Source organism: Mustela putorius, unplaced genomic scaffold, assembly GCF_011764305.1.
Source record: "Mustela putorius furo isolate JIRA1106 unplaced genomic scaffold, ASM1176430v1.1 tig00000127_pilon_pilon_pilon, whole genome shotgun sequence".
In the NCBI taxonomy this organism is placed as follows: Eukaryota; Metazoa; Chordata; class Mammalia; order Carnivora; family Mustelidae; genus Mustela; species Mustela putorius.
In genome coordinates, this window is record NW_025421288.1 from 8,182,736 (window position 1) to 8,249,942 (window position 67,207).

Sequence of the window (67,207 nt, forward strand, 5' to 3'; positions counted from 1 at the left end):
CATCTACAGTTGACATACAATGACCAGCACAGGGCTTGGGAGGGCTGACTGCCCCCCACACAGTCAAAACTCTGCCTGTAACTTTTGACTTTTAACTACTCACAGCCTGCTGTTGACCAGAAGCCCTACCGATAATATGAACCACCAGGGAACACACATTTTGTACATCGTGTGTATTATATACTGTGTTCTGACAATCATACCCAACTTTTTCTGAATTCTTTCATTTTCTCTAGGCTACTCAGTTCATCCGTGAGTCTTTTCAAATCGTCACAAATCTCAAAAAAAAAAAAAAAACCAATACATTTATTGAAAACAATGTAAGGAGCCCCACGCAGTTCAGTCCGTGTTGTTCAAAGGTCAACTGTATGTTAATTACACCTCAGCGCCGTCAACAGACAGGGCGGCTCAGCAAGACAGAGCTGAAAGATGGGAAGGGGTGCACCTGGGATGCCTTTGTATATTTGTGCGTGCGCACATGGCATAATAAGAATAGTAATGTCCCCCATTTATTTGGCACTATGTGCCGGTCGCTGTTCTGAACCCCTTTACACCCTTATAATAACCCTATCCAATAGGGATCTTATTCCCATTTTACAGATCAGAAATGGAACTACACAAAGAGAAAGTAACTTGCCAGATGACATAGTAGAACAGGGCCCTACGTTCCGCAGAGGGGTTGACTTGGGGTGGCCACTTTGGGAGTCGCTAGAGTCCAGACAGGGAAGCGGAACTTGCACACAAGGCAAAGAATTCAAGGATGGGGACCAAGACGCAGGGTGTGGAAACCAGTGGCTCTCCCCCATGTTCCTGGGGCAGGGGCCTGAAAGGGGAGCACAGTCTGGGGAGTACCGCGGGTGAAGGGAACATAGTGGGGCCGGGCATGGACACAAGGGGCATGTGGGCAGCTGAGTCCACCACAAGGGTCCAGAGCTCGTGGTGCACACCTCTTCCCGGGGCTTGCACTTGGCCCGGACAAGTCCTTCTTCCCAACAGAGCCTGAATCTGCCACATACCCGTCTCCCGCCCCGTGGCAAGTGGCCTAGACCACCACTAACCATTGGAAGAGGTATGTTTCTGGTGGGACAACAACCAGAAACCCTCGGTAGCCTCTTCCCAAACCCCCACTGTTGCATAAAAGATCAGATCAGCAACAACTTTTATCACTCCCCTGCTTGAAACTCTAACAGAAAGAACAAATAGCAAATGGCCCTGCCCCAACCCAGGAAGCGCAAGGAGGGCTCAGGCAGGCCAGGAAAAGTTGGCTGCAACCCCGGGAAGTCTCCCCACAGTTGGCCAAAGAACCAACTGCTTGGAGCACCACCAGATCTCACGTTCAACGCCATCCTATCCACCAAAAGGCAGCTATCTCTTGCTGACAGGCCCGCCCGCTTGCCTCTGGGACAGGCCCAGCCCGGGGAGGGGTGGGGGGCCAGCCAGCTTGGAAAAGGGCCTGGACACGTGTCCTCTCTCTTTCCTGTGCTTCAGCTTCAGCAGAGATCTGCCCAGCCTTTCTGAATGTCATGAAAACCCTCTTCGTGGGCACGCTCTCCAGTTACGAGGCTGCACTTGAGTTTTTCGCCCCAGACGCAGACATGAGAGATGGGATGATCCAGCTGAGGAATCTGGTGGACACCCTCCCCTCAAACACCACACAGAACATCCTAAAGTTCACGGTAAAAAGCTCCTTTCCCCCTGTGCCTCTTAGCAGCGGATCCCCCCAGTCCCTGGCCTACAACCTCGCCCCCTTTTTTTGGAGCCGTTTCTAATCCAGGAAGGAAAATCCCAGTGCGAATAGTCCTTCCGGAAGCAGACTCGGTCCTCTTACCCTTTTTAAGAGGTTTCTGAGACATAATCAAAACCCTTACAAGCTTAGTTCTTTCTCGAGCTACTGACCCTCTTAATGGACATTGAGGTCTCTACATGCAGACATCTTGGTCTAACTTGGAGTCTCACTCACTATTGTCTTGGTTTTTTCTTTTGTTTGTCTTGTTTTGTTTTGTTTTGTTTTGTCTGTTTTAGGGCAAAGTCTTAAAAACTCCAGCGTGTGCTTAGGAATTAGAAGCGGAAGATCGCCAACTGCTGGAGCTCCTGCGGCTCCCGGGACATTTCCTTCACTCTGTCCCCAGCCTGGCTCCTTTTAATAAATTTTAAGCATCTCACTTTTGTGCCCTGCACCCCTGCCTCTTTTTTGTTCACCTGCTAGAGTGAGGAGGTCGGCCACTGCGAGGGTAAGGTCAGCAGGTGCAGAGAAAGGCCGTGGCCGTGCAAACACGTCTCCAAGGGACCCAGGGGTCTCACTTCCAGACCCCCAACACACACCAGTCTAGCCACACATGGCAAGACATACACTCCTTCTCCTCCGCAGAAAGTCACCCAGGGACCTGCTCAAACTTAACCTATAGGATAACAAAATGGGGTCCGTATAGGGTGGCGGCTGACCTCAGACAGACTCCTCAACCTCCGGCCATTTAGTGATGAAATTAACTAGTCTATAAATATTTAAGCTGATTATGCTACCCAGACACACCTGCAAGCAAAGACGGAGCCTTCCAGAGAGTCCCATCTCCCAATGATCTACGGAAAAGTCCGCTTCTAGCATGTGGACAGAGCAGTTGGGATCCCTTAAGGGCCGGTAGCTCGGCCTCAGCACACCTCACGTCACACACAGCGCACAATCACTCCCAGAAGGAATCAGATTCCTGTAAGACACTTCAGCAACAAAGGCTTCAGGGGGAATAGGTTCAGTCCCTTGATTAGGGATCCAGGGGGTATGGGATGCCGTTGAGAGTGACAGACCCTGACTCCTCAGGGCCATCAGGGCAATTTACACGGGGTCGGTCCCCAGAGATGGTAGGTTAAGTATTTTGTTCACTTCATATATGCTACATGAAATTATTTATCAAACTGTTTTTTTAAGGGGGTGGAGAATAGGGGAAAAAAAAAAACCCTCCTTATGCATTTTCTAGATCATTTATCTGTCCCCATTGTTAGGACATTATATTTCCAGGTTGGTTGGTTTGGCTTAAGTAGCCTCCCTAACCTGTGTGGAGCCCAACGCGGGGCTTGAACTCATGACCCTGAGATCAAGACCTGCACTGAGATCAAGAGTAGGACGCTTCAACGACCTTGCCACCCAGGCGCCCCTCTATTTCCAGGTTTAAATCACAAAAGCCTACAAGTCAAACCATCCATTCATATCAGTCTTCCTTTAAGGACGTCTCTGCCCAGAAGAGGATCCGGGGGCGGGGTGGGGGGCAGTGTCACAGACGCAGGGCAGGTCGGCACTGGGTTACTGCTGTCCACCGTCCATGCGGTAATGCTCTCGCGTTCTGACTCGCACCCATAACCCATTCCCTGAGTCCCTGTTCAGCCAACTTTCCTGCAGAAAGAGACTGTCTTCTATGATAAAGGAGTCTTCAGGCATGAAATCAATCCCTAGATGTTTACTGGCACTTTCGATGTGCGCATAGTGGCACTGGGCATTATGAGGACCCGGGAGCAGATTTCATAACCCAACAAGTATGGGTAAAGCACTTGCTCTGGGCCAGGAGCGGGCGGAGGCCCGAGTATGGCGGTGTGAATGGACTGGGGCTCCAGTTCTCCGCGGGCTGTAATCCCACGGGAAAGCTCACTCGCTCTGGCAAATAAATAAATAAATAAGTCGGCAAACAGGTACATGAAACAACGATAAACACCGTAAAAGAAATCCATGGAGTGATGCGACCCGGAGTAGCTTGGAAAGGCCAACTGTAGCTCGGGAGGCCCCCTTCTTAGGATTTGAGAGGAGACTTAAAGGGGGGACAAGAGCCAGCCACCAGGGGAGGAGGACAGAGTGTTCCAGGCAGAGGGTAAAGCAAGGGGTGAGGGGGATGCCTGGGACACCCCACTCCCTTCTCGAAGCCCCCCTGAACCCAGCCCTGGACCCCCAGGAGAAAATTCAGAACCTGTCTAAAGAAACTCTCCTCTAGGTTCTGTTACCTGTCCCCAAAAGAGCCCAGACCTCCTCCCCAGACCATCTACCCCCGCCTCTCAAAGGGCACTTGTCCCACCAAACTCACACTCCACCCCTCACCCCAGGCTGTGTCTAATCTCAGTCAATTCTGCATCCGGCCTCCCAGCTGCTCCAGCCAGAAGGACGGGTGTCCCTGACCCTGCCCTGGGCTGTGCCCATTGCATCCAGCCAAGCAGGTCAGCCTCCAAAGCCGTCTGGGAACTCCCTCCATGTCCATAGGCCCACCCCTGTCCGGGCCACACCAGCCACCTGTCACTTCACAACCCGGGGGCCTCCTAGCTCACACTCGGTGCCCCTGAAGTCCATTCTCTTCCCAACTAACAAAGTTATTTTAATCACATGAAAACCCCCTTCCACCCCCTCTTCTCCGCGGAGTAAAACCTTCGAAGGTTTTCCAGGGCTCTTAAGAAACTTAAATGCAGAACCTGCCTATCACGGGTTCTCACCTCCTCCGGCTTATTCCTCTGCTGAAGCCACCACCCACCCGCCCTCCCTCCCTGCTTTCAGGTCCCTGCTTTTCTAAGAGCAAAGCCCCTTCCCACCTCAGGGCCTTTGCACGAGCCCCAAGCACCAACAGCTCCGAAGTACTGTTGATTGGTTTACAAAATGGCCCTAGAACAAAATGTGCAAAGTATAGAACTTGTCATAAAGGTTGTGTCCCTTGTGGATATAAAAACCCAAAAAAAAACATCCCCTCCCCGTTCCGTGGCAAGCGGTCCCGGCCTGGCCACACCATCCGCGGACACTGAATGAAAGTGGAGGACGTGCAGAGGGGAGGCGGGCCGGAAAGGGCACCGGTGGAGCACGGGGAGGGAGGGGGCGGCGGAGAGAGAGAGCCCTTCAGTCGGAATTTCCCAGCCAGCACCGCGGGCGGGCGGGGACGCGCCTTCCCCGCCCTTAGCGCCCCGGGGCTGCCGCGGCCTCTAGGGGGCGGTGTCGGCCAAGGTGTCGGGGAGCGGAGCGGGGGGGGGGCGGGGGGAGGAGGTGGCGGGGGGGGGGCGGTACTCGGACCTTGGGGCTCCCACACCCTGCACACCGCAGCGCTGGACAGATGATGAAACACAGCGCCTTCCTCGGACCCTTTTATCGTCTATATGACAGCTTTAATTTGATTTCTGAATTTTTTTTTAAATCAGAATTCTGAGAAATCACAGGGACAGTTCCACAAACAAAGCTGCCGCCGGCCCAAGGGTGCCAGCGATGTGTCATCCCTTTGGGAATTAGTATTAATTCCATTCCCAGACGATTCCGAGGGCGAGTCCAACAGAATCTACAACCTGAGAGGGCCAAGGTGGGGAGGGGGGTGCTGGAGCTGACCTTCGACCGCATTCTGCCCCATTTTTCAAGTCTGGCTGCAGAAAGCACAACCTAGTCATTATCTTTCTAGATGGCTTACTTGCTAGGGGGCATTCTTGCCATTTCTGACTTAGTCTTCACACAACCCAGATTCCAGAGCCCAGGCCCCCACCCCTGCATTGCAGAGAAGGAGATTTCAGATGCAGGAATCTGCCAAACCAATGAAGATTGATGAGCATCGTCCTCCCGCCCCCAAACATGTCCATACACACGTCCACACACAGGTCCTAAGGCCACCAGGCCCCACCCTTCATTGTGGGACAATGCTGAGGGACTGTGGGACAATGCTGAGGGACTGTGAGACAAAGGAGGGGCTCCGGTGGTAAAAATTCCAGAGCAGGTCATCAAGATTGGCCGTTCCCAATGAGATTCCTGACAGAAAGTGGGAGCCTGGTGGGGGGGCCTCCTGACTCTCCCAGCTCCTACACTCACTCCCTCACGGCTCAGGCCCTGGGTTCTTCGGCATCCAGGCCATCATCAGCTCACATACCTTCACCGCCTCCCGTGAGCCATCCACCTGGGTGAGTATCATCCAAACGGATAAGAATCCAGGGCCATAAAAGGTTCAGAATTTTAATTACCTATTCGTCAGGGAAGTGTTTACCTAGGGCAGATACGACACAGGTACCTCGAGATGAAAGGAAACGCAATTACACTGCAGCAAGTGTCCGCCTCGAGGGGCCTCAAGACGTAGGTGGTCCACGAGGATAGGAGAAGTCAACACGGAAATGTGTGTTCGATTTTAAGAGAGTAGAATGCAAGATGAACTGGCCCCAGCCACAGAAAGAGCACGAGTCTGTGGGGTGCACGTTGCCAGAAGCAGAAGGAAGTGGGAGAATTGCAGGAATGTTCGTTGGGTTCTTTTCTGTCTGCATGTGCTTATGCATAAGTTAGAGCTCAGGTCTGCACACTCTGGCCAGCCGCCCACATTCAAGCCATGGCCTGTTTTGGAAGATCTTATTTATGTATGTATTTATTTGACAGAAAGAGAGAGAGTAAGAGCACAGAGGGTGAGGGAGAAGCAGGATTCCTGCTGAGCAGGGAGCCCGATGTGGGGCTTGATCCCGGGACCCTGGGATCATGACCTGAGTCGAAGGCAGATGCTTCACCGACTGAGCTACCCAGGTGCCCCATCCATGGCCTGTTTTTTGAATGGACCTCAAGCTAAGAACGGTTTCTACATTTGAAGAAGGAAGAGGAGAGGTAGAGGGAAAGTTTGTCCACCCTTGTATCATATAAAAAAAAAAATTATAGAATCAGCCATTTTCACTATAAATATGCCAAACACTAAAACACAGGGAGGCCCGTGAATGACTGTAAGCCTCCTGCATTTGAGAAGCATTACACACAAAGTTTCTAAAGAAAAAACTTATGATGCATCCCAACAAAGCAAAAACACAAAAAATAAATTAAAACCCAAGAAACTGTATTTTTAGCATTGTGTTCCTTTTGGTCTTCATACCTCTAAGGAGCCCAGAGGAAAGACCACATTCCTCGACCACACTATCCACTACAGTGTGAATGTGGGTGAACGTGGTCTCTGAAAATAGTCTGTCGCCCCCACCATCTGCCAACAAAGGAACATTTACTCTAGAAGGAAAGAAGGCTGAGAGTCTCAGACACCGCCGGCCGTCACATTGCAAAATCCCCACTTGCCATTGCTCTAAGTCAACGTGTCCCCTGAAGTGACTGATCACCAGGCGAGCTAGCTTTCCACCCTCAACACATGAGACAGTTGAGGTTAGGCTGGCAGAAAAAAAAATCTCTAAATGACTCACAAGGCAGGAAGAGGAAGCAAAACCAGCCCTCATCAACTTTATCAAGATGGTGTGGATAAAATTATGCCTAGTTTATGGCTGAGGCAAGGCCTGCTGTTTGGGAAAGTCAGGGGACGGGTGGGTAGTAATCCTCCGTAGGGTGACCGCCCCTCACAGTGGCTTCAGATGCACGATAAAGCACACCTGGATGGATGCCGGCGGGGCCCCACAAACAATGCACCCCGAAACATGTAATTAGGGAACGCTCCTCCCAAGCACTTACAGAACACACCAATGGGCACATGGGACATCGTGAGAATGAATCATCTGTAGGAAGCCACCCTACATCTTTCCATGAGCAAACTAAAATTATAAAACTATAGTGCACGCAAAGAAAAAAAAATCTAAAAATAGATTCATGCACAGTAGCCAGTGTCGGGGTTTGGAACTTAGATCTGTTCCCCACCAAATGAAGAGATTCATGGCCCTTCACAAAAGTCTAGTTACTAACTCAACGTGTCTGTGGTTGTGGGTCTGCGGTGCCCGACCATCCTGTGTTAACTGAGATGCTCGTAACTACGGCGTGTCCTTTAGGATTCCCTCCCGTGGTTTTAGTGGCCCGAGAGGTATTTCCTCAACCCTGGGACAGGGGGGAGGCTCAGTCAGGGGCTGCCGGGCGGGACAGATGAGATGAGAAGCGAGCCTCCGAGTACTGGGCGGGAGAAGGGTCTTCGGGCTCCCACCCCAACCCCATGTGTCCAATCAGTCTCTAAGTCCGTGTCTTCAGTGTCACTTGACCTTGTCCCCTTCCTGGGGCTCCTTTGCCATGGAACCTAACATAGGCACAGGTTCTGGGGATTCCGACGTGGGCCTCTTTGGGAGTCATTATTCAGCCCCGAAATCGTCTCTGAAATGCCAGTCGTGCTCCCCTTCCACAATACTCTACCCATGACTGCCAGAAATCAAACAGAAATGCCAGGCTTTTGTTTAAAATCCTTCTGGGCTACCGATCTCCTGTAGGATAAAGACTCCTCACCCGGCACCGCAGGCCCTCCTCGGAGACGGGCCCTGCCTGCGGCTCTGGCCTCCAAGGCTTCTGCTTCCCCCACCTACCCTGGGGGTACAAGCAGTGGACGAGGCTTGGGAATAAGGCTGCCCTCCAAATGAGGCTGGAGAATTCCCAGACCGGGGATGTAGTGAGCCGTCTGCGGGGATGAACCAAGAGAGCACCCCTAATGAAGAGAGAAGATTGCTGCTACATCCCGCGCTCCGCCAGGGAGCTGCGGGAGTCACGTGAAGAACCTGGGTGGCATCGAGTAAGCGGAAACCGAACCTGTACCCCCGCTGATCCAACAGAAAGGGCTGGCATGCCGGAGAGGAGGGCTGGACAGTGCCCGAGAGATGAGGTGGTCTTGAGCAGGAAGGAGAAGCACCACAGCATCCATTGGCCGGGAGCCTTGACTGGGTGTCCCCTCAGCCAGGCCCTACAGACCGAGTCGGTGCTCACCCACCAACCTCCAGGATTTCTCCCTCCAGGGGAGAATATGCTCGTCTAGTCTACTAGACTTTCCTCACAGCAGATTAATAAATGGGCTCCTGGGACCTCGCGGGTGGCGCAGGCGGTTGGGTGTCCAACTCTTGGTTTCTGCTCATGTCATGATCTCAGGTGGTGGCACTGAGCCTCGCTTCTCGGGCTCTGCACTCAGCACAGGATCTGTCTGAGATTCTTTCCCTCCCCTCTCCCTTCTCTCTGCCCCTCCCCAACTCTCTCTCTTAAATAAATAAAACCTTTAAAAATAAAGGTGATCCGGCGGCAGCTACAGGTCTGGAGGCTTAGTGTGCAAACTCCTCTGCAAGATGTCCCCTCACACAGGTTCTCTGGTGACGAAGACTGAGGTCCCACTGCTCATCTGTTCCCCCAGAGAGCCCCAAGTGTGTGGTCTATGGAAGACAGACAGATGGAAGGAAGGGCGAGCAGACAGGAAATCAGATGCCACCAGCGCAGGACAGAGGATCCTCCCGGTGGGCAGACCGCCTTCCTCAGGGGGCACTTACCTGTGTTACTGTGAGACACACAGGTTTACACCCGAAAGAGGCAACACGTCCCTGCTGTCCACATCTCCACACCTTTGCAGGAAGTTCCCACGGACGGAAGGACCCCCTCTTGTCAAAGTCACCTGAAGACCCACACTCCACCCTTCATGATCCGTGCACTATGTGGGATACAGCTACACTTAAAAAAAAAAAATCCATCTCTGATCTCAAATTCAAATGTAACTAACTGGGCATCCTGTCTATTTATCTGCTACATCTAGCAAAATTTGTAGTTCCTTCAAGACTCAGCTGTTGGGCTCTTCCCACCCTGCCCCGGCAGCCCCAAGAGCCCCGGGGGCTCTCCCTACCACCAACACGCCTCATCTAGGCTCTGTGGCAAACTTATCTCCCTGGAGCATGTTCCCTTTTATCTGCTTTCCTCTCGAACATGAGCCCCACAAGGATGTGTTCTAAATTTGTGTTATCTTGCCAGTCATTGAAGAAAAGTTAGAAAATCCAGGTAAGCAGGGCACCTGGGTGGCTCAGTGGGTTAAACCTCTGTCTTCAGCTCAGGTCATGGTCTTGGGGTCCTGGGATCGAGCCCTGCATCAGGCTCTCTGCTCAGTGGGGAGCTGTTTCCCCCTCTCTCTCTGCCTACCTCTCTGGCTACTTATGATCTCTGTGTGTGTGTGTGTCTCTGTCAAATAAGTAAATAAATAAATAAAATCTTAAAAAAGAAAATCTGAGTAAGCAAAAGGGGCCGAGGCTGGGGGTGGGGGCTGGTGAGGAAGCCCTCAAAGACGAATCCAGCACAGCGTCCTACTTTTGAGCCTCTGGTGAACAAGTTGAGACCAAAGTGGAAACCAAGACAGTAAACGAAACGTTACACACCCTTTTTATCCCCATCTCTCTTCTTCCAGGCAGGACCACATCAGTCACCAAGTGGTCCCCAGAGAGATAACCCTGACTCCCAAGAAAGATCTGCCCTCACTCTCTGGCCAACCCCTTGAAGGAAGGCACATGTTCCTGGGCAGGAAGTTCTAACCAAAGTCAACGCATTCCAAAAAGTTGGACATTCGCTGTTTCCCCCTTGCTCCTGTCTTTCTTGCTCCCAACAAAGATGAGATCAGCTTATACAGCTGGATTCTCCCTAAACCACAAATCGACCTGAAATGTATTCATTTCACCCTTGATGAGTTTCAAGACCTGATTATTTTGCAATGATAGCAAGGTTGATAAGTGTTAACAATTAACCAGATAACCAAAAAATTACCTTTTGATGTCTCACAGCACAGAACGAGAACTTCTGTATGTAGCCCCATAACGGGAAACCGTGAAAAATCATACACTTAAAGAAACATATTGAGTGACGTGTTAAAAAATAACATTTTTATTTTTGTAGTTGAATAAAGAGGAAAGAGAGAGGAGGAAGAGAAGGTGCTGGGGCTCCGTCTGGTTCCCCAATATAGGGAGGCAGAAGTCATGCATTGACTTCTGAAAATGACAAGTGGTGACTGGAAGCCAACTTTACCTGTGATTTTTTTTAACATTTTTTAAAGGTTTTATTTATTTATTTGACAGAGAGAGAGAGATCACAAGTAGGCAGAGCAACAGGCAGAAAAAAGGGGGAAGCAGGATCCCCATTGAACAGAGAGCCCAATGCGGGGCTCCATCCCAGGACCCCGAGATCACAACCCAACCCAAAGGCAGAGGCTTAACCCACTGAGCCACCCAGGTACACCCTTTTTTTAAACATTTCTATTTGTTTGTTTGCTTGCTTGTTTTAGAGAGGGAGAGAGAGAGAATGGGGGAGGGGTAGAAGGAGAGGGAGAGAATCTTGAGCAGGCTCCTCGACCAGCTCGGAGCCCAACACGGGGTTCGACCTCACCACCCTGACTTCATGACCAGAGTTGAAATCAAGAGCTGGAACCCACTGAGCCACCCACGTGGCCCACTCTCCTGAACTTTGGTGCCAGGGAAGGGAGTAGTGAAAACCAACACAGACCCAGCAGAGATGCTCGATAGATGTTTATTGGATGAAGGAGTAAAAGACAATCACCAGAGCCCGGTAGTTGCCCAAGCCCACCCTGGTTACAAATATAAGCCCACGCCCGATCCCCGTAGAAAAGAAGAGATGCACCAAGTGGAACTCCTGCGGCAGCCCTACACCCAGAACGGGCTGGGCTCTAAAAGCCACCTCGAGGAAGGTATGCCTTTAACTGCAGGTGTTTGTTTCCTTTGGCCCGGCAGTATGTAATTTCCCATTTTTAGAACAATGCTCCAAAGAACAGTCACCAAAACAACTTTCAGAGGGGGCGGTTTTCTTCCTGGCCGCTGCTACAGCCCTGTAAAACAACAATAACAAAGGGAATTTTATTCAAAACACCGTTTGCATCTCTCCATAAAACGGGGAGACCTCTCGTTAGCTTTGCGCCGGCTGAGAGAAGATCCCTGAGAACCCCTTGGTACAGCATCTAAACAAAGTCTTGTCTTGCGGAGGATAGGTCTGGACACTGCTCTGCTGTTGGATCTGTTTTGGTCTTGAAACACCACCCTCTGTGCGGTTCCTAGGCTGTGAGGATGGAAAGGATGTTTGTAGAGAGCCTGTGTCTGTTCTTAGGGTGCCCCGCGCAAGCCCAAAACCGGAAGAGGAGACGGTGCTCTTGAGGACATGCCAATAGCAGACTGAAGGGGAGGACCCAGGAAGGGATGAGGCGCCCCCTCCAGTCTTAGCCTTGACGAAATCCCTTTCATGACCATCTCCACACAGACTTTCTCTCTGCTTTGTAAACTCAAGAAATTGACTCCAAGACTTCAGGAGTCCTCCCCCACGCTCCCCAGATCACACCGAAATCCTTCCCACCGGACCCTGCATTTTTTCTCTCCTCGCTGGCTTCCTGGCCCAGTTTCTTTGACCCCCCCCATGTGGGTCTGCCCACCCTGGATTCATCTTACCCCCTCCCTGCTCAACCATGGTCAGTGACTCCTCCTCCTGCAGACGGAGTCCAGCATCCTTAGTGGGACCTCATCCGGAGCCAGTCTTCCCTTCTAAGCTTATCTTCCAGTAGTTCCTACATAAATCTTTGGCGCCCTCCAAACCGGTCGGCTTAACCACTCCAGACGCACCCCCTGCGCTCGAGGTACCCCTCCCTCCCTCACCTTCCTGGTCCCTTCTCTGTGACAAGATCTTATCCATTTCTGAAAGTCCTACCCAGCTAATACCTCTGTCATACCAGTCTAGCTGAAAGGGACCTCCCCCCCCAACCTCTAACTAAAGCACTGAGACTCTGCCCCACCCGAAGTGTCTCCACTCTAGAGAAATCATTCCCGTAACTTTTTTTTAATATGTGTGCTGAACTGTTTGAAGGAGAAAGGTGCTAAGCTTTAAGAGCCCTGGGTGGAACCAACTCAGTATCAGCTCCAACATTTTTTTTAAGATTTTATTTACGTATCTGACAGAGAGAGAGAGACAGAGAGAGAGGGAACACAAGCAGGGGGATGGGAGAGGGAGAAAGAGGCTTCCTGCCGAGCAGGGAGTTCAGTGCGGGACTCGAACCCAGGACCCTGGGATCATGACCTGAGCCGAAGGCAGACGCTTAATGACTGAGCCACCCAGGTGCCCCAGCTCCGACATCTCTATACTACCCTTTACTGAGCACTTGCTATGACCCTGCTGCTGGGCTGAGGGCTTCTTAGGTATGACCTCATTCAACCCTTGCGGTGAAACTATAAGGTAGGTACCAAGTCCCCTCTTCACAGACAAGGAAACAAAGGCTTTGAGAAGCTAAATAACTTCCTGAGAGCCTCCCGGTTTAAGAGGAGTGAACTGGAGCTCAAGCTTGGCTTCCAGTATTGACTTCTGTAGCCAATGCTTTCTCCTCAGAAAATTTACAACACGGAACAGTTAGGATGAGCAGGGCGGGTAGGAAACCACAGGTTCTTCTCCCAATTAGAACAAATTCATGGAAAGTTTCCCCATTCAATGCCGGGGGTTTTTTTCTTTCTTTTTTAAGACAGTAGAGGGATTTAATTCTGGAATGTCAGGAGACATGACGATGTTTTCTTTAAAAATGCTATCAGGGTGGGCGCCTATGTGGCTCAGTGGGTTAAAGCCTCTGCCTTTGGCTCAGGTCATGATCCCAGGGTCCTGGGATCGAGCCCCGAATCGGGCTCTCTGCTCAGCAGGGAACCTGCTTCCTCCTCTATCTCTGCCTGCCTCTCTGTCTACTTGTGATCTCTGTCTGTCAAATAAATAAATAAATAATCTTTAAAAAAAAAAAAAATTTTTTTTTAAATGGTATCAGGGTGCCTGGGTGGCTCAGACAGTTGAGCATCCGTCTCTTGGTTTCAGCTCAGGTCGTGATCCTGGGGTCGTGAGATCGAGCCCTGCATCAGGCTCCACGTTCAGCATGGCATCTGCTTGAGATTCTCTTTCTCCCTCTCCCTCTGCCCCTCCCCCCATACCCTCTCTCTTGCTGTCGCTCGCTCTCTCTCTTTCGAATACAAATAAATAAAGCTTTTCATTTTTTTTAATGGTATCAAAGGCTTTGATGCTTGGAGGGGAAGCTTTGATGCAGCACCTACATCACCCTAAGATCCCAAGCCAAGTAGCAAGAACAGAGATTGCGGTGCCCAGGTTCCAGTTCTTCTGTTTCGCAGCGGTGAGGCTCTGCAAGCTATTTACCTTCTGAAGTTCCAGTTTCATCTTCTTTAAAATGAGAATAATACCTAGCTGACAGGGTGGTTTGGATGAAGTCAATGAAATAATCTATATAAAACACCTAGCATACATTGAGTGTTCAGTAAATTACTGTTGTCACTACTTCCCTTGGACATAGGAATCTGCATTTCTTTTCATGTTCTTCAATCAAAGTCTACCACATACACGGTCAAGCACACAGGAGTGCACCTGGTGTGAGGAGCACAGAGGGATGTATGGAAGGATTGCATTACACTATTGTACCCCTGAAACTAATATGACACTATACATTAACTAAGTGCTATTAAAATAACATAAAATAATAAAATAAAATTAAATTAACTAAAATAAAATAAAATAATTGGGGAGTCTGTGTGGCTCAGTCTGCTGAGCTCTTGATTTCAGCTCAGGTCATGGTCTCAGGACCTTGCGATCAAGCCCGGGGGCCCTCAGCAGGGGGTCTGCTTGAGGATTTCTCTCCCTCTCCCTCTGTGCCTTCCCACCCTCCCAGCACCCCCCACCCCCTCACCCTCTCAAATACATAAATAAATCCTTGAGATAGAATAAAATGCATAAATGGACAGCCTGATCATCATTTACATATATGCACTTATATAAACACCACCCCAGTCCAGACACAGAACATTTCTAGCACCCCAAAAAGTTCTCTCATGTGCCCTCTCAGTCCATTGCCTCACCAGACAGAACTAAGATTTGACCTCTCCTATGTCAGCTTTGCCTCTTCTCGACCTTCATAGTAATGAAATCCTATAACATGTCATCTTTCACTCCCATGTCATACTCTACTGTAGGAATATGCCACCGTTTGTTTACTGCTTCAACCTGCCGTTGATGGGAACTTCAAGTTTGGAGACAATGCTTTTGAACATTCTTGTACATATCTCTGTGTGGTCGTATCTCTTAGATACATATACCCGGAGAGGAATGACTGAGTGAAGGAGTAGGCGTATCTTTAACTTGAACAGAAACTACCAAACAAGTTTCCTACGGGATTGTACATTTCTACGGTCCACACAGCGATGTATGCTAGTTCCAGTGGCTCTGTATCACCAGTGACCCCTGGTCTTGTCACTTTTTCATTCTAGCCGCTCTGGTGGGTGTGTAGTGCTATGTCCTCATGGTTAATTTTAACGTGCATCTTCCTCATGAGTAAAGTTGTCGAGCACCTTTGGCCATCTGGATATGATCTCTTGTGAGTATTTTTTTTTTAAGATTTTATTTATTTATTTGATAGACAGAGATCACAAGTAGGCAGAGGGGCAGGTAGAGAGAGAGAGGACGAAGCAGCGGAGAGACCGATGGGGGACTCGATCCCAGGACCCTGGGATCATGACCTGAGCCGAGGCAGAGGCTTTAACCCCCTGAGCCACCCAGGTGCCCCGATCTCTTGTGAATATTAAGTCTTTTGCCCAATTTCTATTGTGTCATCATCTTTTGCTTACTGATTTATTTTAAGGACTTTTTACAGATTTTATTTATTTACTTATTTATTTATTTGAGAGAGAGTGAGAGACAGAGAAAACCAAGCAGGGGGAAGGGAAGAAGCAGAGGGAGAGGGACAAGCAGATTCACTGCTGAACAGGGAGCCTGATGCAGGGCTCGATCCCAGGACCCTGAGATCACTACCTGAGCCCAAGGCAGACGCTTAACCCACTGAGCCACCCAGGTCCCCTTCTTATTGATTTATGATGGTTCTTCATAGATCCTGAAAGTGAACACTTGGTCGAATGTATGTATTGCAGATTTCTTCTGAGACAGAGGCTTGCCTTTTCATGTTTTGAATGGTGCTTTTTGTTGAGTTATACTTCCGATAAAGCTCAATTTACCAGTTTCTCTTCTATAGTCAGTGCTTTCGGTGTTGTTTTAGAAAATCTTGTCCACCCCCAAGGTCATGAAGACATCCACTCTATGTTAATTTCCTTTAATCTCGTTTTCCCTGTATCTTCCTCTGGAGTTGGAGATTAGCAGCTTTTTCAATAAGGAGCGAAGTTCGAACAGAAAACCTCACCATGGGGCACCTGGGTGGCTCAGGGGGTTAAAGCCTCTGCCTTCGGCTCAGGTCATGATCCCAGGCCCACATCGTCTCTCTGCTCAGCGGAAAGCCTGCTTCCTCCTTTCTCTCTGCCTGCCTCTCTGCCTACTTGTGATCTCTGTCTGTCAAATAAATAAATAAATAAATTTAATTTTACAAAAAGAAAGAAAGAAAACCTCACCATGACTGGTTTGCCTGGTGTTGCTCACAGGACAATGACTGCCTGTCTTGGGACCCACCAGTCTGTCATCCTAAAGCCAACCTAGAGCATCAAAGAGGACCCCTGCAGACTGGCTATACTTCTGGAATTCCAGAGACCCTAATTTGGGGGTGCTGGGGAACACGTCTTCCAAAATGAGCCAGAAAGGAGCAGGGACATTTGGGGAGGATATCAGTCCCCCTCAGGACTGTTTACACTCTCAGCCCAGCGGCTTACTCCGACACCCTAACTGGGATCACTGGGCAGACACATTCTTCCCATCCTAGCACGCTCGCTGCTCCCCTTTATAAAACTTTTGCCCACACATGTTTCCCCCCCACACCCTGGATTTGCCCTTTTATCATCATTCTTCTACCCACTTGTCATTTCTAGGGCACTTACAATGTCTTTGCTCTTTCCTCCCTTCAACCCCTCTCCTTTAATGCAAGGTTTCCCAGCCTCCCTTGTCATAGATATTTGGGGCTAGAAACTCCTGTGCTACGGGGCCCGCCCCTTACGCTGTAGGACGCACAGCTCTTCTGGGTCCGCCCATTTCCTTCCCACCTTCCTCTGTCAATCAAGAGGCCTGAGGGAACAGCAAGAGGGTGGGAGGCAAATCATAGCTTTTTCAAGCTGAAGAGAGCCTTAGATACGATCTAGTGCAACCCCCTCATTTTACAGATGAGGAAACGGATCCCGAGAGGGGGAGGGAGAGGATACACCACAGCCAAATATGTGGGGGAACAAAGCCAGGCCAAACAGGAAGTCAAAATTCCAGGGCTGGAGGCAGAATTTCCAGTCCCACCAGGGAACCTGGGACTGCTTCCCACAGCAACTTTCTCCCTCCAAGCCACAGGTCCTGTTCCAGAAACAACCAGGGCTGCTCAGATCGAACAGCAGACTGGGATCGGACAAGCCCCCCGCGTGTGCATGGGAGCGTTGATCCCTGAGAGTCCGTTCCAGAGCCTCCAGTGGGCACCGATGACCACCCATGCCAACGGGAGTGTTTTGAGGTGACTAACGCCATGACCACATCTTAGTTTTAATTCTGTCATTGTGAGGGAAATGACGGACATACCACCTGGGTGCACCTGTCGGAGCGGAGGAGTTGGAGAGGAACAGAGGTGGGTGGAGAGCCGGAGGGAGCCTGGAGATCAGGTCTGTTCTGGCCCTGTCACCAAACAGGCAGGTGATGGGATCCCCAGGGCAGCCCCCAAGTTAAGGCTGGAGCCTCCCAAGTTATGGTGGCTATTAACCCCTACTGAGCACTTACTAGACCCTAGACCCTGTTCTGAACACCTTATACATACATGAATTGGGTCTGTCCTCACCCAGCCTCTGAAGGAGACACTGTCATTCTCCCACATTGAAGATGCTGACATGGAGCCGGTAGCCTCAGGTCAAGCAGCAGGATGCCTTCCTGAACCATCTTCGATGACTTCTCGCCAGCACCAAGCTCACCCCCACAAACAAGAGGACAAGTATGAAGACAGAAAGGGGTATGGAAATCATGCCCTTTCCTTGGTCCCAGTCCTGGGCCTTCTGCTCCCATCAGACTTACAAGACATGGGCTGGGGAAATGCCCAGCCCAAGGCCCTCTGAGGATCCCTCCCGTACTGGTCCGGGCGCTGGCCCTGGCCAGAGCCATGCTGTCAAGGACCCAGCACCACTTCCTCCTGCCGGGGTTATGGTGGCGGGAGAACATGGCGCAACCTAGTGGCTCTAGAATCTAGGTGCCATGGGAGGTCCAGCCTCAGATGAACTTTCCTGTATCAGTACCTGTAGCTGGCAGTACAGGAAAGACTGTCCTTCCTCGGCAAACAGGGACAGTTTATAAATAACACTCATAAATGAGATGGAGGGAGTTGCTCAAAGCCCCAGGGATATAACAGCAAACAATAGGCTGGGATTCGAACCAGCCACCAATCCCGCCCGTCCCCAGCGCTCTCAGAGGACAGGAGTCAAACGCCATCTGCCCTTGGAGTGCCGGCCATTGCATTCTCTCCGGCACCCCCACCCCCACAGCTGGGCGGGTGCCTGGACAAGGAAGCCCGAACCTTGTTCAGGGCATTGTTCTCCCTCAGAAGAGGATCTCGAAAGCAGAAGGAAATTAGAAACAACCACACAATGAATACCAGATTCTCCTTTCTCCCGGCTTTGGCGGCCAGGAGATGAAGCAGGGCCGGCTGACGGCGCGCCCCACCCAGCAGCTGCTGGCCCTCCAGGAAGTCCTCCGTGCCACCGGGAAGGGCTGGTCTTGGAGGCTGCTCTGGTTCTCTATCCATTTCTACAAGGTCCATGTTCTTTCTTCAGCTAGATGCTGACTCCGTGAGGGCAGAGATGCACCTGGGGTTTCCTTCCCACAAGGTGTAACGGACAAGTTGCCGGCCCTCTGTGATGGTGGGTTGAGTAACTGATTCCATCCGGGCACTTTCCTAGACACTGCCCAAGTGTAAACTCATCGAATCCCCATAGCCACCCCATGAGGGCAAAACTATCATTAGTCACGTTTTGGTCATGAGGAAGTGGAGTCCAAGCGATGCAGAGATGAGCAGGACTGATCTGACTGCAGTAGCTTTGATGGGACTCCAGGATCCCAGCCCCCCCACTCCTTACCAACATCGGAATCCCCCAGCGAAGCCATGAGACATGCACAGAACCCTCCTGAGGTCAACGTCCAACCCCACATGCCAGCTAAACAGGGTGACCTAAGAGAAGACATGTCCCCTTTAGAACTCTCACCCCGAGAGATAGCACAGGGTGTGGATGGACATTAACAAGCCCTTGAGAAGAAGACAATCTGACCAACTTAGCATCTGAACATGCCTCCTAAGTATTTTTTCTTAAAAAATAACCTCTTTTTTTCTGTTGGGGCCATTATTCATTTTAACATAATGTTGTGTTTTATGCCTCCTACGTAAGTAGGCACCGGCTTTGAATGTTGTGGAATATTGAGCCCATATATCTAGTCAAACTTCTGTTTGCTTTTTGCTGCATCCATAGCTACGATCTGAATAAATAGAGGAGAAAGGTTTGGCTCCCTATCCCACTAGCTGGGCCTTATGCCATCATTCCCCAAAACAAAGGGGAGAAGATGCCAGAAGTGAGGGACCAGGGTTAATGGTGAAAGAAAACACTGTCCTGTTCCAAGGGGTACTGAGCAGAGTCAAAACTCCCCAGACAGGGATGTGGAGGGGGCAGGAAGGCCCTCCCCTAGCTCCCAGTAAGGAGCATCCACATTTTTAAAGCTGTGGGCAGAGGAGAGAGGAGTGGAGCTGTCAACAGCCCAGCCCCCTGCAGATGAGGTCACAGGCCTGGAGGATAACAGCAAAACCCAGCTTGTAAGTGGTGCATCTGGACCTAGGACCCAAGTCCTCTCTGACCAATTCAGGGCATGCACCCCTCCACCTTGTTGCCCATCGGCGGCAGGATCTGGAAGCTCTTGCTGTCTGTTAAGTGTCCTGCATGCTCTAGACAGTATAACAGCCACGCCCCTGACCATGTGCTGAGAGGCTCTGTTCCGCTGAAACAAGAAAACCCAAGGATCAGTCTTTGTCCTTGGACTTTGGGAGTGCAGCCACGCAGATGGACCTGGGGTGGTTTTGTTGTTGTTGTTGTTAGTCTGTTATATCAGAATGTTAAAACAAATGTTCTAACCTTTGGAAAGGTCAAGGTCACCCATTCACTCTCTGCATGAGCCCATTGTCACACAAAGGAAAGGGAGGGGAATCTTCATCCCTGGGCACCTTCACCATCCTGCGACCCTTCTCCCATCTCAGAAGGCATCTGAGTCTCCAGAAAAGCCTCCCCACCCTGTCCAGTAATAGCCACCCGTCTGGTGCACTTCAGCCCATCCCCATGCCTCTTTCAAGGCGAGGGACTCAACTACCCCATCCTGCTTCCCCCTCTCTCCTGCTGGCTTCTTTGGCTCATCCAGTAAACATCTTCAAGTCTGCCCCAAACTGGAAAGATCTCTTTGCATCTGCCTCTTGCGGCCAGAGATTGCCCCATCTCTCCTCTTACCTTCAACATCAAATTTCCTGGTCATCTACCTTCCTCTCCTAAATCTCTCCCACTAATTCGTAAGCTTGTAGTGGACAGCCCGGCCCAACCACTTTATGGGAACTACTCTCTCAAGAGCCACACACAGTCTACGGGCAGCAACTCCAGCAGCCTCCGCTCTATACCCATCCTATGTGACCAACAGAAAAAATGCTTCCTTGTGCAATGTGCCTAGAGCAAGGACGGTGCATCGCTTACTCAAAAGCCATTCCCCTTCTCCTTAGCTGGCACAATCCCAACTTTGTTCAAAGACAGGAAAGTGATTCTTGTATTTCAGCAAGGTGGGCCCAGTCCCTGGTCCAAGGGCAGGCATGTGTCCTTTCTAACCAGTGGAATATGGAGGAACACCTGTTGGAGTCTTCTGGGGGCAGCACTCTCACCATCTCACCCCCCACCAAGAAGAGAGAAACATGTGAGGAGGATGTCTGCCCCACCCTGCTCCTGGTTTCCTGTCTTTGAACTCAGTTGTGTGACGATGTGATGCTTGAGGCTGAGGGAAGGCTAAGAGCACCTGAGCAACACTGGCCCAGAGCATTGCCACCAAACATTTTGACTACGAGAAGAATCATCTCTTGTCTTCATCACCATGGGACAGGTTTGCCATGACCTGGAGCCAGTAGCATCCCCAACCAATGTCCTTCCCCTCTTGGTTACTGACACTTCTCTCCTGTCCCTCATTCTCAAGTCTCCATGACCCTTTGACAGCCCCTCTGCTCACCCCTTGAATATCGGGGTTCTCCTGGCCCTCCGTGCTGCCTCGGTGTGTTCCCTCTTCATCCACTGGCTACTAACTCAACAAATGTCTTCTATATGCCTGGCTAGCCTCATAGAGTTGACACTCTAGGTGGGGGAGACAAACAATACACAAGATGAACAGGTAACAGATCTCAGCTGGTGATCAGTCCATGCTCTGAATGAAGATAAACTAAAGAGGATGTTGAGAAAGATGTGTTACTTCCTCAGGCTGTAGGCAGTGACCCAAGGGGGAGCATTTAGGCTGGAGTTTGAAGGGTGAGAAGGAAAAGCGATGGCAGTGATGGGGCACTGCATCCCAGACAGTGGGAACAGCATGAACCATGGCTGAGTGCCCCAGGAAGGAAAGACACGGCATGTTATGGGGACTGCCAGGAAACCAGTGAGGATGGAGAAGAGTGAAGGGAAGGGGGGAGTCTGATGAAGCTGAGATCTGTGTAGGACTTTGGAAGTCCCTGGAAGGTGGTGGTTGCTATGCTAAGTGCAGCTGGAATTCATGAGGGAAGATGAAACAGTCCAGTGGAATCTGTGCTCCTACAAGATCACCGTGGCTGGAATTTGGAGCCAAAGTAGAAGAGGGGAGGCAGTGTGGACTCACAGTCACCTCAGTGAGAGATGGGGGTGGCTTGGCCCTGGACAGCGGCAGTGCAGATGGTGACGTGTTTCCCTTGTGATGTATTTCCGAGGAAGCAATTAGGGAACTAGCCGATGAGGGGGAGCCCAGCGGTAAGGAAGCGGGAGGCATCAAGGGTGATCCCCATATTTTCTAGCTTCAACACAAGGAAGAGTTGTACCATTGATTGAAATGGAGAAGCAGGTTTAGGGGTAAGGCAGACAAATCATTTTTGGAGTTCTGTTTTGGAGATGGACTTCATCCAAGTGAAGAGAGCAAGAGACAGCTAGGTACTCAAGGCTGAAGCTCAGGGAATTGGGAATTTGTCTAGATTGTCATCCTAGAAATGTATTAAAAGCCATAGGAATGGATAAGATCCACTGAAGGAAGCACAGAAAGGGAAACACTAGGGTCCTCAGGCCACTGAAGTGAGAGATATTATTTATTTTTCACATCTCCCTTTGTCTTCTCCTTGTGATGTCAGAATGCCACATCTTATCAGTTTAAATCCAAAATATCCCAAAAGCTGTCTTCTCTCTCCATTCCCATGATTGTGCCCTTCCAGCCTTGACCTTGTCTCCCCTGGACACTTTCAACAGCCTCCTGGACTTTGGTCCCTCCAGTGCATCCACCATTCTGCCACCGGTGGGGTGAGCCTCCGCTCAGCTGTAGCAAAACTGAAACCAGAGGGTGCAGCAGGAAGCATCAGAGAAGGAGCTGTGAGAATGGGGTCACCCAGACCAGAGCTGGAGAGGCACCCAGGACAGAGAGAACGAGGTGCCCAAGTCGGAAACCACAGCAACTGGGGTGGGTGCAGGCAGACTCCTGCCGTGCACCCTAGTCAGCACCCTGCTCTGGCAGGATTGGTTTATTAGCACAGTTTACTCCCACCAGCTCATGTGGTTTCAAACTTCAAGGTACCCAACACCTGGCACACCAGCAACCACTCTCTACAACAGATGACAACAACAATGCTAAAAATAACAGTGACTAACGTTTGTTGGGTGCCAGGCACTGTACCAAGTGCCCAAGTATCCCCCCCCCAAGTTCATAAAACAACCCCATGAGGGAGACGTTCTAGACGGGGTTCTGAGGTGCAGGGAGATGGAGGAGCCGTGGATAGCAAGGACTTTGGTTGTTGGAGAGACGGAGGTTCATCTGCCGCTACACGATTGGGCTCCATGGGCTCTCCCAGCCTCCTCTGTAAGAAGCTTAAATAGGATAACCTGGGGGATGTCTAGGGGGCTCAGTTGGTTAAGCAGCAGGCCCTTGATTTTGGCTCAGGTCATGATCTCAGGAGTCCTGGGATCAAGCCCCACGTTGGGCTCCACACTCAGCAGGGAGACTGCCTCAGGATTCTCTCCCTCTCCCTCTGCCCCTCCCCACCACTCACTTGCCTGCCCACTCGCTCTCTAAAATAAATAAATCTTGAAAAAGAAAAAGAGAACTTGGTAAAGCCTTTAGTTAATGCCTATCACAAGAAATGTTCAATACCCATCACTGTGATAACTAAGAAAAACAAAAGCCAGCTGGTGTCATTTCCCCATATTAAAAGCCTCCAGTGGCTCCCACTCCCCAAAGATAAGGACTCCCAGGTGGCACTCTGACCCGCCCACGCGACCTGCTCCTCCATCTGAGGCCACTCACTTCCTGAATGAACCGCATTGTTACACCTCCTCGGAGCCTCTGCTTTTGCTGCCTGCAGGAGGAGAACGCCCTCCTGGCCCTTCTCCAGCAGGGAGGGGACAAGAAGTTGTCAGCAGGGAGCTCCAAGAGCCCCCAGCCCTCGCCTCGCTGGACTTACAGACTGGGATCTCTCTCACCTATTTGCATTCTGGGGGCCTCGCACAGCAGCAGCCATTCAGCAGATGCTGACTGAAGTAAGTATCAAAAACTCATGACATTTTCAAAAAACAGTCATGGGAAGGTTGGTGGAGAGATCAGTTCAGGATTCCAGGAAGGGCCGGCATCTCAGCCAGCCCTTCTATCTGTGGGCCAGCGGTATCACCTCCACATGCCAAGGACGGGTCTCAACTCATCTCTTCTCCACCAAGACTTCAGAACAATCCTGGGGGCGAGACTTCAGTTCAAATACCACGGGTGGTTTGGGGAATGCAGCCCAGGGCAAAAGGTCGGGTCAGAGAACGGTTGTCATCTGGTCCAGTGTTCTTCCGGGTCCCTCTGCAACCCCGGACGCTCACCCTGTGCCCATCCCAGGTCCTTGCCCAGCAAGCCACCTGGAAGGCCAATTGCTGGAATGCTTCGAATGACTGCTTACTAAGAAGACTCTCAAGGGGCACCTGGCTGGCCATCGGTGGGGCATGCGACTCTTGATCTTGGGGTTGGGAGTTCAAGACACATTGAGTGTAGAGATTACTTAAAATTAAAATCCTTAAACAAAAAAAGAAGAAGAAGAAGAGGCCTCTAGAAGACCAAAAGCCTTTAGTCTCAAAATAATAATGGTCTCAAAGGACAGATAGTACTTCATGACAATTAGCAAAATATTCCCAAGAAGCCTACCGGCAAATCACATATCCCATCCCAAAGAGAGTAATCACAGTAAGAGATAACACTGCTTCCTACATGCCCAGGATTTCACATCTATAGTCTCATTGTATCTGTACAACACAACTATGATGTGCATGGTTACTATCACCCCCTTTTCAGCAAGGGGGAGGCAGAGGCTATTTAAGAACAGCTTGTGAGGCTATTTAAGAACAGTCTCTTAAGCATCAGACTCTCGATTTCAGCTCAGGTCATGATCTCAGGGTCATGAGAACGAGCCCCACATCAGGGTCCACGCTCAGGAGGGAGTCTGCTTGAGATTCTCTCCCTCTCCCTCTGTCCTGCCTGCCTATCTCTCTTTCTCAACTAAATAAATTAATTTCAAAAGAAAAGAAGAACAGCTTGTAAGTGGGGACCCAGACCTGGAGGCACCCCCCACTCTGGAGCCTGGGATTCTACCCACCATGCCCCAGAGCCTGTGCCATTGCACTGTCTGCAAGAAGGAGCTCTGATCCCACGTGACAGTGGATTAGGAGGATCGGTTGAATTCCTGTAGTTTCTTACCAGCTGCTTTCACTTGGAGGGTGGAGAAGGCAGACAAGCACTTCCATGGTTTTATTTGACTTCTGTCTAAAACTTCCCAACTGAGGGGGTGATGGAGATCGAAGCCAGGAAGTGTCTTCCTCAACCCTTGTCCCCTGAGTCTGAGCTCTTCCTGGGCTCACACAAGGGAACCCGTGAAGTTGCAAGAGGGGTTTCTGCAAGTTTTGCAAGGATAATAGGAGGATCCTATGGCCCTCTGCTCCCCGAAACAAAGTCAGATGTCCCAGGAGCATCCCATCTCTGAACCAAATCCATAGCTAGGTGCTGCATTTCCAGAAGGGTAAACAGCATTATCTTGACATGTCAGAAGGCGTACTTCAGATATTTTAAACCTGTCTTGGCTTTCTCCCACAATTGAGGTTGTTCTTCCCCCGAGCAGAATCTTCCAGCTGGCTGTTATCACTCTTGTCCAACTTGTCACTCATCAGCTTCCCTGAGGACCAGCGTGGCTCCAGGGTTATTTCTTCCACCTTATCCTCACTCCAGGGGAAACCACTATACCCAACACCATTTGGGCTGAGGAAGTTGAATTCATGATAACAATAAGAATAAAATCAGGGGACGCCTGGGTGGCTCAGTCAGTTAAGCGTCTGCCTTTGGCTCAGGTTGTGATCTCAGGGTCCTGGGATCATGCCCCAGGTCAGCTTCCTTGCTCAGTGGGGAGTCGGCTTCTCCCTTCCCTCTTCCCCTCCCCCTACTCATTCGCTCTCTCTCAAAGAATTTTTTTTAAAGAAAGAATAAAATCAGCTATGATTTTTTGAGTACTTCATATGTATCACGCATGACTCAGAAATGAGGAAACTAAGACTCAGAAACACCCCAGAAGACCCAACTCGTCAACAGCAGAGCCAGGATTTGAACCCAGAACTTGCATTTGGCACTTCACGACTATCTTCCAAGAAGGTTACAACCTGGTGTCCATAGGAGCTGAGCAAGTTCTCCAGAGTGTTTTGGCTCCCCTAGAAGGAGGGCTGGCTTGAGGAGACCCTCTAAGTAGGAGATATAGTTTGAATTCTAGTCTGGATTTGGGGGTTCTGTCCCAGGAACACATCTCCCCATAAAAGGACTGTGTCTAAATACATTCTGCCATGGGCTCAGTCAGAAACTCTAAGTTAATTCTGACACAGCTCAAGGGTTTGAAAAGAATGCCCTCTTCCATTTCTAGCACCCTCAGAATGACTATGAACAGAAAGACTATCAAATCCCCAAACCATTTAGCTAACTGATGTGAATAAAAGGCTGAAAAGACAGCCTTGAGATCAAGGTGAGGGAGCTGGAATGTTCGTGGCAACAGCATGTACTGCCCACCCTCACTCCAGCAATAAGAGCCAGGATGCCATCCTTGGGACCCCCGCCTTCTGCCAAAAATCAAAGCTGAATGGCAGGTAAAGAGATGCTGAGTCCAGGAACCCAAGCAGGGACAGATCTTCCCGGATGTTGGGGAAGTCCACAAAGTAGCTCAGGAGGACCCTCATGGAAGAGAAGAATGGGAAGGGGAAAAGAGGGCGCTTGACAAGTGACCTTCACGAGCTCATCCTGGGGTTGAAAGTTAGTGGACTGGCACACCTGCTCCCACGCCGGGCTCTAGGCCTGTCCTTGAAAGCCTCCAAGATGTTGAGGACCTACACCCCAGCTACCTGGTTGTCTGCTAAAGCCCAGATTTGCATTTCCTAAAGAAATGCGTGGACCAGAGCCAGGAGAAGGCCCTAAATGGCCAGAACACCCATCACTGTCTTCCTTAAAATGGTTTCCTGACCCAATGAAAGAAAGCAAGAGTTTTGTGAACCCAAAAGAGCTGGGCTGGGGGCCCAGGGATCCCCAAACTTGCCTTTGTTTTGTCCCCCTAATGGCCAAGGATGCAATCCTCCTGTTTCTTCTAGAGCTACCGTCTGCTCTCCCTTCCGTATCCTGCACACTCACCTCCTCATGCCACCTGTGGAGCTGATGTCAACCCCACGGGCCAGGCTGGGCCCCCTGCAAACCCAGCCATCAACCATAACCCTAGATGTGCAGCAGTTGGCAGCACAGTCCCGAGGGATGGGCCGCCCAGGCAGCCACAGCGTGGCCCCCATGCAAGCTTGTGCCCCACTCTCGCATCAGACTCCCTATAGGGGGGGCCTCTTCTGTCTGATCCTCGGAGATCCTGGCCCAGAGACCGGCCCTTGTTACAAGCTGACTTGTGTCCCTAAACCCATATGTGGAGCCCTAACCCTCATCACCTCAAAATGTGACTTTATTTGGAGACAGGATCTATAAAGAGGTGATTAAGTTAAAATAAGCCCATAGGGTGGGTCTTAATCCAGTCTGACGGTGTCTTCAGAAGAAGAGGAAATTTGCAGCCACAAACAGACTCAGGGACACACGTGCGTGCGGAGGACCAATGAGGACAAGGTGGGAAGGCTGCCGTCAACGACAGAGGCCTCAGAGGAAAGCAAACCCGCCAACACCTTTGTCTGGGACTTCCGAACTGTGACGGAATGATTTTCTGGTGTTGAAGCTCCCTGGTCTGTCTTGGTCTATTTTGCTATGGTAGCCTGAGCAAATTAATACAGACCTCATTTCGGGGCTCTGCCACTTTCTGTGACTAATAATAATAAAGTCTAACCTTTATTCCGCATCCGGCACTGTGCTAAAGCAGTTTGCCTGCCTAGCTCATTCAATCTTCTCAACAACATAAGGAACGTTACCCCATTTTACAGATGGGAAAACTGATGCTCAGAGAAGTTACCGCCTTACCCAAGCTGATACATGACTGCAACGGGATTCAACCTGCAGCCATCACAACATGCCCCTGGGGATGCCCAGGGCACCAGTTCCCAGAAGCACCTGCAACATGAATGCTGGTGCCCCCCTAGGATCCATCAGCTGAAATCCCCCCCCCACACACTGGTGGTTTCAGAAGGAGGGGCTGATTAGCAGTAAGGGGGGAACCCTAGTGATGGAATTAGTGCTCTTATAGAAGGGACCTCAGAGAATGCCCTCACCTCTTTCCACCATGTGAGGACACAGTGAGAAGTTGGTAGGCCCCAACCCGGAAGAGAACCAGAACCTGACCATGCTGGCTCCCTGACCTCAGACTTCCAGGGCTTCGAGAAATACGTTTCTATCATTAATAAGCCACCCAGGCTTCTTGGCCTTTTCTCTAAGATCAAGTGTTAATAAGCCGCCCAGTCTATGGTACCGTGTCGCAGCAGCCCCAACTAAGACAGCACCCCTAAGTCCAGCTCTCAGACCAGATTGATGAGCCCGATGGGTAGAGCCAACATGGCCAGTGGTGACACATGGCCCCAGAGCGTCTTCCTGGAACCCCACGGGTGGCATGTCCTGCCAGGAGCCCATGAACCTCACGTTCCTCCTCTGAAGGCCTGTGGAGCTGTGACTTCACTCCTCTCCCCTCTGAGGGATGCCTCTGCCACATTGTTCTTCGGCAGCGGGCGCTGAGCAAGCCCCCTGGAACCACCATAAGCTCACCCTTCACAAGCCGCCTCTTCAAATCATTCCCGTAGCGAAGCGCCCTTGCGCACTCAAGTTCATCGATTGACCTTAGAAAAAGGGATAGCTCAGAAGCAACAGAAATGACAACTACCTACCTAGAATAAGATGAGGACAGTTCCTCGTCCCCTCCCCCCATGCCAGAAGGTCAGAGCTTCAACGGGCCTTAGAGACCGCCCCCTTTTCCTTCACCAGTGGGTCCTCAGATGCAGCAGACCGAGCCGGGGCGGTGGTGAGCCCGGGGAGCCCGACATCTCTTGCCGCTAACTTTACCTCACTGTCCCTGCAGGCCTCCTGCAGAAAAATGCCACAGTCAAACCCTCTTAATGAACAAAGCCAAGCTTTGTAAGCACGAGGAGGAATAAAATCTGTCGGTCCTGGGACTCATGTTACTGCGCTCATTTCAAGGTAAGCGTTATTAGCTCCCCACCGGGCTTCTCCTGAGCAACGTGAGAGCAGGAGTGGGCTCTGACCCCCCCATCGCCCCAAGCCCCACGTGTGTCTCTCAAGGTGCAGCACCCAAACCCCCTGCCTCAGACTCACCCAGAGGCCTTGATAAATGCAATTTCGATCTACGGACTCAGGCTCTCCAGAGTGGGGCCCAGGAATCTGCATTCCTCGGGCACCCCAGCTGATTCTGAGTCTCACCGCTCTGCCGGCTCCTTAGCCCACTCGGGAAGTGGGCCAGGCCCTGATGTGGGACATCAGGAGGGGAACTGACTGTCCTGGTGTGGTGCAGAGGGTTCCTGGGACATGGGACAGGCACCATCCTAGCCCCCTTCAAATCACACACAAGGACAAGGAGCAGGGGTTCCCAAGCTCCCAGGTGAGATGTCATCTCCAAATGTCTCTTACTTGGTGTTGGAATGCGCTCCAAATGTACTCAGTGTTGAGAGTGGGCGTGGGTGATGTTCTGGGATTTCACAACACTCCGGATGAAAAAATGAAGTCAGGGCATGAGGAGCTGACTCAGGGACTCTAGAAGAGGGGCCGGCTCCCCCAGCGGGTCCCCTGCCCAGAATCTACCATCTCCACCCTGTGCTGAAAGCAGCAAAAACCTGCCCCGAGCCACTGTCCAATTAGGATCAGAGGAGTGACCCTTGGATAGGAGAATCAAGGGGTGTCAGAACCAGAAAGTCTCCTGGAGATCAGACAGTCCTGGTCCCTCACTTCTCAGATGAGGAAACTAGAGTCCCAAAGGGCCACATGATTGGTAGTGTCGCAGAGGGAGCCAGCCAGAAGGTGACTCCAGCTCTCTCATCTCTGCACAGCGACACAAGCCCTTCTGCGGGGCAAAAAAAGAAAATGATAATAGCAGAAAAAGAAACCAGAAATCTCAGTTGAGGGGGAGAAGCCTAGACACATAGATGGGGTAGAGCAACAGGTGCTTAAGGACCATGGTGTCCTAACCCCCCCACACGCATTACAGATAAGAAACAGAGCGACACAGAGGTCACATATATTCCTCAAGGTCATACACAGGAAACATCCTTTGCAGGTCACTGAAGCACTGTCCACAGTGGGACCTGCCAACGAATCCAAAGATTTACTGTATTTGAAATGAGACACTGTGCCGCAGAAGGGAGGGACCAGTGCTCCAGAAGACAGAACTGGAGCCCTGGGTCCACGGACACAGTCCCGAAGCCTTCATCCTGGGGGACTTTCTCCCAGAGGATAGGGGCTATTCTGGGAAGAGCAATGGGGGTGACTTTCGCTTTTCACTTTGAACAGTTTTGAGGGGGCGCCTGGGTGGCTCAGTCAATTAAGCGTCTGCCTTCTGCTCAGGTCATGATCTCAGGCTCTTGGGATCAAGCCCCCCATCAGGCTCCCCCACTCAGTGGGGAGTCTGCTTCTCCCTCTCCCAGTCCCCCTCCCCCTGCTTGTTCTCTCCTCCCCACAAATAAATAAAATCTTTAAAATAATAAAATAAATAAATAAGATTAAGCAGGGAGGCGGAGCTCTTTGGTGGCTTGAGAGAGAGGAGCGGGAGACCAAGCCCTGAGCCGCAGAAAGCAGAGAGATGAGAACAGGGGATTTTAAGGCAGAGGCTGAAATCAAGGCAAGAAGACCAAAGGACCCCTCGGTAACTGGAGGTAAGGTGGGTTTCCTGGAGGGGAGATGCCAGTGTGGTGGCAGAATTGGACTCCAAGTTGCCTTTTTAAGTACCTTAAAAGTAGCTAATCTGGAGATCGTCAAGCATTTCTACTTGTCATAGTCACAGGAGAAAGAGAGCACCTAAGGATTTTAGAACTAATTTCTTTAAAGTATTTTGAGTTCTCCACAACTGAGCATTCAAAAATATTACCTCCAAGTTATAGTCCATGACAAAATGGAAACAATATTCCAGGAATTGGTGCCTCTGTGGTTGACCCAGTAAAACCCTGGCTATGCGGAACCCTTAGGGAATGAATGAGTCACTTTATAGAGTAGAATTTCCTGAATAGCTTGAAGGCGAAAACCTTAAGTGGCAAACAAGTCAACTTTTAAATAGAGGTTTCTAAACTTTCTAAACTGGCCTCCTCACCCCCTGCTTTCTAAAACAGAGGACCCAGGACATAACCTCATTTTAAGGCAGTCCTTAGGGGCTCACCAATGCCTGGAAGGACTCCACTCTTAGGTCCAGAATTTTCCCTCTCTTGCCATCATCCCCACCCCACACCGGTGCCTCACTCCCGCCACCCCCGCCCTGCACTCACTTCATCCCTGGTCCCCACTCCAGGGCCTCATTACTGTGGGTCATCCAGGCATCCCGGAGCTCAACAGCCATGCCCAGCGGATCAGCAGTTCTCTCTGTCTCTCTTATTATAGCTGCAGAATTGGAATCTATCAAAGAAAGGCACAGAACCACATGGCCAGCCGCCACAGATATAGGCAGCCTGTGTTTGACACAGGACACTGCCCTTTATAGAGTTTCTAAAGCAGCCGCACAGGTAGTTTTAGCTCCATTTTGATGACAAAACTAAGATTTGCAGGTTCTGTGAGCTTCGTAAGGTCCCCAGACCAAACACCAGTGTTCTAACCCCAAATCCTTCCACCTTGCTACCGTTTCAATTACCTACTTTGATCACGTGTCTTAAAATCTGCCAAGAGAACAGGCAGAAGGAGCCAAAATCAGCAACCCAGCTAAACCCCTTTAACTTGAAGATTCTTGGAATCAAGCTGGGCGGTAACTGTTTATTTCCGTTATTGTTAAAGTGTAGCTTGTGCGAATCATCGAATCATTGAAATTGCAAATGGCAAAGAAGTATTCCAGAGCCAGCCCACCGAGGTGTTTCTGAGAGAGGGGGTACGGACCACGTGACCAGGTCGGCCCTGTAATTGTGAACATCCCCTAAGGGAAGAAATCAAGGGGTTGGGGAGGAGTGAAAGTATCTGTGATTAAACTACTCTCAGGAGAGCTGGCTTCTGCTCTATTTTTATCTGGAAGTCCTACAGACCGGGAATGTGTTTCTAACGATGGGTCCATTTCCACCATATCCCAGGACAACACCCTTAGTGCCCTGTGTTCCAACAAATCACTTATGACGGAATGCCAGCCGTTTGGATTTCTGTGGAAAGTACACCCCACTGTCACTCTGACTGTTATCCCTTTAAGTTTATGACCACAGATCTCAAGTTACCACCCAGTACTGTTCGGAAAGGCTACTCCGTTTCTTAGCAAGTTCCCTCTCCCCCTGCCCGCGATGGCCATTCCATACCCTCTGCTCTCCCCTCGAGCCTCTTCCCTGCCTCTGTTCTCCGTCCATGACCTCGCCCCTTATGTCACCCAGAAAAATAGAAGCCAGGATCAAAGGCTACCTCTTCTCCCCTCCATCAAGCCCTCGGCCCCTCAGTATCCAACTCTCCCTTCAGGCCAGTTCTGTTGATACAGTGACCACCTGTCCCAGTCTGCCTGGGCCTGGCAGCGGGGAGTGGCCCTAGGACATGGAACTTTCCGTTTTAAAGCTTTCCCAGGATGTGGGACTTTCGGTGCTAAAACTGGGGGAGTCACTCTAAACACAGATGTGCTCCCCCTCCCCCACTCCTTCCCATCGGAGGCCCACCCTCCGGAGGACATGGGGTGCCATCCCCGAGGGCTCCAGTCCAACATCACTCTCTCTTCTGCCTCAACCACCTCTCCCTGTCCACGGACTCCTTCCCCTGACCATGTAGACAAGGCCTAAGATCTTCCTCCCTAAAGAATAAGGAACATCTCCCTGGACCCCACTCTTCTCTCCTCCTGCCAACTCGATTTGCTGTCCTCCCGAGCAAAGCTCTCCCCATGCTCACTGCCTCCTTTCACACCTGCCATTCTTGGTCAACCGCTTCCACTCGGGCCCCCTCCTCTTCCCTCCAACAAAACCTCCGTGGTCAAGATCACCCACACGGCCAAATCCAAAGTGAATTCTGAGTTCCCGTCTTATTCAACCTGGTAAGGTTGGTAAGGGATCAAGATTTTTGCATCTTTATTTCCTACTGATTACAGACCAACACTTTTGAGAAGGAGAACACGAAGGAACAGCTAGTTACAAGAATGAGGACGTGCTTGGGTAAAATGGCTATGAACATAGCTGAATGCCTACTCTGAATTTCTAGAACATGTCCCCCTGACCCAGGCTCTGCTCTAGATCCCATACTCTCCAGCTTAGAAAGGGCCAGTGGTTGGGGGCCTTCTAAGAGGGAAATTTGGACAAAGAGACGCAGATGTGTACAGAAGGAAGATGGCCATGGGTGTGAAGAGGCAGAAATGGAGGCTACAGCCGTAAACCAAGGAATGCCAAGGCTTGCCAGCAACCGGCAGAAGCCAGGAAGAGGCAAGGCAAGAGGCTTAGGCTTCCCTAGAACCTTCAGAGGGCACGTGGCCCCGACAACACTTTCTTTCTGGACTTGCTGTCTCCAGACCGAGAGAGAATAAATTTCTGTTATCTTAAGCCACCTGGAGAAACCAATACGACCCGCAGTTTGGATTTCCAGCCTGGACTGCCTCCCTGAACACCAGAACTCTCTTCGCACATCCGTGTCCTTGACATTGTCCTCTAGCAGTCTCAAACGTGACATGTCCCTAACTGAACTTTGGGGTTTTCTTCCCCAGACCGTTTTCTCCCGGTACACGGCAGAGGCCTTTTGTTAGCTGTTCAGGCCAAAAACGTAGGCGTCATCGTGCATCCCTCTCTCGCCACTGCACCTACATATCCAGTCCCTCAGCAGTTTCTGTCAGCTCTGCGTTCTAGATGTTTCCTCCCCTTCTGCCAACCATCATCACCTCTTGCCTCACTAGACTGTTCCAAAAGGGCAAGGACTTAGTCTGTTCATGGCTCTCCATGGGACCTGGAACGTAATGGGCATTCCATAAATACTTGTTAGATCAATGAATGAAATGAAACCTTATTAATTCAAACATTCCCCTGACTAAGAGTTTGGATCGCACGGATTGCATGGAGCACTGGGTGTGGTGCAAAAATAATGAATACTGTTATGCTGAAAATAAATTAAAAATACATTTAAAAAAAAAAAAAAAGAGTTTGGATCATGTAAACAAAGGCTACCAAGCCCAGCAACAGTAAAATGAAGATAAGGAAGCATTTTAACTATGTGGGGCAATAAACCATTTACAAGCAATATGTTAACCCTGAATCATTGCATACTCACAAGGGTCCCCAGGTTTCCCTCTTAAATGACCTGGTTTACTTGGTGGTTATACAGAGCCTGGGTCCTTCCTAGTTCAATCCATTCGAAGCATAGCCTTCAAAGTAGTATCAGTACATTTCCTTAAAAGAAAAGGCATTATCTACAACTCAAACTTTTTTTAAAATATGTTATTTATTTATTTGACAAACAGCGATCACAAGTAGGTGGAGAGGCAGGCAGAGAGAGAGGAGGAAGCAAGCTCCCTGCTGAGCAGAGAACCTGATGCGGGACTCGATCCCAGGACCCTGGGATCATGCCCTGAGCTGAAGGCAGAGGCTTTAACCCACTGAGCCACCCAGGCACCCCTACAACTCAAACTTTTGCAGTGACCTTTGAGAGCATACACATGCTAGAAACACCAGAGCTCTTCGATGTTTCTCGTCTCCACCATGGCTCGCCTAGCATTCCAAAAATGCATCTTGAAATACTCAAGCCTTTTGACACTGAGGAAAGCATGCTAGAAGCTGGGATTGGTTTGAAGAAGAGAGATAGCCACTCTCTCAAGCAGTTCTCAGCACACCCCATTGAGCCCGCAGCAGCGCCTTCCTCCCCTAGAGGATGTGATCCGTACAATGGGTGGCCCACATTTGGCCATCTTCTCTGTGAAGTTGTTGCATACGGTTCATACCTCTGAAGTTCAATTCAGTTCAGCAAACACTTCCTGCAGCCTGATCTCGGGTCAGACACAGGGCCAGTGCCAAGGGCTCAAAGATGAGTAAACAACACAGAGTCCCTAACTTCCAGAATCTTCCACTGGGGGATAAGTATATTAGTTATATTAATTATATTGGGATTATGTTCACATACCCAGACCATAACAAAAGCTTGGTTGAGGCGGGTTTAAGGCGCCTTGTCCAGCAAGGTAAAGAAACAGGTAATTCCCCGAGGGAGAGAGATGGAGGCATGAGGGATGACCTGAGTCCACAAAGTGGACAACACAGGGAAAGCAGGAAGCCCGGCTCATCCACGCCATACGAGCGCTAGATCACAAACCAAAAATTACATGAAAAAAAAATCATATAATCTAGAGAATAACTCCTGTAGCTAGAATTCTGGCTCCTAGCCACCAAAACCACACAAGTTTCAAGGTTCAAAAACCAACTAATTGTCCCTAGTGCAGAAGATCTCAACAGCGACACCTGGAACATTTTGTGCTGGATAATCCCTTGTCTCAGGGGGCTGTCCTGTGAGCCCTGGGATGTTTGACAGCCCCCCTGGTGTCTTAGCTCAGGCTGTTAGGGCAAAAATACTCGACATGGGTGGCTTAAACTACAGAGATGTATCCCACAGTTCTGGAAGCTGGAAATCTGCCATCAGAGTGACAGAGCACGGGGATTTCTGGTGACAGTCCTCATCCTGGTTTGCCGATAGCCACTCTCTCGCTATATCCTTTTTTTTTTAATTTTTTTAATTTCTTTTCAACATTCTTTTACCAATTTTATTTATATTTATTTATTTTTAAAGATTTTACTTCTTTGAGAGAGAAAGAGCAGATAAGGACAAGCCGACTCCTCCCTGAGCCCAACACTCCAGACCCTGAGATCTAGACGGAGCTGGGCTGGGGGTGGGGCTGCCCTTTGAGCCACTCCCGGGAGCCCCCATGGGGTCACACTGCCCATAAGCTGGCCCGTCCTCAAGAGGAAGTATGAGCAATCTCCTGATTGAGGCAAAGGGTTGGCACCACGTCAGATCTCCCTCCTGGGCCCACAGGCCCGCTTTCCCACAGCGTATGACCCCACTCGCCTACTCGGACTTCCCTCCATCTGCCTCTAGGCCTCGGGTGGGATCTGCCCCCTGTTTCTCTCAGGCGCCCCCACGTGGGCTGACCCCTGTGGCTCTGACACCCCCCAGCCCCCTCCCCCTCCGGTTTATCTCCCCTTCTGTGGCCCTCACCCACCGGTCATCCACGGGTCCCCACTCCTTCCCCGCGCCGACCTCCACTTGTCCGCATTTCCCCCTGGCCTGTGACCCACAGGCTCGTGGACCCTCCCTCGACTGAGTGGGCCACACACTGCTCCCTCCACTGCCCCTCTACCCTGAGCTCCCAGGCTTTGGCCAACACCCTGCCCTAAGGAGTACTTGCCAGAAACCAGCGGCTGCCCACCCCAGAGCCCCACTGTCGCTGCCACCCTCCCCTCGCCCCCTGGGCCTCTCTGTCCACACTGCCTGACTCCCTCCTGCCTCACCATCCCGGTCAACACAGCCCTCAAACCCTGTGCCAGGCTTTCCCCCCTTCTCCCACTCCCAGCCACTACCAGAATGTCTCAGAGGGATCCAGACCCCTACATGAGGATTACTGGGGGGCCCTTGTTTAAAATGCTGTGACAGAGACAGAAGCCAGACACGCAGGAGGACGGACACACACTGTGTGATTCCGCCCATCAGAGGTCTCCGGAGCGGTCAATCCACAGAGACAGAAATGGAAGGTGGATGCCAGGGCCTGGGGGAGGGGGAGCGGGCAGTGAGGGCTAAATGGGGACAGAGTTTCTGTTTGGGAAAGGTGAAAAAGTTCCAAAGGTGGCTGGAGGTGATGGCTGCACACAGTGTGACTGTCCTTAATGACGCCAGACTGTGCACTGGAAAAATGATTAAAATACTCAAGTCTCGATTATGCATATTTTGCCGCAACAAAAAAAAAAATAAAAATGCTATGGGGCGCTAGGGGGGCTCAGTGGGTTAAGCATCTGCCTTGGGCTCAGGTCATGATCCCAGGGTCTGGGATCGAACCCTGCATCACATCGGGCTCCCCACTCGGCAGGGAGCCTGCTTCTCCCTCTCCCTCTGCCTGCCGCTCCCCCTGCTTGTCTTCATGTTCTCTCTCTCTCTCTGACAAATAAATAAATAAAATCTTTAAAAATTAAAAAAAAAAAAAAGCTACGACACAGCATCTTAGGAGTCCTGCAAGGAAGCCCTGTTTTTAAGCAGCTCCCCCCCACCCCGGGAAGATCTTCTGTGAGAACCAGGAGCTGCCACCCCCTCCAGTCCCAGGGCTGCTGAGCTTGGCCTTCCTGATCTGGACCGTCCCTTGGCCCAGGAGAGGTGGCAGGCCTCTGTCGCACCTGCCAAGAGCTGCTTGCCAGGACCAGCCCGAGGGCCACATGAAAGCATGTGAGGAGGCTGCTGACTTCCAAGGGGCTCTCACCTGGTGAAGGAGACAAGTTACGGAGCCGAGGGCAGGGAGCCCACGGAGACCCCGATCCCCGGAGACCCCGATCCCCGGATCCCGGACCCCATCCCTCAAAGCTTTCCTGAGGGGCGAGAGCTGTATCAGACCCTGAGGAATAACTGGCCTGGAGGAGCTTGGGGGTGCTGGGGTGCTGCTGGCCGAGGAATTACACACGCAAAGGCCTCTGGTCCGTGTGAAAAGGACCAGAAGGGAGGGGTGGGGGGTGTGTACCAAGAACAAAGGGAAGCCTGGTCAGAGCCCCCCTCCCCCACCCCCATCCCCCCACCCCTCCCCACCCCCGGGGGGGGGGGTGCGCGGGGTGCACAAAGGCCTAGAATCTGGGTTGCTGGGCTGGGAGGAACTCCCCGCCACAGGAGCACAAAGCTCTCGGCCTCCTTATCTCCTCACACTAGTCCCTGTGGTTCTTGGGATGGTCTCCTGCCTCCCACCGCCTCAGCCAGGCAGGTCTGGTCAGTGGGAACATTCCTTTCTTCCAGCTACAGCTGGGGCTGGGGGGGGTGGGGGACAGGGGCGGGGGGAGGGGGCACCTGGCCCTGAGACCTTCAAACCAAAACTGACTCCCCAGCCCCCTTCCCCCACCCCCATCTCCCGCCCCTGCCACTGCCCCCCTGACTCAACTTCAGATCTGTCGACGGGTTTCCCAGCCTGCTCTCCCCATTTCTAGCGGGAGGGCAGGAGACAGGACTCGGGGAAGCCTCGAGCTCACAGACCCTGCTTCCTGGCAGGCAGGGCAGCCCTTAGCCCACTGCCCGTGACCGCTGGGGGAAGAGTTGGGGGGGGGCGCAGGCAGGACCCAGTGGACTGTTGTCCTGCACAGTGAGAGCCACGGAACCCTCATCCTTGCTCTGCTTGTCTCTGCCCCTTCCTACGTGTGCCCTCCCTGCCGCTGAGAGCTTAGGGACGGGAGAAAACAAAGCACAAGGGTTAAATTGCATTCGGGACTTGTGTTCCAGTTCATTCTAGATACATCAATTCAGAATCTAATCCAGCAAACTTGGGATCAGCGGAGGAGGGCCTGACCCTTTCTGGAAGGCCCTGAACTCTGAAGGCCTGACCTCTGTCCCCGAACAGGGCCTTCCTTCCCGAGCTCTCCGCTATGCGAGGAATTCTGCATGCAATAAAAATTGAAAAAAAAAAAAAAATCCCCCCTGGATTTGCTGCTTTGGGATCTGACCAAGTCGGAATGTGTGTCGCGGAGGAATGCTCGCTGCCTGGGCAAGGTCAGCGACGCGCAGGAAAGCAGATCTCAGCAAATCACGTCCTCCACCTTCCCCAAAAAGCCCAGGAGCTGCCTTCCACGAGAGCCAGACGGAAGAGCGGAGCAGCTGGCAGAAGACGGGCCTGATCCTTCACCACGAGGTAACGAGGGTGAGAAAGAGTTAAAGGCTGAACCCTGTCCTCGAAGAATTCAGACGGAGAAACCCTAACCTCCAGCACCTCGGAATGGGACTGTGTCTGAGGACAGGTCCTTCAAGAAGTGGCTGAGGTAAAGGAAGGTCATCAGAGGGGGCCGAGTCAGTAGGACTCCTGTCCTACCCGCAAGAGGCCGTAAGGACACAGGCAGAGAAGGAAGATGCTGAGGAGACATTATCCAGAAGCCGAGGACAGAGGCCTTGACCTTGGGCTTCTGGCCTCCAGAACTGTGAGAAAATAAGACTCTGTTGTTTCAGCCACTTGGTCTGTGGCACCCTGTTAGCACGGCCCTCACAGGTGGCCTCCTGCCACCTGCCTGAAGAGAAGAACAGAAGAGCTAAAGGGAAGTGAACCTGCTGTGAGTGTGAACAGTCGTGATGGCTGGGGGCTGGGTCCACGCAGCTGCATTTCCCAGGATTCCCGTCCTTCTAGGGTCCCGGGTCAGCGAGGGCCCTAGAGGAATGTATGGCATTCGGAAGGTTTGGAAGGCACAGGAGAAGCACTGCCATCTTGTTCTGCTCTGAAGGAGGCTCAGGGCCCACCTTGCTGGCGTGGGGCGGCCGCTGGGCCTGCAGCAAACCCAGCTCCCAGGCCAGGTGAATGCGGCTCTGGGATGAGGGCCGCAGCTTGCCCCTCGGGTCTCCCCTCCAGGTCATCGTGGAGAAGGCAGGCAGTGAGGGCCAGACATGGTTCCGGGCTGTCTCCCCACTGGCCCTCCCTGATCCGGCCCAGATGAGACACAGGACGGCACCTTACACAGACCGCAGACTGACCTCCCACTGGCACGGGCGCTCGGACCCAGGGACAGAGCCCCTCTTCTCTCTATAGCTCACGGACATTCCACTTCTCTCATCAAATCTTGACTGATACAATAATCAACAGGAAAAAAAAATCAGTCTTAGCAGCTAGCCGAACAGGTGCGCATTTAAGACACATAACCTGATGAGGTCTTGTATGTTTAATTCCCTGAGATAGCGGTGTCGGCGAGTGCGAGTAAGCCTGATGGAGTCAACATTGGGCCTCTCACCAGACGCAGAATCCCAAAGCCTGTTCTTTTCCCAGCGGCTGTTCCCGGCCATGCATCCTCCCACACGGCTCTTCGCTTCCATTCCTCTTGGGTCATCTAGACTAGAGCCTCGGGGCTTCCGTCCTGCCTCCACACCTCCTTCCCACTACCTGCTGCTGGTCCCAAGCCCCTGCTTCTAGAAAGCCACGCTGCAGCACATTTCAAAGTCGAAAGACCAAGACCAAACCCTCTGCCTGGATGTTTAGACCTTTTATAATCTGTTCCCACCCTACTGCCCCCGCCATCCTCCCCCACTGCTCCTCAATGCGTACCCTCTACAGACTGAGGTCAGTCTCACCTTCCCTGCTGGGGGCCTGCCAGGTCTCTCCATCCCTCGGCCACCCCTCGGGTTGTCTCCGTGTTGCAGGACCTCTCATCGTGCGAGGCTCAAATCTTGCCTCCTTCACGAAAGCTTCCTTCAACAAGGCCATCAGGGGTAGCATTCTAGAGAAAGGCCTCTGGAGCTAGCCAGCCTGCATTCAAACCCTGCCTTTGCCGTTACGAGCCCTCCGTCACTCAATCTTTCTGCCCCTCAGATGCCTTCATTGTAAAACAGGCATGTAACTGTACCCGCCTCACAGGGTTTTCCTGAGGATCCATGAGTGAAGTTACCCAAAGCCTTTCCATCATGCCTGACATCTAAAAAGTGCCTGATAAGGGTTAGTCCTTATTTTAGTTTTATTTTCATTATTGTCTGACCCTTCTGCCCATCTCCAACCCTCTTCTCCCCTGAGTTTCTACACCTAGTAATAGCAGAGCCCACATCACTCAAGCACATTATGCATAGTTGATCTTGTACCGTTCGGTGCAATTTCGTGTGTAACAAAGAGGAACAAGAACAGTCTATCTGTAATCAGAACATCAAAAAGCAATAGCTTATGCATGAGCATAAAATATTCCTCATTCCTAATGTGCAGAATAAGCAGGAGAACATTCCCTGCTTCTTCCTGATAGCATTTAACCCCTAAAAAGCCTAGGAGGAAAAAGATGAAAACAACCTTCAGAAACGTAAAGACAGGAGAATGCCTGTCCAACCCCACCCCCCATCCCCTGGCACCACAACGGTCCTGAAACTCATCCTCCTGGTGCATCTGAACACCAAAATGTGACATTTTTGAAGACGTGGTTGTCCCATGAAGAACTACCTGGAAGATGGTCTGATCAGAGGAGGGGACCTCAAGTCTGCATCGGCTCCTCCTGAAATTGAACTGCATTCAAGTTAGGGGAGACCCTAGGGGGCCACTAGATGGTGACAGCATCAGGTGGGGAGGGGGGGCAGTCCCTGGTGCCGTGCAGGCTCTCCGCACTCCCTCCCCAGGACTTCTGGTTTACTGCCCAGACTGTTAAAGGTTCATGAATTAGCCAGTTCCTAGTTCAAGATAATGTAGAAGTCACACAACACTCCACTTTTACAGGACTCCCTTCCTTCAGCTTTAAAATGAGGGCATTAGCGGAACCAGAGGGGAGATAACGAAGCACCCAGCTCTGAAATTTTGCACAGTGTTTTCTTTTTTTTTTTTTAAGATTATATTTATTTATTTACTTACTTATTTATTTGAGGGAGTATGGGGAGGAGGAGCAGAGGGAGAGGGACAAGCAGACTCCAAGCTGAGCCCAGAGCCCAGCTGGAAGGGTGGTTCCCACAACCCTGAGATCATGACCTGAGCCAAAATCAAAAATCAGATGCTTAACAAACTAAGCCCCCCAGGCACCCCAGCACGGTGCTTTCTGGACAGTCAGAGCAGGCAAAAGCAGCCAAGGAGGGCTCTAAGGGTTTAGTTTTTGCCCCAGGCAATCTACAGATTCCGTGCAATCCCGATCAAAATTCCAACGGCATTTTTCAGAGAAACGGAAACAATAATCCTAACATTTGTAAAGAGCCACAAAAGAGTCAAAGCAATCTTGAGAAAGGCGAACCATGCTGATTTCACTTCCTGATTTCCAGCTACATTACAAAGCCACAATAATCAGAACGGTAGGATATTGGCTTAACAGCAGACACGCATATCAAAGGGAACAGAACAGAGAGTCCAGAAACAAACCCATGCACTTATGGACAATTTACCACAAAGGAGCCAGGGATATACAACCGGGAAGGGGTAGTCTCTTCCCTAGGTGAGAGTCTGATCTCCCCTTTCCCTGTGAGCAGAGCAGTATCAGAAAGAAGGGAGGAAAAAAAAACAAACAAACAGAGCTTTAACTTAGCCTTGAAGCCTCTGGTACCTGAGTTCTCCTGGCTGAAAGGTGCCAAAGCCAAGGATGGATATGGCAAGCTACAGGGCTTACCTGGGTTCAAGGCCCAGCTGTGACACTTAGGGCAAGCCTCTGCTTTCCCAGCCATTACATAAGGCTAATAATCACGCTTACTTTACACACGTATTGATTAAAGTGTAAAGCACTTTGCCCAGAACCCAAAGCGAAGTAGGTGCTCAAATCATTGGGCTATTCAGCAACTGTGGACCGGTGTCTACAAAATGATAGACGATTCCAAGGCACTGGGGCACAATCTTAAAAAAAGACTCCACCTTACAGACTTGGCCTTTGGGAGGAAAAGACAGATAAGAAGAAATAACCAAAATAAAGTAAGATTTTCTCAAAAGCACAGGAGAAGAATATGAAGAAGAATCAAGCAGGACAAATGAGACAGGAAGGGGGCTGTGGTTTTAGGTAAAGTCCTCGGAAAAGGCCATTTCTCCATTAGAAGAAAGCACCCTGGAAGGGACACCCTAATCCTCATTGCCCGTGCTCTGGACATGGTACCAACAGAGTATTTCTCTTGGTGTTCAAATGGACATTTCTGCTCAACCATACCTCCCAAAATCGAACGTCCTAGCTGGAAGAGAACTTGGAGAGTCTCTATTTCACTTTGTTGATGAAGGACTGAGACCCAGGAAGGTGGGCTGACAAACCCAGGGCCACCCAGTTCAGAGACAGAGGTTGACCCTGCCTCTACGGCCAATGTTCTTGCCTCTCTTGTAATCCATTGTCTCTGACCATATAAACCTGCCGCCTGGAGCCTGGAAGCCTTTGCTCTAGTTCACAGTTCATTCAGACATGTCCGACAGGAAAAAAAAAAAAATTATCATAGATTTGCAAGAAGACATTCATGAACCAGTGACCCTCATTTCAAGAATTAAGAGTGAGGGGCGCCTGAGTGGCTCAGTGGGTTAAGCCTTCAGCTCAGGTCATAATCTTAGGGTCCTGGGATCGAGCCCCGCATCAGGCTCTCTGCTCCGCAGGGAGCCTGCTTCCCCAGGCTCTCTCTCTCTGCCTGCTGCTCTTCCTACTTGTGATCGCTCTCTCTGTGTGTCAAATAAATAAATAAAATATTTTTAAACAATTAGAATTAAGAGTGAGAGGCCATTGCTTCCAGTGATCACTGGGTACCAAGAATCCCATCACACGCAAAGGCAAACACCACCCGCAAACCACGTATACAGCACTCCTTGGCTGTAAGACCGTCATCAAAAAAACCAAAAACCTGTTTCCATTCTTTTTTTTTTCTCCTTAGATTGTCACCAAAATGTGAAAACAAAACTGTGGATTGTGCTGAATCCTTGAACCCCTCAGAAGAGCCCGCAGAGCCCAGTGCTCTCACCGGGACGTTCCTAAAGGGCTGTTTCTCTTAGGAGAGAATTCCTTGCCTCCATCAGGGACATTTCTAAGAGCCACCAAGGCTAACGGGACCAGCGAGAGCTGATCAACCAGTTGTCCCTTGGCAGCCCAGCTGCCCTGGGCTGGAAGGACCACAGCGGGGGCCGAACACGTCGGCGCAGCTGTCGGGGACACGGGAACATCAGTGGGCCCTTAAGGTGGGGACTTCAACTCTCCACCCATCCATTCAGCAGACACGAACTGAGGGCCTGCTATGGGCCAGGCACTGAGGGATGACAGGAAACCAGACAGAGCCCCTGACAACACGGCACTTCTAATGAGGAAGAAGGAAGTGAGGGAATTGGGGAGTTAAGAAGCGTGGGAGAGCGATAAGGAAATGCATAAGAGACAGAGACAGTGCCTGAGGTTGGGGGAAGGAAGCTTCGGTGCTTCAGGTAAGATCCCAGAGACGGGCAAAGAGTCCGTCAAGGAAAGAACATTCCAGGCACAGTTCACAGCAAATGCAGAAGCCCTGAGCTGGTGGCCCGAGCTCAGTTGCGGAGGAGAGTTGGGGTCAGAAGAGCAGGGAGGGCCAACAGACCTTTGCAACCCCTTGAGATCTCCCTCGAGTGAGACAGAGAGCCAGGGAAGGTCGTGAGTGAGGCGGGACATGAACTGACTAATGCTTTAAAAGGATGGAGCCTGATGCTGTGCTAAGGGACCAGAGAGTACCCAGGGCAGAAACAGGGAAAGCGGTTTGGAAACAGCTGCCATCCTCCCGATGATGGAGACAAGGCGGCCATGATCAGGGCAGTAAGGACAGAGATGCGGAGAAGGGACTAGATTGCGGATCTGGAAGATGGAGCCGATGGAAATTGGTAATCACCTGTGTACAGGCTGTAAAAGAGTTAGGGGAGTCCACGGGACGCCTGGGTGGCTCAGTCGGTTAAGCATCTGCCTTCAGCTCAGGTCATGATCCCAGAGTCCTGAGACCCATATGGCGCTTCTTGCTCAACAGAGAGCCTGCTTCTCCCTCTGCCTGCTGCTCTCCCTGCTTGTGCTCTCTCTCTCTGTCTCTCTGACAAATAAATAAATGGAAACTTAAAAAAAAAAAAAAGAAAGAAAGAAAGAAAAGAAAGGAATTAAAGGAGTCCAGGGTGATGTCCAAGTTTCAGCCTGACCAAGCTGGGGGTAACACTGACGTTCGCAGAGAGAAATACCGTGGGAGGCACCCGGTGGAGGTGGGGAGAAGGGTAAGGAAGAGAGAATTTTCCCAGCAGGTGTTTAAGTTCTGTTTCTTTTTCTTTTTCTTTTTCTTTTTTTAAGATTTTATTCATGTATTTGACACAGAGAGAGAGATCACAAGCAGGCAGAGAGGCAGGCAGAGAGAGAGGGGGAAGCAGGCTCCCCGCTGAGCAGGCAGCTTGATGAGGGACTCAATCCCAGGACCCTGGGATTATGACCTGAGCCGAAGGCAGAGGCTTAACCCACTGAGCCACCCAGGCGCCTCCAGGCTCTGTTTCTAATTGGTAAAGTCAGCCTTGCACAGGAGATGGGCCACATGATCCAGCAGTCCCCCTACTGGCTATACACTCACAAGAATTAAAAGTGGGTACTCGTGCAGGTGCATTGTACACGGTCCACGTTTTGAAAAGCCTCATTCACAACAGCCAAAATGTGGAAGCCACACAAACATCCAGCAACAGATAAATGGGTAACTGGGCGTGTGTATCCAATGGAGTATGCTTCAGCTTGCTACAGCATGCAAAAACCTTGCAGACCTCACGCTTAGTGAAATCAAGCCAGATCCAAAGGACAAATGTAGGATTCCACTGAGGGACCCAAAGTGGTTAAATTCAGAGAGGCAGAAAATGAAACGGGGGTTGCCAGGGGCTGGAGGGAGGAGGGAAGGGAAAAGTAGTGTTCAGTGGGTCCAGAGTTTCTGTCGGGGAAGATGGAGATGTTCTGGAGATAGACGGTAGCAACGGCTGCACAGCGGTGTGTGTGCCCTTGATGCCACCAACCGAACACCTCCAGTGGTTAAAAGGGGAAGCTCTATGTTATGTATACTTTATGATTTAAAAAAAAAAAATAGATGGTGATCTCACAGCTTAGTCCACGGACAAGGGCTCTAGAAGGTGTGCACACACACAAACGCAAATGAAAAATGATTCTCGAGTTGTCCCATGGTGAACTGTGGGGCCAGGAGTACCGCATCCATTCCTCCAAGTGGCTTCGGAGTAAGGGGAGGGAGGCCTCGCAGGAGAGGCAGGGGCCGAACGGGAGCTTGTCCCAGGCAGAAAGGGCAGTGTGAAAGAAGACAGGACTGGGACGCCTGGGTGGCTCAGTCAGTTAAGTGTCCAACTTTTGATTTCAACTCAGGTCGTGATCTTAGGATCATGAGACACGAGCCCGGCGTTGGGCTCCTCACTAAGCACAGAGCCTGCTTGGGATTCTCTCTCTCTCTCTCCTTCTACCCTCTCCCCTGCTCTCTGCGCGCTCTCTCTCTCTCTCCCACTCTCTCTCTCAAATAAATAAATAAATAAAATCTTTAAAAAAGAAGAAAAAGAAAAAGAAAGAAAGAGGACAGGACTGGAGTAAGACATTCAGAGAAGCAAACTGAGCAAAGAAGACGAAACAGCAGGAACGGGCATGACCTGGCACGGAGCGCGGGAGACCTGACGACAGCCTTGGTGACCAAGGGCAAGAGCCCGTGGCAAGCAGTCCCACTTGAGGCTGATGAAGGGCCACACCGGCGACAGCTCAGACTGAGCACTTACTATGCGTCTAAGCCGCGGACAGGGACTAAGTGACTCACACAGCCAACGACCCTGTAAGGGGAGTCCCCCAGTCATTCCCGGGTCACAAAGGAGGACACTGGAAACCTCCCAAGGTCAGAGCGGCAGAAACAGGATTCAGTGCAGCCCTGCAGCCGGGCTCTCAGCCTCTAATCTGCGCACCTCCTGATGGCGGGCAGCCCCGAGGTCAGCTTCCCTGGACTCTACCCTTCCAAACTCACTGGAGCATTTAGGACACTGTGTGACTGGGTCGATGTCTTGATTCAAGACCCCCGCTGGGGGGCGCCTGGGGGGCTCAGTCTTTAAGCATCTGTCTTTGGCTCAGGTCATGAGCCTAGGGTTCTGGGATCAAGCCCCACATGGGGCTCCCTGCTCAGTGGGAAGCCTCCCTATCCCTCTGTGCTCTCGCTCTCTCTCGATCTCAGTCTCTCTCAAGTAAAATAAATAAAATATTTTTAAAAAGAAGACGAAGAAAAAGATTGGGGGGTGGGGAAGAGAGCCCCTTGGTCCAAACTTCACAGTCTTACCTCAAAGTGCAACAACGTCTTTCTGATCAAACCTCCTGATCTGCTTATTTACCAGAACGACTCTCGATGACAACAGCTGACAGCCGTGTTGCCATGACAAATGCGAGTTGTGTGCCGTTCAAACGCGTTTCTAACAATCAAGGGAAATGGCAGAATCCTTCTGAGAAGTTGATGTAGAGATAGCTGGAGGTTCGTGGCGGGGGCAGGAAAGGGTCGTTTCTGGCATCCCAGGGAGGTCACGTTGACACAAAACGCAGCCTCAAAGTCCACGCAAGTGTGGGACGTGGAAGTGGGTTTGCAAGGAGACGTCAGGGTCAGGGGAGAACCTACGACGCGGTCGGTCAAGGAGTCTCCACCAGGGAGAACCGTGCTCTCCCCTCTAGTGTGAACCGAGACCCACGAAGCCACAGCAAGTCCCTCCCAGCCGCACAGATTTTATCTGAATCCCTGGGCTGGGCGGCTTTGCTTCTGCCTTCAGGGCTGGCTCTCAGTAAAGGCTCCTTGACGGGAAGCAACACCATAATCTCAGAGTGTACCAGGCCCTTTGAGGAAGGGGGTCAAATCCCAAATACCTTTCAGTCTCAAGACATTTAATAAGAGGCCAACAAAGTATATTGCAGAGCAAGACCTGCCGCACTGGGAAGGCAAACACTGCAACAAGCTAGAAGCCGCTTCCAGAAGGCGAGAGATGACTGCCCAGCCCTGTGTGAGTACTAGGAAGCCTGCCAGAGGCTCCTGCCATCATTTGTTTCATGTGCTTGCCACAGTGTGCCCGGGGACCTCCCCGGTCTCCACTGGACGTGAAGCCTAGTAGAACCCCAGCCTCCAGGGAGCTGACGCAGGGAGGCCCGGGCACCCCAAGACAGCAAGGGACACTGAACCCAGACTCAGAGGCTCAGGGGGGGCTGGGGGGCCTGATTCAAACGCTCAGAAAAACTGGGAGCGAGGTGCCTGGGTGGCTCAGCCGGTTAAGCAGTTAAGCGCCTGCCTTCGGCTCAGGTCACGTCAGGGTTGTGGGATGGAGTCCTGCAAACACAGGCTCCCTGCTCGGGGGGAGTCCGCTTCCCTCTCCTTCTGCCCCTCACAGCCATCGCTTTTGGTTTTGCTTTCTCTGTCTCTCAAATAAATTTTAAAAATCTTTGTGGGTTTTTTTTTTTTACGATTTTATCTATTTATTTGACAGAGAGAGAGAGACAGCGAGAGAGGGAACACAAGCAGGGGGAGAGGGAGAGGGAAAAGCAGGCTTCTGCTAAGCAGGGAGCCTGATGTGGGGCTCGATCCCAGGATTCTGGGATCGTGACCTGAGCTGAGGCAGCCACCCAACAGCTGAGCCACCCAGGCGCCCTTCAAATAAATAAATAAAATCTTTAAAAGAAAGAAGGAAAGAGGGAGGGAGGAAGAGACCAGGGAGCCCAAGGCACGGGGAAGAGCCCCTCGGATACACCGCAGCAGGGGGACCAGCATCAGGGAAGGGAAGGGAAAGGCGCCCATGGGAAGCTGGGGGGGTCGAAATGGCAGCCGGGTCAGGGCAGCACCCTGGGGTTAAGCCAAAGGTGTGAACCGCACCCTGAGAGAAAAGAGGAGCCACTGCAGAATGTGAAGTGGTAGTAACGTGATCTGGTTTTTATTTTATTTTTTTTAAGACTTTTATTTATTTGATAGACAGAGAGAGATCACAAGAAGGCAGAGAGGCAGGCAGAGAGAGAGGGGGAAGCAGTCTCCCCGCTGAGCGGAGAGCCCGATGCGGGGCTCGATCCCAGGACCCTGGGATCATGACCTGAGCTGAAAGCAGAGGCTTAAACCACTGAACCACCCAGGTGCCCCTGGTTTTTATTTTATTTTAGACGGGCCTCTACTTACAGCTGCCTCCACCTGCGGCAGAAAAATCCACGCGGGGCAGACGCGTGAGGAGGTGGTTGCCGTCACAAATGAAAATCAGAGTCAGCAGCCGTGGAGCTTGGAAAAGCAGGCTGGAATCCGCAGGCCCCCAGAGGTGACCCCGAGAGAGAGTCTAGTGTCAGAAAAATAAAGACGGCGGGACAGGTCCGTGGGAAATGCTGCAGTTTGTGAGCTTTCGGGAAGAGAAGCACCCACGAAGGGCCTGGGAAGGGAGGGGAGAAGCTGCCCTAAGCACTGTGGACACAAGAGGACAAGAGATGTCACTTGGTGAAGGGCAGGGAAGCTTCCAGGAGGGAGGGTGCACTGCGCCAAGCACCCAGACACTGCCATGGGCGGGGTAAGGATTAACCAGAACGGCATGGGAGTGGGGGGGGAGGAAGCCCAGGGGCGATGGGGGGGGCACTAGGGTGAGTGGCAGGCAAGGAAAGAGCCCCCTTTCTAGCATGTTGGCTCCACAGGAACAACCCCACAGATAGCCAAAGGGGGAGGGGTTCTTTAAACTGGGGAAGAAGGGGTGCACAGAGGTATTAGGAAGGGGATGCCAAGGTAGAGGTGGGGTGCTGGCGAGAGAAGGGGTGAGTGAAGGCGACTCACAGAACCCCTGGTGGGATCCCACATGGTGCTGGGATGGGGGAGGAGGTTCCTGGGACAAGGTGAGGGGAGAGCTGATGAGCTCGGACTGCCCAGGGACAGGCTGTCCCCAGGCTCCCGCTGACAGGCTCCACAAAGATTTTCCACATTTCTAGAAAGGCCATACATTCCCTATTTTCCGTGAAATCTCCGGATTTTTTTTTAAAGATTTTATTTATTTATTTAACAGAGAGAGATCACAAGTAGACAGAGAGGCAGGCAGAGAGAGAGGAGGAAGCAGGCTCCCTGCTGAGCAGAGAGCCCGATGCGGGACTCGATCCCTGGACTCTGAGATCATGACCTGAGCCGAAGGCAGTGGCTTAACCCACTGAGCCACCCAGGCACCCCGAAATCTCCGGATTTTTAAATGTGGTGAGCTACCTTAAAAAAAAAACAGTTTAAGTCTTATGCAGGCCCAGATCATGGCTAGGGCCTGGACTGAGCCAAGAGCCCCCCACCCCCACCCCCGCGCCGCCCGCTTAGTGCCCTGTGACCCTGTGATCCAGAACCTTCACTCTCCAGTTACTTCTTCCTCTCTCTCGCCCTTCACGTGGGTGTCTTCCCTCAGGAAGGCCTCAGGGCGCCTGGAAGACACGGTCCTATGTGGACGCTATCATTGCCCTGGTCTCCAGATGGGATGTGTCCTTACCAAGACCCAAGACCATTCTTTTAGTCCCACCACCTTCTCTCACCTGCATTTGGGGTGGAAACTGAGACTGCTCGGCTCGGTTGGAGGTTTCCTCAGGTTTACTCTGGTCTTTGCATTCCAGGGCTGATGGTTGTGATGTGCTCTAACAACAACGACAAGGATTATTAAAGGGTCACTTTTAAAGTCATCCAATTGATTAACATTTCTCGACGGGTATATAAACAACCCAGAGGCCCCAACTTTCCCCACCACCACTTCTCAGCCCAGCCCCTCCTCTCTCACTTGGAAGCTCTGCCTGTAGGAGAAAGAACAGAATCTTAAGAAAGGAGTTGACAAAAACTGAAAGACATCCTGTGGCGAAAGTCTGGTGAACCTTGTATAAGGGGAATGATGCTATCTCGGGTTCATAGATTCAGCAAGCAAGCCCTGTTCCCGTCCTCAAGGATTTTGCAATGGCGGAAGGAGAAAGATAAGGTCCAGTGTAACACTGTGAACAAGGGGCCGTCGAGCAAAGAATGTGTAGAAAGGAGGGTTGTGAGTTACGTCCACTGAGCATCTCCTCTCTGTCCAGCACTGAGCTGGATACCATGGGATGGAGTCTGAAGTCTACTGGGAGGAGTTCCTGAAACTTTATGTGAGAGCTCTCCAATCCTGGGTGACCACCATCTTGGATGGGGACTCCCAACAGGAAGGAAAGCCCACCTGGCCATGGGATTCCCTGGTCAAGGCCAAGACTCCATCTGACAACAACATAGAAACCAGGTCGTAGAGAACATGATTGCGACCAACAGCTCCAGTGAGATGTTCTTTTCATGTGTTTGCACACGTTGAACATCATCCCAAGAAATTACTCTTCTCCAAGACAAAGAAACTTGGAACTTAATCAGTAGAATGAGCCTGGATCTTCAACTTCAAACTGTTGAATTTTCTTATTCATGCTTCCTTCTCACAGTTGGCTGATCTCTCCTGCCCCAAGCTTTCAAAGGGATGTTGGAGGCACTTAAATTTTTCTTCACCATAAAAGTAAGAAAATCCCCTATTAGACCTTCCTAAGGGCTGGACCCATGGATCATTTGTCTCTATGTCCCTGTTTATAGAGCCTAGCAGAGCTTCCCAGGCACTCTGGAAATGTCTGTGGCATGTCTGTGGAAGGAAGAGAGGAAGGAAGGAAGGAGGCAAAGAGGAAGGGGGAAAATAAGATTCTTTTAGCTGAATGATGCTTGTGTTTCTTTAAAAAACCAATGGCGTGAAGACTTCCAAGGCTCCTAAAAGCTGCACATACATTAACCCCATTAATCGAAGCTGATTCTTCTTAGTCCACAGATTTTTAAAATTCTAATAGATTAATCAAGTGTGAATCATTCTAGAGAAACAATCTTGCCTTTTCCAGAAAGGGCTTGGTTGAGTAACTCTCCTCTGTTTCATTTTGTTCAGTTTTCAATTATAAAATGAGACTCAGAAGAAGTTCAAATAACCACAGAAGAAAGGAATGTTTTTTTTCTTTCAGAAAGAACTGAATAATAATAGCAAACACATCAGCACTTACCATGGGCCAAAAGCTATTTTATCTTGTGTGTTAACTCCTTATGGCAACTCTAGAGACAGTAGCTTCACTTATTTTGTTCTACACAACAGAAAACTGAGGCCCAGAGAGTTTGAGTAACTTGCCCAAGATCACACAACTAGGACGTGGCAGTGCTAGGATCTGAAACCAAGCCCTCTGGTTCATGAACCCACACTCTAAACCGTTAAACCAACCACTCAGGTCCAGCAGCATATATTAGAAAATGAGAAAAGTCTGAGCCAAAGTTACTACAATGCCCCAAATAAGAAGTCACCCTGAAGAAAGTATGGCTCTTAGCTACAAGTGTATCTCCTCACAGTGTCCTCTCTTGGAGTAGCTTGTGGCCAAAACTTGAGTGCTTTAAAATAACAAAGTAGGAGCACTTGGGTGGCTCAGTCGGTTAAGCATCAACTCTTGGTTTCTGCTCAGGTCATGATCTCAGGATAGTGAGATCGAGCCCCACGTTGGAACGCTTGAGAGATTCTCTCTCCTTCTCCCTGTGTCTCCCCACCCCAGTCCATGCTCTCTCTCTTTCTCAAATAAATAAACAAATAAAAACTTTTTAAAAAGTGGGGAGTTGGGGGAGGCACCAGGGTGGTTCAGTGGGTTAAAGCCTCTGCCTTCAGCTCAGGTCATGATCCCAGGGTCCTGGGATCGAGTTCCACGTCAGGCTCTCTGCTCAGCAGGGAGCCTGCTTCCTCCTCTCTCTCTGCCTGCCTTTCTGCCTACTTGTGATCTCTGTCAAATAAATAAAATCTTAAAAAGAGAGAGAGAGAGAAATAACAGAGTAATATTTCTAAAACTAGCAAAACGAACATTCCGTAGTAGCTGGACTGGACAAAGGGGTAGGAAGGGAATTCAGTTCCAAGTCTTTAGAAAACGAAACAATCATGCTTTCAAGCAAATGGCTTTCTGATCCAAATACAAAATTCATCTGAAACCACCAAAACAAGTCACAAGCCTTAAAAATCCTACCTCAACCGGAGGAGGAACCCACTGTTCAATGCAGCCATACTGGAGGCACGAGAGATTAACATTAAGTCCTACATGACCCTAAACTAGATGCTGTCAGTGACAAAGAACCAGACCGAGAGAAAGCTGGCAGTGGGAGGAGGGGCGGGGTAGAATTCTTTCCCAGTGCCATTTTGGTTTTATCCTGAATACCGAGGTTGAAAAACATAGAGGAAGGAAGGAATGGCATCGGGAGGAAAAGAGCCACAAAATTAAACAATGTACGATCCTAAATGCCCTTAAAGCTTTTCCTCTTAAAATGCACTTCTCAGTGTGGAAAACATTGTCCTAGGTGGCGTGAGGGCTTGGAAAAGATTAAGGCGGGATCCAGCCCATGACATAGCTTCTATTGTGCTCCAAGGTGGGCCTGATGATAACCTCAAAGCCCAGCAAAGGACCAAACACACAAGTTCAGCTGACATGTTCTGAGCTGATCAAAGGAGAACCCCAGGGGCTGGATGGCAGAGAACACACTGTTGGCTTGAGACTGGACAACCTGGCATCGTCATTCCAGGGCACGGCCACTGTGGGACAGGAAGGGATGTGACGGAAGGACAGGCTGCAGCCATGGAGGTCATCCTCCCCCACCTCCGCACACTCCAAGACCCCACAGTCCTGTGTTTCACATCTAAAGGTCATGGTGAAATATGTGGAGAAAACAGATTTGTGACTATTCCTGATTATTACTCACTTTGTGCAAAATAATTACCAAGTACAGAACACATAGCCGTTAAATGGGATTATCACTGTCCGTGTGGCTATGTCGCTAATGGGAATCACTGACAAGTTCCTGGCCAAGTAGAATGAGCTGAACGTTATTATTCAATCATGAGATCATGGTTTTTGGCCAATAGTAAAAGAGATCTCTAAGAGCCAACAAAGGTGTGGAAAAAGCGGAGGTTTTCACACCCAAAAGTGGGAATGTGTGTGAATACAGCCTTTCGGGAGTGCAATTTAGAGTAGCTTTAAAATGTTCGATGCCCGTGCTCCTTCAGCCAGCAATGACGTCTCTAAGAATCCAGGGGAAGTATTTGAGCGTGTGCTCCAAGAGGTATGTGCAAGGATGTTTGCAGACACTGGAAATAACCTAAAGTTCCGTCTAGAACAATCATTAAACATAGAATTCGTCATCTATGCCGTGCCAGATAGTCTGTAACAGTGAAAAAGAATGAACATTGACCTACATACTGTTAAAGGGGATGGGGGAAGCAAATTGCAAAACAAGACGGTGCAATCTTATTTATGGTTCCTTTCATTTTTTTAACCTTTTTTTTTTTAAGAGTTAATTTTTTTTAAAGATTTTATTTATTTGACAGAGACTACAAATAGCCAGAGAGGCAGACAGAGAGAGAGAGGAGGAAGCAAGCTCCCTGCTGAGCAGAGAGCCCGATGAGGAGCTTGATCCCAGGACTCTGGGATCATGACCTGAGCCAAAGGCAGAGGCTTTAACCCACTGAGCCACCCAGGCTCCCCTTAAGAGTTAATTTCAAGTGATCTACACCCAACATGGGGCTCGAACTTAGAACCCAGAGATCAAGAGTCGCAGAGTTGAATGCTCTACTGAACGAGGCAGCCAGGGGCCCCATTTATGGTTTCTTTTCACCCACCAAACTACAGACATCTGCGTTAACACACAGATGCACCGAGCAAAGTCTGCTGGGCTCACGCCGAGAGGATGTCAGCGGGTTACGCTAAGGAGGAACACGCAACAGGGTTTCGGGGATGAGGAGGACTTCTTGGATTGTTTTCAATGTTTCCCAAAACTGAATTGCTATGTGGTGTAATTAGAAATTAAATTCTGAGGGGGGGGGGATGGGCACAATAGAGAAAAAAATTAAATCTCTGCCAACGTTGGTCCTAAAAACGCCCAACTGTGTGTGCGTTGGGGTGCAAAATATTTTACCAGCGTGATTACATCCACAAGAGGAAGTCGGCTCAGCAAATATTTATTGAGCACCTACTGTGGGCCAGGCACTGTTTGCAACTCTGGGGAAATATTAAAAAGATCTGCCTCGATGGAGTTTGCATTCCAGTGGAGTTCACAGCGGCGTATCCGCTTTGAGGGGAGGGCGGTGCTTCTGGGAGAGAAGCCTGGGCTGATACAAGGTGCCCAGGGTAGGGGGACAAGGCAGAGATAGGCTCTAGTCCTCTCTTCTAGGCCAGGGAAAGAGGAAGAGGCAGGACCCAGAGCACCTGCTGGCCCCTCACTGAACATGGTCTATGTCTGCTCCAACCAGCTGCACAAGTTGGGGTGTCTCTTGTCAGCTGGAAGGCCACCCCCCACTCACAGAACAGGGAATTGCGGAGGGGAGGTGACTCAGGAGAGGCCCACCATCTAGAAAGTGCAGCTCAACTTACTGCAGGGGTCACCAGGCAATATTCACAAATATCAAATCATCATGGGGAGGCCCTAAAGCTAACACCAGGTTCTAGGTCAAGTCTCTCTCAATAAAACGAGAAAGAAAAAAAGTGGAACTGAGTGTGTGGGATAGCCAAGAGATTAACAGTAGAATTCAAGGTGAGAAGGTTAAGGGAATCCTCCTTACCCCAGACCAACCTGCATTTCGAGGGATGGCCAGCAGAGTGCTCAGGGTAAATACAAAGGAATGACTCCATAATAGTGAAATTGTTGACATCCTTGATGAGCCAGTAGGGGGAGATTTCAGGAGATTTCAGGTGGGTCTTTCCTGAGGTCTTCAAATCACACCTTACAGGCACTGGGCTGCCCCACCTGAACCCCCCCCCCCCCCCAACCCTCTCCACCACCCCCCCAGCTTCCCTGTCAAGCCAGTTCACACGGGCGCTGGAAGGCTCAGGTAATCTGATTGGCCGGGAGATTCATGTTTGCTAGGGAAGACTGGCTTTGTTAAGATCAAAGTCAGGTTTCAACCTGTTCCTCCCAAACCTACGTGCAGTCCCTCATAGAGCCCGACCTAGGGCGTGGTGAGCAGCTTTGCATAGCTCTGATGATTTATAAAATCCAAGTGGGTTTTAAAACTTCTCAGTACAAGATAGTGGAAATTAGGCTAAAGAACCACCCCCACGAAGCGCCTGGGTGCCTGGTTAAGCAGTTAAGCATCTGCCTTTGGTTCAGGTCATGCATAGTCTCAGCATCTTGGGATCGAGCCCTGCGCAGCTCCCTGCTCAGGAGGGGATCTGCTTCTCCCTCTCCCTTTGCCCTTTCCCCACTGCTCCTGCAAACGTTCCCTCTGTCAAATAAATAAAAACTTTTCTAAAATATTAAAAAAAAAAAAAAAGAACCACCTCCACTCCATTTCCACTTTGAATTAAGAGAATCAACTGGGGGATTCCTGACCCACCGATTTACGGATGGTCTCTTCCTCAACAGGGAAGTCCTTCCTCCCTCCGGGACCTTGCGATCCGTGGATAAGGAACCAGCACAAACAGCAGGTCAGCCGCCCATGACCAAGTCTGCACTGGGCTGAGAATGGTATTTCTTTCTAGACCAATGAACGTTGCTCGAACACACTGGCCCCAGATTAAAACACACAATTCCTCACCACCTCCCCAGGAGTGATTTCTGATCTCAATGCCTCAAAATCTGCTTTCTAGAAGGACTTTGCCCAAACCTGAGAAAGACAAACACCTTCACCACACCCCAGCCTGGCTGTCCTCGAAGGAGGCTTGGAAACACTGTGAAAGGCATGCGTGGGAGTGCTTTGCGCTGGGACCCCGCACACACTCTCCTGCGCTCACGGGCCTGTATGTCACAGCCAAGTGCTTCCCAGCAAAGTACACAAGGGCTTTGTCTCATTCTGCAATGGTCGGCACTGGCCATGGGGCTATGGGGGCCACCGCTGTGTTTGTCCCGCTCAAAGAGAACAGCCTGATGGGGGTGGGGTAGCTTGCCGCCACAAAGAGCCGGCCAGCCCCACCTTGCTTCAGGTGGAAAACACAACTCTCCACATCCTGGCTGGGCTTTCCGGTCCAGAATTTCACTAGGAAGGAAGGCAGGGAGGGACAAGAAGGCGGGGGAACAAAAGAAGGCGCTTTCTTTGTATAACTCTCTTAATAAAACAAAGCCTGGTCAGGGCACTCCATGTCTCATCAGAAAGACACACATTTTCGATTAATACAAACAAAAATAATCAATTGGGAAGAGAAAAATCAAGTCACAATCCCAGACCGGAGCAATGGGTGACATTTCAGATGCTAGCCACCGGTTTTGGAGAAAAGTAATCAGATTTGGGGAGCCCTTCCTCCTCCTCGGCCCAGCTTTCTCCCCCTACCCCTTCCCAGCTTCAGTTCATGGCCATGGGCTCTCCTCTGTAGTTCCAGTGGCGGCCATCTTGAATGCCCCCCTCCCCGCCCACCAAACCCCCATTCAGCGCCCTTTGCGCTCCACAGCCACCAGGTCGACACCCTTCTAGGTCTCCGGGCTTTTCTTTATCTCCTTTTCCACTCCAACAAGGCAGTCCCGCATGCTGGCCAAGTGTGGTTTGCTGACCAGGCAGCAAGCGTCCCCTGCTTTCCACCCTTGTTAAATCAGACTCATCCACAGCTCAAGGAGAACAGCCGACCTTCAGACCCTTAGCCATGACATGAGGAAACCAGTTCTGGTGGGTGTTTCTTTTGTTGGTTTTCCTGGGTTGGGTTGGGTTGGGTCACAGTTCAGGACTAGGATGGCGAACAAGCAGGCTGCATCCTTCCCTCATAGAGCTGATAGTCTGATGGCGGAGGCAGACACACCCGCAACTAGTAGTCCCTGATAATCTAGTAGGAATAGTACTGAGAACCGGAAGGTACAGGGCAGCAGGAGCACACAGACAGTTGGGGGATATGGGGGTGGCAAGGAAGAATTATTCCCAGAAGAAATGTCCCCCTAAACCAAAACCCAAAGGATGAGGAAGAGAATGCTACTTAAAAGCCAGGGGGCCAGAGATGGCAGGGGATGGTCAAGATTGCTGGGAAGAGCTGAGTGTGGCCCAGAGCCCAGCTTGAGGCTGCAGAACTTGACAGTGGCCAGTCACAAGCAGGGGCAAGCTTTCCTGGGGCTTTGGGCTGGAACACAGAAGGGCTGAGACACACAGGGCTCAGGGTTCATGGCCATCTCTTCCCTGCGTGAACGTGTACATGGCTCAGGCTGTCTTAATACAGCATCCTGATTCCACTCTTCACACTCCGTTAGCAAGAGCTCATTGAATGCCCATGAACACAGAGCAACGGGAACCCAATCCAGCCCGAAGAGAGTCAGCAGATGACACGCCCCACTCCCCATGTTTTTTCCTGTACTTGGTCCTACACCCAGAAGCGCCCTCTCAAAGTTTCTCCAGGATGACGTCACGATAACAGGGCAGGCAAAGCTTTGTGGGACACACAGGAACTGACCATTTCCCCTTCAGAAATCATCAAATGCCGAAAGTGAATGGGGTGCAGGACGTGCTGGGCGGGCTTCTCACCCAGCTCGTTGGCAAGGTCTGCAACCACCATCCCGTGGCAAGAACCCTATTAATCCAAGGTGTTTATTTCCTTTTGATAAACAGTAATTTGTAATTTCCCATTTCTAGGGACAATAATGACTTCAAACAAAGGGCAGGCACCAAAAGCAGTATTTAGAGGGAGCAGTTCTAATCCATAGCTGGATGGCGGCTCAGTGAAAAAATAAATTTTTATCCAAAAAAAAACAGCCCTTGGTTAAAAGTATGAATTTGTCTCTTCGATCTGATTTGGAAGACAAGTCATTTTTGGAGATACAGGGTGCTCAAATAGAGAAAGAAAAGGAAAAAGCCACCTCCTCCGAGCAGGCCCCCAGGACTACCAGCTCTTGCCCCTGCCTATGCATGGCACTAAGTAGGCTCACCTGCTACTCTTCCCTCCCACAGTGAAATTCCTAGAATTTATTTTCTAGGAATTTAGACAATCCACCAAGGCTGCCTCCACTCTCTCACTTAACCTCCCTAATCTGCCTAAAGGGCCCACTTGAAATTCAAATCGTGAGCCGAACTTGCAGTGTTACAAGTAGAAAATGCCCTGTCATTAGTCAGTCCTGCCTGTTCACATTCCAGCGCTCTCTGCTGCCTGGCCCCTGGAGGCGGAAGACACAGAACCCAGGCCATAGGGCGCTGAATGGAAAGGCCTTCCAAAGCCTTCTTTGTCACCTGGGCCACAGTAGGGACCTCAAGACAGGGAGGGGTCAAGTGCCCCTGCTATGGCCCGGGTTGTGTCACACCCAGAGAGAAAAGCAAGACAGGGAACTACCCATGCTGTGCGTGAGGCTTTGCTAAAAGGCTCTCCTGTCCCAAAATACCTGGAGCTGGCCAGTCCCGGGTCCATCCCTGGGACCATCCCTGGGACCAAAAAGCCCTCTTTTTTTTTTTTTTTTTTAAGATTTTATTTATTTGGGGCGCCTGGGTGGCTCAGTTGGTTGAGCAACTGCCTTCGGCTCAGGTCACAATCCTGGAGTCCCGGGATCGAGTCCCGCATCGGGCTCCCAGCTCCATGGGGAGTCTGCTTCTCCCTCTGACCTTCTCGCCTCTCATGTTCTCTCTCACTGTCTCTCTCTCAAATGAATAAATAAAATCTTTAAAAAAAAATAAAATAAATTTAAAAAATTTTTAAAAAGATTTTATTTATTTATTTGACAGACCACAGAGAAGCAGGCAGAGAGAGGAGGAAGCAGGCTCCCTGCTGAGCAGAGAGCCCGATTGGGGTGGGGGGGGCGCTCCATCCCAGGACCCTGGGATCATGCGTGGCCTGAGACAAAGGCAGAGGCTTTAGCCCACTGAGCCTCCCAGGCACCCCCCAAAAAAGCCCTCTTTTTAATGCAAATGTCCCAAAGTGTTCACATATATGGCTCAGTGGAGTACAAAGCTGTGGGCTGAGGAAAGTTTGGCCTAAGGGAAGAGTTAGGTCCCTGCACTATTTGGAGCTTGGGGGCCTCCCAGGGTCAGGAGGCTAGCTCTCCCAGCAGCCACTGGGGAGTCTGGACTTGGCCTCGAGCAACTTCCCAACAACCCCCCAGGGTCTTCTTTCCCCAATTTCCTATCAACATTGCCCCTCTCAAAGTCCCTGCCGGCCCCCGCAGGGCCCATGGCTTGCAGCAGCCCCGAGGTGGGTAAAAATCAGCCCAGCAAAGGATCCCGGGACCCAAGGATGGCCTGTTGATCAGCAACCCTCACCGCTCGGCTTTCCCTCCCAACCTCTCTCCCTCCTACTCCTCTGGGGCCAAGAGTCTCTTTGGGAGGCTCATACACTCCCTGGACCCTGGTGGCCCCATGGTTACAGTATGGAGGGCTTCAGGGTATTAACCGGTTTTGGGCTAGAGCAAAAACCAGAGTTCTGGCTGGAGTTTGGAGGCAAGTGGACATTGCAAGCATGCTGCTTTACTTAGGTTAGAAGCTCCTTTGGGGTGCCAGGAGATAGGGGAACAGGGCTAACATGGCCCAGAGCCCTTCCCCCACTCCCTGCTCCCTGTGGGTCCTCTCTTCCTGCCTTCCCTCCCTTGCAGCTCCCACCCCCGCCCCCACCCCTACCCCCCCACCCACCCCCCCCACTCCCAGCAGCTCATTCCAGGCTTCCCCTCCCTCTCCTGCTCCTCCCAGCAGCCTTGTCCCTCCGGCCCGCCCCCCACCCCACACTCTTCTGCTTTCCCTGTAGATTTCTGCTTCCTTCTTCCCTCATACACCCCCCATCTCCAGAATAAAGGGCCAGTGGCTCCCCTTGGTGGAGGTCTCAGCTCCTTCCTCTTGGGCGGAGTGCAGGCGGCAGGTGGGGGTGGGTGGGGCTACTATGTCCCCCCCTAGGAAGCTCGAGGTGAGGACTGTTAGTTAGCAAGTCCCAGGTAGGTACTAGTTGGCCACAGCCCTGGAGCCATCGGGACCGGCAGGCACAGAATAAAAGGGGAAGCTCTCTCCACAGTTGAGAAGGACTCTGTTCTGCCCCCAGACTCTTCTCACACAAAGCCAGGCCCACCCCCAGAGAGGGAGCCAGCTGGCCCGAGGGAGGGATGCGTGCAGGCCCTGGGCTGTGGAGAGTTCCAGGCTGCTTGGCCAGCAGTTGGGGGGTGGGGGGTGGGGGGGGGTATAACGCAAACGCTTTGATGACAGCTACTCCCTTGTTGACCATCAGAGTGGAAAAAGACCCAGGGTGACACTGAGCAGGAGGGGCTGACGGCAAGGGGGGGCGCTGAACCTGGGCCAAGGGTTCCCTTTACTGGAGGCCTGGAATCTATCTCCTACCTCCAGAATGGGCAAACGGGTGAGAGCCTTTTCCTTTCCTTCCTGAGCACGATCAGACACCAGCCTGCGTGGTCTCGTGTGTCATTCTAAGTTCGTCTTACTCCTTCTCTTCCCCCTCCCACCCCGCCCTGCCTTGCTGAACTTCTCCACCCGCTTCACGTCCACACCTTCCCCTGCTCTTCCCCTCTGCCTGGAGTGCGGCCCCACACTCCGCTCCAAACCTGGAAACAGTCGTGTGTTACTAACACAGAAGAATGCCCGGAGTATTTAACGCATAAGCTTCCCAGTCAGACCTGGCCCCGTTGGAATGCTACCCTATCCTAGCTGTGGGACCCTGAACCTGTGGCTTAACCTCTCTGAGCTTCAGCTTGTCCATAAGTAAGAAAAAGAAAACCCACTTCGTGGGATTGTTATAGAAGCCAAGAAAGTTAAAGCACATAGGATACACAGGGAAGGCCTCTTACAAAGTACTCTGGAGTACTTGCGGTCGCTCACAGTGTTTACCGTACCCCGCCCACACCGTGTGTGTTCACTCATGCCGTCCTCACAACGGCACTAGGACACAGGAACTGTATCACCCCCGTTTTACGGATAAGGGAAGTGAGGCACCAGAGCGGTTCAACCACTTGCCCAGGATCACGTAGCTACGAAGTGGGAAAGCTGATAACTACTATTATTTTATCATTATTATTCCCCTCCTAGACAATAGGCTCATTGAGGAAAGAGGCTTTGCACATACATATTTAATGACTACTTCAGGGCTGTTGTTGAAAGGCAAGGCCCTACCCATTTCAAAAGACTTCTTCCATTTCCTAAAACCTCCCCAGAAAAAGGACCCCAAGTTCCTCAGGGAAGCAACAATGGCACTGTGGAAAAGAAAGAAAAAAAAGTATATATATATATATATTTGTACATTTTTTTAAAGATTTTACTTATTTATTTATTTGACAGAGAGATCACAAGTAGGCAGAGAGGCAGGCAGAGAGGGGGGGAAGCAGGCTCCCTGCCGAGCAGAGAGCCGATGAGGGGGCTCGATCCTAGGACCCTGAGATCATGACCTGAGCTGAAGTGATGCTGAGAGCAGAGGTTTAACCCACCGAGCCACCCAGGCGTCCCCCCCCCTTTTTTTTAAATCACAAGGTTTCGCTCACCCTAGCAGAGTCACCCCTTCCCAGCTCTGTGAGTCACCCTCCTCCCCCTGCAGGGCACCGTCTACCCCATAGAGCGGGGACCAGCGTCCCCGGGGAGGAGCTCAGAGGTAAAGCATCTTTTTTTTTTTTTTTAAACATTTTATTTATTTATTTGACAGAGAGAGATCACAAGTAGGCAGAGAGGCAGTCAGAGAGAGGAGGAAGCAGGCTCCCTGCTGAGCAGAGAGCCCGATGTGGGACTCGATCCCAGGACCCTGAGATCATGACCTGAGCCGAAGGCAGCGGCTTAACCCACTGAGCCACCCAGGCGCCCCGAGGTAAAGCATCTTGTAGACCAGAATACCCCCTTCCCCACGGTCCACAGAGAGGGTCTTTTCCTTCTTAACCCTTCCCAATCCTTGGCCCCATGGTTGGGAAGCTTTTCCATGAAGGCTAGGCCTCCAGCTTGCGGTGGAAAATAACAGAGGGTTTATTTTTTTTAAGGGAACAGAAACCATGCTCCTCAGCAGAATGTTCCCCACACATTCTCCGTGGCCCCTGGCAGTGCTTCTGCGGGGAGCGTTTGGCCTCCAGGAGCCCTTGGACTCCAGGCTGCTGGCCGCCGTGGGGCTATTCAGAGGCTGGTAAACAGCACATGGCATTCTCGGGCATACGGCAAGCATTCATGCACCGAATTCTTTGTCCTCGTGAGGACAGAGACAGAGAGCAGCTCTGTGCTGCAGAGCCCAAAAGCAGAACTGCGTCTCCCGGAGCCCCAGCTGGAGAGCACACCCGGGCTGAGACACGCATGCCACCAAGCCCTTGAGCGCTTGCGAAATGAACTTGCCCAAACTTGGAGCTCTTTCTTGAAAACGTGGGTTTACTCCTTAATTCCAAAGGGAAAGCATGACACTGTGACAATGGAGAAACTTGGCCATCTCCTCCTTAATCAAGGGCTTGAAGTCATACGGGCCCTGAGAAGGGAACCCCCCCACCACCACGCACCGCTGCTAAGGTCTTTCCTGCCCCAAATGCATAACCAGAATCTCACCAAAAGGGAAATGAGCACCTCATCCGAAAACCCCAGGCCGGGGAGGGGTGGGGAGGGTGTGGAGGGGGAGGCGACACCTATTCTACAAAACGGCTGGCTCAATGCATTTAAAATCAATGTGACAAATGACAAAAGGGCTGAGGAGCGGTTCCAGATGGAAGAGTCTAGAAGGAAGAGACCATGAGAACTAAAGGTCATGTGGGATCGTGGGCAGGAATCAAGGCCAAAATGGGAAAAAAAGACCTTGCCAAAAGGCAATCATTGGGAGATTAGTAAAATTTTTAAAAATGGACTGTATGTCCGACGATTGTATTTTGCCAACAGTAAGTTTTTGGAATTTGATGACTGTGCTGCAGATACAGATGATGACATCCACACATGATAAAGTAATTAGAGTAGAGGGTCCTGGTGACCTGCAATTGACTCTCCAATGACTCGGCAAAAACAATGATAATTATAGGGCACCTGGGTGGCTCAGTGGGCTAAGCCTCTGTCTTCGGTCATGGTCCCAGGGTCCTGGGATCGAGCCCCGCATCGGGCTCTCTGCTCAGGGGGAAGCCTGCTTCCCCACCTCCCTCTCTCTGCCTGTCTCTCTGCCTACTTGTGATCTCTGTCAAATAAATAATTAAAATCTTAAAAATCAAATAAATATCAAATAAAAAGAGAGAGCAAGAAGGAAAAAAGGAGGGGAAAAAAGAGAAGAAAAATACACTCTAAGAAAAAAAAAATGGAGCATTGGGGGCACCTAGCCAGCTCAGTCGCTGGAACGTGTGACTCCTGATCTTGGGGTCATGGGTTTGAACCCCAGGTTGGGTATAGAGATTACTTAAAAAGAAAACCCTTTAAAAATTCCTTTTAAAAAATTGTATAAATAGGGGCGCCTGGGTGGCTCAGTGGATTAAGCCACTGCCTTCGGCTCAGGTCATGGTCTCAGGGTCCTGGGATCGAGCCCCGCATCGGGCTCTCTGCTCAGCAGGGAGCTTGCTTCCCTCTCTCTCTCTCTGCCAGCCTCTCTGCCTACTTGTGATTTCTCTCTGTCAAATAAATAAATAAAATCTTTTTTTAAAAATTGTATAAATAATGGGACGCCTGGGTGGCTCAGTTGGTTAAGCAGCTGTCTTCGGCTCAGGTCATGATCCCAGCGTCCTGGGATCGAGTCCCACATCGGCCTCCTTGCTCAGCAGGGAGCCTGCTTCTCCCTCTGCCTCTGCCTGCCATTCTGTCTGCCTGTGCTCACTCTCTCTCCCTCTCTCTCTCTAATAAATAAAAAATCTTTTAAAAAAATAAATAAAAGAAAAACTTAAAAAAAAATTGTATAAATAAGTAAATAAAGGAGCATCAGTCCCATCCTCAGTGACATTTCCCAGCTACTAGGAGTGTCACACCTGCAGAGTAGAGGGGAGCAGAAGTGGGACACGGCGACAGCAAGACGTGCATGCCAGCAACCTGCACATCCCGGCGGGCACTGTGTTTTGGCTTTGGAATACTGGAGACATAGCAGTAAATCAGTAACACCGCCATTGCTCAAAACATTTGACCCAACTCAGCAACCACACAGGAAAATGAGTTGTGCTACATTGTCATCACACCTCGCTCTGGACCCAACCCCGTCCCATCCACCTAACTCGCCATCTTTACTTCTGAGAGGATTAGAAACTATTTGGAAACGGCCACAGCCTCCGAGAATGCATGCCTGATCCCTGTCACAAACGAGGGAAACCGAGGCTCAGAGAGGAACCAAGGTAACGGCTAATCCCACTGACTCCTCCCAGGCCAGTGCGCCTTTCAAGGTTCTGTCCTGGGAATGCCGGAGTATCTTCCGGGCCTGCCGGCTATTTGCAAAAAACTGAAGTCAGGAAGGTCTGTGTTTCCCCAAGGGGAAAAAAAAAAATTCTTTTAATGTATAGGTGACACTGAGAGTCATTTCAAAAGAAAGGAAACAAAATATTCTTAACAGACTCTTCATAGCAGCATCTCCCAAACATAAGTGTTTGTTTAAAACAAAAACTGTCGTATTGGGGCTCGTGGATGGTTCAGTGGGTTAAGCCTCTGCCTTCAGCTCAGGTCATGTTCTCAGGGTCCTGGGATCAAGCCCCGCATCGGGCTCTCTGCTCAGCAGGGAGCCTGCTTCTCCCTCTGTCTCTGCCTGCCTCTCTGCCTGCTTGTGATCTCTCTCTCTGTCAAATAAATAAATAAAATATTTTTTTTTAAAAACTGTCGTATTACTTTATGATCACACCTTAAATACATCCCACGTCATGGGGGCTATTTTAAGAAATCTCAATATACAGGGCACCTGGATGGCTCAGTTGCTTCAGCTCAGACCATGATCCCAAGGCCCTGGGATCAAGCCTGGGATCAGCAGGGAGTCTGCTTTTCCTTCTGCTCAGGAGGCCGAGCCCTTCATCCGCAACACCTAGACTCACTTGCCCTCCAGGGAGAGGCACCAGCAGGACAGATCCCTTCCTTCTGTTTCCCATGGCTGCCAGTTTCTGGCAGATGCTATGGTCCTTCGAGGCTGTAGCTCCTGCTGGCTCCTCTGCCCCCGGCTCACACTGGATGCCAGGAACACCACTTCCTCCCCCAGCCCCCTCCAGGCCTCTTCAGGCCCCTGGGTGGTACCAGCTTCCTGCTGTCCCTGTTCCCATCCCCTTCGACCCCCAGCCCAGCACTGGCTCCGCTGTCCCCGCCCGCTCCTCCTTGAACAGTACCTTTTCAAAGCCTCTGGGCTTCAGCTATCTTCCCGTGGAATTTGGTTTCCTCTAGGGACCCTGACAGATTTAGAAATGAGTTTGTGTGAATGAAAAATATTTACTGTCATTTGTGGGCATGTGGTGCCTTTCAAAGTCACTCCGCTTGCTTTTTTTTAAAGAGTTTATTTGAGAGAGAGACAGTGAGAGAGGGCACAAGAGGGCAAAAGGTCAGAGGGAGAAGCAGACTCCCCAGGGAGCTTGGACCCTGATGTGGGGCTCGATCCTGGGACTCCGGGATCACGACCTGAGCTGAAAGCAGTCGCCCAACCAACTGAGCCTCCCAGGCACCCAGTCACTCCACGTTTGGAATGTCCCCTGAAACACACGACCTCCCACACACAATCACGCTGCCAAAAGCAAGATACGAGGCTGGGGGAGCCCAGCCCAGCCCTTTCCCGGTCCTCTGATGCCACTCCCGCCCGCGACCTCAAGTGTAAGACCTCGTGCATCTGGGCCCCGCAGGACCTGGGGGAATACCAGAGAGCACCCTCTTCTCATCAGGGACTGAGAGAGGGCGGGGGTGGCTGGAGATGAAGGCAGCAGGCAGAACGAGGGAGGGGGGAAATGGAGGAGCCACAGGCAGGGCAAAGAAGAGTCGGGGGCCATCACTGAGAGTCGCTACCAGCCTACAACCCCCTTTCTTAAGCTTAAAAAAAAAATGCTAATTGATATATTACTGACCATCTGAGTCATCCTGCCCACGGGATCTTGCCAGCATTCCCGCTGGCTGTGTACACAAGCACACCCCGCTATCACCCACGCGTCCCACCCAGCGACACCAGCACCGGCCATCTCAATGTGCGCGCTCCGTCCACACCCACAGCTTCAGAATTGAGGAAGGATTCGGGATTGGGCTCTGAGCACCGGAAGAATGAAAGCAGCACTGGGAGGGCTCCCGAGGAGGTTAATGCCTGCATGTGGGTGTGTGTGTCAGTGAGCCCCCGTGTCCTGTTGCTCTAGAGTGTGCACGCGGGGCTGTGCACCTGCCTCTCTGGGACCCCACACCCAACCTCGTGCTCCCAGAAAACTAACCTATGGTTCTGATAGAGGCTAACCCCTTTGATGTCATCATGTCCTTGCACAGTCAACAACTCGGATACCAGAGCAGACCCTTTGGCTCTATGGATACGTGTCCCCGTTTTATGGGGGAAGAAGCAAAGGCTCCAAGGGGTTAAATGTCTTGCCTAACTCACAAAAGCAATGACGGTAGGTCTGTCATCTTAAGAAAAGCAGCAGGGGTCTCAGCACCTCCCTTGTTCCCTCTTTCCAAAACTGAGAGCTGCTCTGGAGTTCCAGAAGCTCCAGGGACGGAACGGATGAAGGGGACAGACTGTGAAGTCCGAGCCAGGACAGGTGAAGCACCCCTGGGCAGACCCCATGGCCATGTGCCGAAACCCCATGGACAAGCTGGCAGTGCAGAGGGGATAGGATGGGGCAGGAGCTGTTACCCGTGGTCTGGGGTGATCTGGGGTGATGGGTGATGGGTGGGGTGCAGAGCTGCTCCTCGGGCAGGAAAGTGGCAGCTCTGGGGAGCAGCAAGGGGAGGAGTTTGTTCCAATCATTTTGGTCTAAAAAGGCACTGCCTTCTGCTCAGCAATGACTGACACTAGAAGCCAGTTTCTAGAAGCACCACCCCACCATCACCACCAAGTATTGTCTGCAGAGCTGGAAATCAAGAGGGGACTCTGGCCACAAGAGGATTTTTGAAAAGTTTAGCAGGACTAGCAGAAACCACAAAGACCCCCTACTATGAGATCAGCACCCTTATTTCAAAGAAGAGGAATCTGAGGCCCGGACAGGGCAGGTAACTTGAGGCCAGCCCGCAAAGCCGCAGCCAAGTCAGAAAGAGATGGCATGCCTCTAACTCAGAGCCAGATCGAGCCCTTTCCACCACTCTGTGGGTCTTGTTCTCCATTCATATCTTATCCT

General features: G+C 51.1%; 1 protein-coding gene and 2 long non-coding RNA genes across 4 annotated transcripts in view; 2 read left to right on the forward strand and 1 right to left on the reverse strand.

Moving 5' to 3' along the window:
• Nucleotides 1-2,162, forward strand: part of SCGB1A1 (secretoglobin family 1A member 1) — a 3,241-nt gene extending 1,079 nt beyond the window's left edge. The window contains exons 2-3 of the mRNA XM_004770305.3: nt 1,489-1,676; nt 2,023-2,162. Coding sequence (XP_004770362.1) covers nt 1,489-1,676; nt 2,023-2,055 — 221 coding nt within the window. The 3' untranslated portion in view covers nt 2,056-2,162. The remainder of the gene's footprint in view (nt 1-1,488; nt 1,677-2,022) is intronic.
• A 9,313-nt stretch (nt 2,163-11,475) lies between these two features.
• LOC106003553 lies at nt 11,476-60,467 on the reverse strand. Of its 2 annotated transcripts, none has more exons than XR_006601605.1 (3): nt 52,111-53,449; nt 49,615-49,713; nt 11,476-11,507 (listed from the first exon to the last, which is right to left on the reverse strand). It is a non-coding gene; the product is annotated as an uncharacterized LOC106003553 (long non-coding RNA). The 2 variants fall into 2 exon arrangements; XR_006601604.1 differs by lacking the exon at nt 52,111-53,449 and adding an exon at nt 60,345-60,467 and having other exon boundaries at nt 11,477-11,507.
• LOC106003552 lies at nt 45,960-51,569 on the forward strand. The gene is made up of 3 exons (XR_001176104.2): nt 45,960-46,052; nt 46,449-47,099; nt 49,693-51,569. It is a non-coding gene; the product is annotated as an uncharacterized LOC106003552 (long non-coding RNA).
• Nucleotides 60,468-67,207: the final 6,740 nt, after the last annotated feature.